At 38.6% G+C, this 72,089-nt stretch overlaps 1 protein-coding gene across 4 annotated transcripts; it reads left to right on the forward strand.

Annotated features, from left to right (window-relative positions):
• Positions 1-13,738: 13,738 nt before the first annotated feature.
• PNPLA8 (patatin like domain 8, phospholipase A2) lies at positions 13,739-57,098 on the forward strand. 4 transcript variants are annotated; one of them, XM_072862023.1, is made up of 11 exons: positions 13,740-13,963; positions 15,099-15,171; positions 15,459-16,315; positions 17,072-17,221; positions 18,454-18,605; positions 20,947-21,041; positions 26,374-26,545; positions 31,488-31,545; positions 33,768-33,962; positions 54,177-54,372; positions 56,496-57,098. In XM_072862023.1, exons 3-11 carry the CDS (start codon positions 15,482-15,484, stop codon positions 56,768-56,770), a joined length of 2,127 nt encoding a protein of 708 aa, XP_072718124.1. In that variant the 5' UTR covers positions 13,740-13,963; positions 15,099-15,171; positions 15,459-15,481; the 3' UTR covers positions 56,771-57,098. The 4 variants fall into 4 exon arrangements, with proteins under 4 accessions (XP_072718114.1, XP_072718098.1, XP_072718124.1 ...); XM_072862013.1 differs by having other exon boundaries at positions 13,739-13,981; positions 15,099-16,315; XM_072861997.1 differs by having other exon boundaries at positions 13,739-13,963; positions 15,099-16,315.
• The last annotated feature ends 14,991 nt before the right edge of the window (positions 57,099-72,089 follow it).

Consider the following 72,089-nt stretch of genomic DNA (forward strand, 5'->3'; position numbering starts at 1 on the left):
ATTTGCAGGAAACTTGGATTCCTGAGGTTGTTTCCTTTTAGTCCTCCCCCCAGTTTGGAATCTATCCTGTTTAGTGGGAAACAGCACGGCAAGACCATAAGGGAACAAATGGCTTTGCCTTCACCCTTGCCCTCCCTTCACCCAGCAACTTCCAGAAGAATAACTGAATTGGCCACAGACCACGAATCCTTGGCAATTCTGCTGATGGCAAACACTGTGCTGCAGAGCAGGCTGGCTGATCTCCAGTTCTGCCTTCAGTTGGAGACAAAATTTCAGGTGTGTGCTCCAAAATCATTTACTTTGACCATCCTCACTTCACGAGTGAACAAAAAGCCAGGTGGGAACTTTATTCTCCTAGCAGAATACTGGGTAGCCATCTCCATCTAGGCAGAGCTAGGACTAAGTGGGTTGAAACAGGAATATGCTGAATAGAAAACTAAGCCCAGGGTCAGTCACGGAAGATAAATTTACATTTCATGATCTGAAAGATGATCAAGGAATTATATGTAAAAAGACCAGAATATGCAACACAAGTCACTTCTGGGACACTATTGGAAGACTAACCAGAATATAGTACCAGAAGCATATATTTGTATGATTTTCACAATGCATAATGTATGGGTAGACATATATTTCAGGCAAATGTGTTTTATCACCTATACCTAGAATAGTTCAACAAGATCCCTGGGAACAGGCAAGTCTTCCTAGGCATACACACGTCCACAGCACCCACTGTCTGGGCAGCAGACGTGCTATAATAGGTGTCAGACCCAGCATGTGGACATGGGTTAAAGGGCAAGCACACTGTGCAACAAGGAGCCTTTTCCATGTTTATAAAAAGGGAGGTGGCCCTCCTTGTGCAAGTTGTCCTAGTGATGTAAGACTCTACTCCATCTTGCATGTAATCAGCTCAATATATGTTAATGGTTTCATAACTTTATAATTGTGCCCTTTCCATCTCTTTCATCCACGCTAGCAGACATTCAGGATAATGTTATATTGAAATTGAATCCACTCTGGGAATATAACTCACTGAGAAAAGAAAAACAGGATAACAGATGAAAATGTTTAAGTAGTCTTAGCTGTTCTTTTACTCCAATAGTGTCCTCCTCCTGTTGCCCAGCTTTGCTTCACTCCAAACCATATCTGTCCAAGTTAAATTATTTTCCTAAATTATTTACTTTCAGTAGTGTGGGAAGGCACATTTTAATTAACTTCCGCTGAATTTCTCAGTGTGGGCTCTCATCTAATGTTTGTTGGTTAGCTAGTAGGGGGGGATTCAGCTCACAGATTAAGACTTAAATTTAGGTGTCTGCTTAGAATTACAGAATCACACAGCTGCTCAAAGCAGGGACAACACTGAATTCAGGCCAGTTTACTTAGAGTTTGTCCAGTCAGGTCTTGAAAACCTCCAAAAGCAGAGACTCCACAGCCTCCCTGGGTAACCAGTTGCAAACGCTTAATTATTTTAATTGTGGAAAAGCTTCCTTATATGCCACCAGACCCTCCCCTGATTCTGACCACCATCTCTCGTTCTTCTACCATGACCTCAGTAAAAGCCTTGCTCAGACCTCTTGCCAGCCTCCCCGTAGGCACCAGGGAACACTGTTAGGTGCCCTGAAGCCACCTCTCCTCCAGGCTGAACAAGCTGTATTGGGAGCCTTGTGGAAGACGTTGTATTCGAGGAGTTAGCGATCTTGAACAGGACACGTCTGCTCTGCTGGGCCTGGTACTTAAAGCCTGTGCTGTACGCTGGTGAATGGTGTGACACAGATGATGTCCCAGCCTGTCAGAAGAAGATATATGACTCTTTGCTACACAAAATAAAAGGCTCCACGGTGTGCCCTCCACAGACAGCATCTGTGCAGCGTGCTGGGAGAAGATCCATCTGGTGTCTGTCCAATGCTGCACAAAAGTGGGGTTCCCAGCATCAGAATGGACCTAAGATTTCCTCGCTATCTATATTCCTGGTTTGATCCTACCTTACGAAAACAGCTATTTTACCACACCCTTTATCGTTGCACCCCCTGATGCAGAGCACAAGCCCAGCTCACTCAGCCTCCCCCAACAGATTACGTCTTCCAGCCCTCCGATCACCTTCACGGCCCTATGCTGAGCTCACTCAAGCTCATCACACCTTTCCTGTGCAGGGGCTCCACAGCCGAAGGCAGTGTTACAGACGTGGTATAAGGAGTGCTGAGTAGAGGGGAATAACCACTTTCCTCTTCCTACAGATTACATGTGAGCTGTGTGTCCCAAGTTCCATCATATCCAAAGGAAATCAAGGCTTCAGTTCAGTGCCTAAATGTACGTACTGAGTACTGTTTGAGTTGCCCCAGGGTATACTGAGGTGGCCCAAGACTCATTTAGCATAGGTTTTACCCTATCGTGTTAGGATTGTGGAACAACTTAACTTTCTAAAATCTTTCCATGTAGCTTCCTCAGTGTATTATTTTTTAAATATGTCTTGGAAGATGAGATATTGCCTAGTTGGTTGTTATTGTGATTTACAAAATTCCAACATTAGCCAAATAATAATTCCTTCATCCTTCCTCTGGCATTTGATACTTTAAATCTGTGGTACTGTCAAGTAATCCATCTGCATTTATTGAGGCTATACAAGATGTAAATCAGGCAGGCATTTTTTCTGTACCTGTAGCCAGATAATCATTTCAAGTCACTTTGTTTTTCAAGGAGATATTTTCAAAGCTAGGATTTAGGCAAATCTCAGTCACAATTTCTCCTGCAGCAACAATACTGACTATACTAGCCTGAGTATCTTAATCATAGAATCACAGAATCATAGAAATATTGGTTGGAATGAACATCTTGAGCATAACTGCCTATTGAAGTGGGACTATCACCATCACTACCTCAGGTCAGACAGAGCATGGTCCAGCTAGGTCTTGAAATCCTTCAAGTATGGAAATTCCACCTCTCTGGGCAGCCTGTTCCAGTGCTCTTGGTGAAGTATTACTTCCTAATGCTTCTTCAGAACCTGCCACAGTGGCCATTGTCCCCTATTAGATCACCTGCCACCACTGAGAAGAATTTGGTTCCATTAACTCCGTAGCTGCCCTTAAAGTCCTTATAGGCTGGTCTTAGATTACTCCTTAACCAAATCTTTGCCAGACTAAACAATCTTTGTCTTCCAAAAACTGCATGAATTTCAGTGCATTGCAGATGCTTTTTGCCAAGCCAGGCAAGGAATATATGCTGAAGCAGAAATAGGTGCATTTTAGTGTTAAAACCCCGCCACCAACTTCTAAAAACCAGCAACTGTTTCATCTCATGACAGACATTATTTATTTAGTACAATTTGTGAAGATAATAGATTTGCACTTTTTTACTATGGAATGCATAAACAAGTTCTAAAAAATTCCTATTTAAGAAAAGATCAAGTGGAAAATACTTCTGTCTGCTTTTGATTTAAGAAACACAGGTCTGCCTCTTTTCTCTGTAAGATTCTGTAGATCTGAAGAGCTAGTAGATTATTGCTACTGCACTTGTCAAGTAATGAAAACCAATTAATTAAGAAAAGCAAATTTTTGCATGATTGGCTACATCTCTAGAGGATTTTAGAGAAATCAAAAATTATTTCCTTAGTGCTCATGTGATTCTATTTCTTTTCAAACATTAAAACATAAAAGTTAGCTACCATAGACCTTATAGGGTGGAAAGGACTAGAGTGTGCAGTAAAAGATTCAGTTATCAAGAAGATGGTAGAAACATTTACTTCTTAATATATTTTTATATAAAACATTTACTTAGTAATATATCCTAGGGTAGATAAAAAGAGTTAACACAGCATTGCATTGAAATTGCCCTAGTGATAGAGAATACATTCAAGGAGATGTATTAAGTAATCTAAATACATACCAGTAGCATGAAATAGACCAAGAACTCCTTTTGGAAGTAGTATAATGGCTAATAAATGGATTATTTCATATAGGAGATTAGTGAAAGTTACAGGAGTACTGTTCAAGGATTTAGCCTGTAGCATGGATGCATTTATGGCAAGGTAGATTCATATTTTTCAGTATTAAAATATTGGATATTTCCAGAATGTGGTGGATAAACTACTTCACTGTAAGCCATCTTTACTGGACTAAAATTATGTATAGCTTTTTGCTGCTGTACTCGTACAACCTCCTACAGTCCTAGTTTCTTAAAAAAAAAAAAAATCCCACCATTAATTCAATAGCTATATTAACATACAAGGTTCTTTGGACCAGGCTTCATGATTCACTCCAACCCTATACAGTTAGAAAGTTATTAGAGAGGGTCTATGGAACTAAAGCAGCCTCAAATGCAACAGCTAAAGCCAATGTGCCAACAAAAGATAGAAAAAATGTATTGCAGACAGTATTGCAGACAGCATACATACAATCATGCAATGCAGGCAGCTACTAATGCTGCTGTCACAACCCAAGAAGACACAAAATGATGAATAGTGTCAGTAACTCCATTCCTCAGAAAGAGTTAAGCTTTAGTTTGGACAAAAACCCTTTTGGGCAGGAAGGAGAACTTTTAGGGAAGCCAAAAGACTATTAGAAAATGGCAGGACAACCCAAAATCTCATTAATTTCCAGTCCAGACACACTACAAACTACCCTTAACTTTTCAAATTAACATTATAATGAACACAGGACAGCGTTCTGTCCTGCTAATCCTGTTTATATACCAAAAGTGGAATTTAAACCCTTCAAAGCGGATCTAACTCTTAGTTGTGCACATGCCTATGTTTTGTGTGTGTGTACGCAAAAGCTGCTCCCCTACACACACACGCACACGACCTGGATGCCTTTCACTTTCCATGAAACTACGTTCACTTCCCAGATGAGTAGGTTAACTGTGTATTTAAAGGAAGGTGAAGTTACTTTAGTAAGATTAAAAGCTACGTAACAACAAATCCAGCTTTATATCCTTAAAATGTAGGACTGCAAGACATCAAACTACTATAATTACTGTTAGGCAATATTTTGGAACAAGACTCTCCTAAATTAAGTGCATCCTTCAGTAGGAATTAGCCACAGGCATTAAAGCCAGAGAAAAAACAACGGGTATGGGCCCCCAGTGACTCGTAACTAGGCATGTCACAGGTACTCATCATAAAACAGTACCACTAACTACGTACATTACTACGCGCCTCTTTTTAATCCCTAAGGAGATTATGTCTGAAAGAATAACTTTTTAACCTGTTTCAGTAAAAGCTTTATTACTCACCAGTGCTGACCTCAGTCTTTGGGCATGTTTCTCATTTCAGAGATATTACTGACAGCAGTGACTGAGAGTCCCACTCGGCCCAAAGCCTGGAACTGGTTTGCTTAATTCATGTACTTGAATTATGGTGGTAGAATTATCTTCCACAGCTTGTAAATCATTCTCTAAGTAACACCTTTTTCCCATTGCTGCTGTAAAATTTTGTGCAACTTTAATAAATAGTGTTTACCTGTGTTGTACTGAGCTTTTACTGGTACTTCTACAACTTTCATCAGGCTACTTTAAGTTGAGATAGAAATAAATCTCAATTATAAATCAGGTACGTAGGCTTCTGCCAAAAAGTATCTTTTTCATTTGCAGCATTCCAGTCTGGATTCTCTATTAGGACACTAAATGGCCTGCCAGCTCACCTGCCACCAGGGCCATGGGAAACCACTGACAGATAAGGAGCCTCACTGAGGCTGGTCAGAGCAAACAAAAATGGAGAAATAATGCGTAACTTCAGGAGAAGGAACTATGATGGACTGGTTTTGAAGAAGAATGACAAAGTACTTTTTCCACAGATGAGAAGTTATAAACAGAGTTTTTTAATAAAGGGAAAAACACTAAGATGGAACCTAGTATAATACCTCAAGGTCTCGTGCAAAGGTCAGACATATTTCAACATTTTAATTAAAAGACAAAGTAAATAGCAATGACTCAGTTTCTCTGACAATATCGAATAAGCAATTTCAAACAATGAGGACAGTGAATTAATTCCAGTGGACCTAAAGAGACTGCGTTTTGACCTCCTTCCATTCATGCCAAGAACTTTTGCACTTACACAATCATACTCCCAACCAGATGCTGCAGTAACAAAATTCACATCTATCAGTTCTTGAGTGCTGAACGACAACAGAATGACTATTAAAGTAATCACAGGGGGCTGAAAATGAATAGTAATATAACCTCTAGCGTGAGTTTGAATTACAAATTCTAAGTAATCAACTGCATTATTCATAATTACTATATAATTATTTGATTAGTACACTCTTTGTTTTTAGCAGCTAGATTTCTAGATGCACAAAAGTGCTGATCAAGGCCAGAGACCATTGACTATCAGCTGTGGAGGCACAGGAAATCAAGGCTAGCTGTGTAAAGGACTTCAGGTACCAGTTCCCCCAAGCAGAATCCAGAACCCTGATTTAGGGATCCAAGCTCTTTTACATTGTGTGGGAAGCAGGAAACTGCTTGGACATAGCAAAGCAGGAAAATGAACAGAGCGGGGCGTAGCTAAATCCCAGATCCAGCTTCTAATCTAGAGTCTTAACTCCGAATGAGAGCCAGGTACCTTTACCCTTTCAAAATGCAGAGCCTGCAACTCTAAAGGTGCCTTACAACCATTCCTTCAAGGAACAGGCTGGGACTTGTCCAGTTCTTCCAAATGGGGTGAGAAAATGCAGATGTCTGGGGAGGGAGAGGAGGAACAGCAGGAATAGGAGGGAAGAGGAACAGAGAGAAGATCATTGACAATATATAGTATAACACCATTCTGAAGAGAGTATTCGCCCAGGTGATGAAAGAAAATAGGTTCAGTGCTATTTTCAGCCTGAGAAGGTTTAAATACACATTTCTGATTCCCTAAGAGAATTTCCTGTTCTCCAATTTATTGGCAAGGCAGAACGGAAAATGATTTCTCCTCTTGTTGAAACTAGGTGACTATGCAGAAAAGAATGGAAGATTTATGGAACCAAGAAGAAACCCTGGAAAAAGGGACATCATGTTTTATCCTTGTGACTAAAGCACTCCCATGGGCAGGGTAATGCCACAGTCTGGTGTTTGCTCCTATATATGCATTTTATACCAAAAGCTATTGCATAATGAGAACAATCTGAGGAACCAAGACCAGAAGCTATGGCCATCCTTGTAGATTACTTCCTACCCATAAGGCAGAAAAGTCATATTTACTTTTGCACTTACCCTTCTGTTCCAGTACACTGACTTTTCCCATTTGGAACAAATGGAAAGACACCATGGGAATAACTTGGGCCTTTCTGACTATAGTTCATAAGGCTGCCCACACTGCCCAATGCAGCATTGAAGACAGCCAGGATGGCTTGGAGCCTGTGCAGCCACAGTAGCAGCACAGAGAGGGAAAGATCAGGTGGGATTTAGTGCAACCTGTTACCGTTCTAGTACGGTATAGACACATCACAGTTTAATAGCAATGAAGTCTGTGCTGGTTATCAGTCCCATAAATGCACGACACATGTATACATAATAGACAATGCAAAGCAGTATTTTGTACAGCAATCCCAGACTGTCTTTTAACTAACAGCACCTTGTGCATGCACAGAGAGCAACTGCCTCATCCACGGTGCAGACAGAAGCTCAAATCCTGCAAGCAGTCACATCAGTGTGGTGCTACAGCCAGATGAACTCACATTTTAATGTGTGATTCAGTGTGGATGTACCCTTGGGGACTCCGAGCCTCCTGTTACGCTTCTTTTGGAAGGCTTATCTGGGAGAGGAATGGGGTAACAACCCAAAATATTCACGGGCTGCTAGGTGAACTCATTACATAATATTTAGTAGTACAACAATTTATAATATTGTATGAAAATGAGTTGCCACCTTAACAAATGTGTTACTTCCATATTATTTTCTAAGATTCAAGGACAATAAGGAGCAAAGCAGCCTAACTACTTCAGATAACTGATGTAAGACAAAGATACTAAGCAGTTGCAATATAAGTCTTCTATTGCCTGCTTTTTGGATTTACAGAAGGCAATTTCACAACCATGCGACTACCTGGCAAGGACGGATTTCTCTGAAAATTTCTCTTCTATTTGAGTTGTTTAAGCCTTTCTAAGGCTTCAAGATTTTTTAGTTCTTCTTTGACAAGAGCAAAATATTGAAGGGAAGTAACGGAGATAAAAAAAGCAATAAGAAAATAATGTAGAAATGTTCCACTTGATTATTTGCAGTATTTGTGCCAAAAACCGCAGCCAAATGAAAGGCTGCAGAAAGTATCCACGCTATCATAAGCACGATATTTTGTGTCTGTGTCCAATGGTCTTCATTCTTATTATTCTGAGAACTTTCAGTGAATGTTCATTCAAGTTGCAAATTAATTTTTCAATATTCTTCCTCTGAAAACAAGGAAATGTTTTCCCATTTTTGTCTGCCATCTAGTGTTAAGAGGCAGAACACCTCTGTTCTGCATTTACGAAGCTTAAAATACTTGGGAGCGCTACACAGCTTCTGCCTATGTCACGCCACGTTGATGAAAACAGAAAACAGCATTTTCCCTAAGGCTTAATTGAAGGTGTTAGATTTAAGTAATTATCTCAGCTACTATTATTAGCAGAATACTACCCTACCAACTTATGTTAATATGTCATAGTGCTTTCAAATACTTGGGGCATTTTTAATTTGGTTGAGTCTCTTAGGTGACAGTGCTGTGTTTCCAGGATACCATCCATAATCAATATGGCAAATAAAAACAACCCTGCCTTGTATACACTGAAATGTTATATATACTTATAATACCTCTGTATCAAATGTATAGTGAAAGTATATGCAAAAATATTTTCTCAGAAGGAATATCTCACCCCTGGAAGTCGTTCTATTCAGGTTAAATCATCTAAGCTGAAGTTAGGGAACAATAAAAAGTAAGATTTAATTTTGTAAGGAGTTCCAGAATTAGTTAATTTCAGTGTATTTGCGCCACTTTTTATAGTGAAGGAGACTGTAAGAAAATAGAAAACTTTCATATTTCATAGCTTGGGAGAGAGAACCCTAGAAAGACAAATTTTTGAACAATTACTTCTAGTAAATATCCAATTTTTATCAAACTGCCTCATAACGCATTATGACTTTCTCCCCAAGTAGCAGTCCAAGACAAACATACAAATGGGAATGTTAGAAATAATTAATGACATTTAAAAGTATAGCATACATATATGTTACACAGTTAACTCATTTGTAGTATGGACACCACTATACTTTGGCTATAATATGACAAAAACCACGTACACCAGAGAAGAACTCTCTTTCATTAAAGTAGGAAGATTTACCACAATTTTTGAGCTGTAACTGGATTTACAAAAGTTTGCATCTTACCTACAAAAATATGTATGAACATGTACGTTGAGAAAACATTTTGAAAGCCTTTGATTTTTTTAACTAAGTTACAGGGATAGCACTCATTAAAATCAAACTACTTTCAGTGTAGTCCTAAACTGGAAACTACCACGTTTTAAGGGACCACTCTAACAGAGCTTGAGTGCTGGGTATGCAACCTAATAGAGATCAGAAAAAAACCATCAGTCATCACATTAAATTCTTGTTTGAGACTTTCCATGGAAAGTATTGAAATGAAAGTATTTTTAAAACAGTTAATGTACTCCTATTAAAATATATTGTAAAATGTGATAAATGGGATCATTTCCATACTATGTGAAAACTACTGTAATTGGAGTTAGCTACCCTCTGAATACTGCAGATGGATTCATCTCTCTCATCTGAAAAGGAGGTGTTCAGTCAAATGGGATGAACCAACTCACCTTTGACTATTAAGAGAGCTTATAAAATTAGCTTAGTTAAGTGTCTGTCTTTTAAATAAATAAATTTGAGATCATTTCTTCTTAATATCATGACCACAGTAAAGAGAAGGCTAAATTGGCAAAATGTTTGAAAAGGTGTGGATGCAGAATTTGTGCCTGGGAATACATACATTCTCTTTTTTTCGTCCAGTGATTTTAGTTCTTTTGGAGAGTGGTTGTTTTGAGAAGCTGATGAATCCTGGGCCCTCTGAATGTGTCAGATCAGACAGGCCTGTTCATCCTCGGGGAGAGCTGTGTGGCAAGAATGCGTGGGTTTGCGATTAGACCTAAAATGTGAAATACCTGAATCCTTTCCTTAGCAAAGGTGTGAATTGACATACCAGTTCTACATATCCCAGTGGTGAGACGAATGCCTAAGCAGGCACTGAAGAGAATTTTACCATGAGATTATGGGAGAAAGTGTGACTGTTTAGGAAGGAGCTATGTGCAGGTAAAAGGGATCAGCTGCCACCTGCCTCCAGTCCTTTATTTGCCAGTCAAAGAGAGGCAGGACGTGCGCTGGCAGCATAAGGCTTCACGTGGCCAAACTTCCTTCTTACTCAAGTTGTAGGTCTTGTTTTTCCTAACCCTTTGTTGTCATAAGAATGCAAGTTAGCCTGTTCAAAGCCAGCTCAGGCTGTGGCTTCAGATGGGCCACTGTTTCTTAAGCCATCTTACAAGATCCAATTCAGTTTGCCATGCTGGCAAGCAAACAAGAGTCCTGGGGCTTGCACAAGGGCAGACACAGCTGGGGAAGCTGCTTATGCTAACACTGCTACCACAGTCTAAAACGTATCAGTACTATGTTGCTCTCATAACAGTAAGTGGCCTTTACCTAAAGAAAGTCATAAAACAACAGGCAGCAAAACCTCCCTGCTTAGCTACATATGGCACTTAAGGCAGATGCCACTACTGTTTCAGTGATTTGGTTTAAAAATGAACTTAGCCATATATAATGAAAACCCACGATAAATTAAAGAATAGCACACAAGTCTTAAAAACAGTTGCCAGGAGTAAACAATCACTAGATAATACAACCAGATGTGTAGTCATCTACAGACAAGGCAAGCAGACCATACCTGGAGAACAGGCCACTGTAATCCAGAAAGCAGCAACTCTGAAAGCATTTAGGAGGGAAAAGATGAGCACCTGGGTGTGGAACACCACTGTCCCGTGCCAAAAGGATCCTAGGTAATATGTGGCTCATGAGCTATTTGTGGCCACTGAGTACTTCACTGAGAAAGTGAAGTAAAAGAAAGTATTCCAGTATGGAATACTGCCTTTAAGTCTTGCCTCGATACTCTTGTCAAGAGTGCAAAAATTTGATTGTACTGGGTTTACGTGACAAGGTTTAGGTAGCAAGGAGGCTGCAGAGGTGGCTTCTGTGAGAAGGCACCAGAAGCTGCCCCCATATCGGACAGAGCCAATGCCAGCCAGCTCCAAGATGGTCCCGCTGCTGGCCAAAGCTGAGCCCATCAGTGACATTGGTAGCACCCCTGTGATAACATACCTAAGAAAGGATAAAAACTGCTGCACAACAGCAGCTGGGAGAGAACAGTGAGGATATGTGAGAGGAACAGCTCTGCAGACACCAAAGCCAGTGAAGAAGGAGGCAGAGGAGGTGCTCCAGGCACCAGAGCAGAGATTCCCCTGCAGCCCATGGTGAAGACCATGGTGAGGCAGGCTGTCCCCCTGCAGCCCAGGGAGGTTAATGGTGGAGCAGATATCCACCTGCAGCCCATGGAGGACCCCACAGCAGAGCAGAGGGATGCACCCAGAGGAGGCTGTGACCCTGTGGGAAGCCCATGCTGGAGCAGGCTCCTGGCAGGACCTGTGGACCCATGGAGAACGGAGCCCACGCTGGAGCAGGTTTGCTGGCAGGACTTGTGACCCCATGGGGGACCTGTGCTGGAACAGTTTGTGAACTGCAGCCCATGGGAAGGTCTCCTGTTGGGAAAGTTTGTGGAGGACTGTGCCCCATGGGAGGGGCCCCATGCTGGAGCAGGGGAGGAGTGTGAGGAGTCCTTCCCCTGAGGAGGAAGGAGAGGCAGAGACAACGTGTGATGAACTGACCACAACCCCCATTCCCTGTCCCCCTGCGCCGCTCGGGGGGAGGAGGTAGAGAAATTGGGAGTGAAGTTAAGCCTGGGAAGAAGGGAGGGGTGGGGGTGAAGGTGTTTTAAGATTTGGTTTTATTTCTCACTATCTTACTCTGTTATTAATTGGCAATAAATTTTAATTTCCCCAAGTCAAGTCTGTTTTGCCTGTGATGGTAACTGGTAAGTGATCTCCCTGTCCTTATCTCGATCCATGAGCTTTTCATTGTATTTTCTCAAGCCTGTCCTATTGATGGAGAGGGAGTGACATTGATGAAGAGCAGCTTGGTGGGCACCTGGCAACCAGCCAGGGTCAACCCACCACACTGACAGGTGGCAAAAAAGGAACTACAAATTACTCAGTTAATATTCATAAAATATTCAAGAGCTGGAGAATGGCTTGCATTGGGAGCTGTAGAAAGTTCAATCTGTTCAATTTATAAAAAACCCGTGATAATAATTACCACATGCCATGGATCTAAATTTTCCTTTGGGGAAGAAAATACCAGGTAAGAAAATTAATTTTACTTTTTAATTTGTGAGAAAGAACAGAAGCAGATGACTGGAATCTGAAGCTATAAGTGAAACATTATCCTCCTAACATTCAAGGCAAGGCGTTATCAGTCTACTGAGGCATGCGGTGCATTCACCATCCTTTGCCATCACCCCACATTTAGGCAACTTCATGAGAGCTGTATTTCGGAGAGGCCGCGTAGGCAGGAAGCTCACAGGTCTGCTGCTTCTCCCAGGTCTGGCTGGGTAATACCAAGGTGCCCCCTAAACCTGTCAGACCTATGAAAAACACAGTATTTGTGATGCTTCTGTTGTCTCACAAAGGGAGTTTGTTACCTGGTGTGCAGCATCCGCATCCATCAGAGAGCCGAGATATCGGTTTATTCCAAGTTTTGCGTGTCACCGGGTGCTAGGTGATAACTCCACAAAGCTAGCACACTGATTGCTCGAATAGGTACAATATTTATACAGTTTAGTTATACATATGCATAAGCGATTACATAAAACAGTTTCTTACTGGTCTACGTTTCCGTACCTCACTCTTAAAGCCACAGTACTACTTTAATGTTCTACCCATGCTCAGAGGTGAGGGGTCTCTACTTGGGCTGGGGTCTCTGGCTCAAGAGGTGTGATTTTTAGTATTATAATGAGGATAGTTTGCGTAAGGGTGCTTCTTATCACACTTCTACTAATGAACTCGGATTGTTGTAACAATGTTTCACTCAGCTCACTTATTTTTTTCAGGCTGCGTTTCACTCCCATAATTCTTGATTAGACGTTCCACATTCCAGTATGAATCCCCCTTATAAGCTTTATGTATGCCTCGGCCTTCCACCAGCTCTAGTGTAATTCTCACATCTGAATCTTCCCACATAGCTGTATAATATTGAATTTTAATTGGCTACACTTCTCCAAGAATTAAGCGGGAAATGCGTGGGGATACGCCCGGGGCGCCTGCACCGAGCGGCCGGAGAGGAGCTAGGCCGTGTAGGGGCCCTCCTCCTCTCACGGCCCCCTCACTCCCAGAGCGCCGGGGGGACGCCACCAAGAGCCCGGCGCCGCCGGCAGGGCCAGCTCCGCCGTCACCGATCGCGCTGACGCAGCTCAGCCCCCCGCCCTCGGGCCGCGCTGAGGCGAGGCGGGCCTGCCCCGCCCCCGCGTGCCGCTCCGCACGTCGCCGCCCCGCCCCGCCCCCGCCGGCCGCAGCTCGCGCGCAGGCGCAGTAGCCGCCGCCACGGCCATGACCTTGCCCCGCCTAGCTCCGCCCCGCGGGGCGCGCCAGCCCCTGCGTCACACCGCCCACCCTCCCCGCGCGGCCGGAGAGACGGCGCGTGTCTCAGATGCTTCCGGCGTGCTGGGCGCGGCGCAGGCGCAGTAGCGCGGCCCCCCTGGCTGCTCCGCGGCGCTGCCGTTGTTGTCGCTGCCGCCGCCCCCTGCCCGCTCTGCCGGGGTGACAGCGCGCGGGCCGCGGCCCCTGCGGCCGCCCTGCCTGGCGCTCGGCGGCGGCCTGGGGAGCGGGGGGAGGCGGGAGCCGTTGCCCATCAGGTACCTGCCGCCGCCGAGGTGGGCCGCGTCGCCCCGGGGGGCGTCAGAGGGGGCGGTGAGCGCGTGCCGAGCACGCGGGACTCGCGTGCGTGACGCAGGGGTGGGTGTGGACGCGTGACGTGGGGCCGCCGCCGCCGAGCAGGGCCAGGGGCGGGGGGGGTGACGGGACGGGACTCGCCGCTTGTTTACGCGGCCGCTCTGGAAATCGTTTCTGCGAAATGGCGCAAGGCAGGAGCAAGACCTGCTCCCCCTCCCGGGGCAGGAGGCCCCCTGGTGCCTATATATCGCCCCGCCCGCCGCCGTGGCCTGGAGCCCGGCTGGCTGCACGGTGGCGTCGGTGACCGAGCAGGAGGACTGGCAGGTGTGGGACGGGCACCGCGTAGGTTCAGGCGGCCGCTGAGGAAGCTGTAAGTAACGACGCTCCTGCCTGCGGCCGTGTCGCCTCTGCTGTTCCCTTGGCGTCGGCCTGCGCAGGTGCTGGCCTGCCTGACCTCCTCTGGCGCTTGTCGCGGGAGCTGGAGAAGTCTGAGCTTGCCGTTTAGGCAAATAATTGATTTGCTTCTGCGGTTCAGCACAGTTCTTGTATATTGTGTAAAACTCTGATCCGCCTCAGAAACGTCTATGTTTTCCTTGTAGAATAAGGATTATATACTGTCCTTAGTTCTTAGGATAGGCATGTTTCGTTGAACTTGTGACTCTATACTGAAGCTTTACTCAAAGAACTGGTTCCTTTCTCCCCTGGGAGGAATTCTGCAAAGGGGTGGTAATATAATGACAGTTTCATTTGAAGTTTGGTCTCTGCACAAGATAATTTGCTAGAGACATACAGATTTTCCTTTATTAGAAAGACCTGCAAGCAGTTTTCTGTGTCACTAGATACTTTCGCTGAGTGTTGTATGTTGCTCAAGATGGACTTAAATTGGCCTTTAAGGAATAATGTGTTGAAATTAAAATGTTGGGATGACACTACCAACTGCCCTGAGCAGTAGATATCCCCATGAGATCATTTGATTTGAATGTTTATCTGTCTTTACTGAAATAATAAATAAGCTGCATCTGCTTTAAGCAATTCTGTGATTTTAGTTTAAATTGTTACTGGGTTGGGGTTTCCATTGTTGTTTTTTTTCTTTTTCAGATAACACCGTGATACAAGACTTATTTATTGAAAAATATTTTCTGGAATGAAGTAGGCAAGCAACATAGAACAGGTGTAATTATTTATAAGTAATGACAGTTCATTTATCTTTAGACGCATATTTGTTCTTTGTGATTAACCCAAAAAGTCTTTGGTGGAAGCAAAGAAACAAATACCTGTATTTGTATAGACCTAAAGTCTTCTGGAGGATAAATCATGCCATTCACCTGAGAGTTTTTCATACAAGTGAGCCTCAGTGTAAATGGGCCAGAAGCAGAACATTTTGGTATAACAAATACATTTACAGCCATGAGTTTTTATACTACAAAGTTTCTAAACTTTTAACTTCTTCTTCCAAAGGACTTACAAAAGTGAACAATCGCATGTCACGAATTAAGAATACTATAGAATCTGTTTCAAAGGCAGTGTCTGGCACTCACAGTGAACTGGTTTCACGGATAGCTCGATTAAAGTCACACTCAGGTACCCTGGGAAAAGCAAATAAAAGTAATGTAGATGCAAATAACATCAATGCAAATCTAGAAAATGATAAACAAGTGACAGATGCCAGAACTCAGGAGGATTGCAACAGAGGCCCAGCTGCAAAGAAATCCACTTGTGGAAATGAAAAATTGGAGTCCGTGTTAGTAAGTTCAAGTGGCACTTACCAAGATACTCCAGAAGATTCAGTGTCTACAAAAAACCACCTTTTTCATATAAGCTACTTTTCTACAAATTTTGGAGAGACTTACAACTTCGTAGCTGATCATATCAACTGGTACTTTAATAATAATTCCGTTATGGATCAAGGGAAGAAAATGAATGCTTTATTACAGGACTCTAAAAGTGAAGAGAGGATTAAGCTTGATTCATCAGAAAATACTGTAATGACTGAAGAAAAGACAGTGGATTCAGCAGCTACCTTAGCTCCTGAAGCAGAGACTCTGGGTGCTGAAAAGACAAATACTGCTCTTCCAGTTTCCACTAAAAAAAGTATTGCAAACTTTCTTTCCTATCCCAGTAACAGTGTACAAGCTTTTGTAGACAGTTACATTGGTGGGTTGGTTCCCAAGTTAAGATCCGATGCAAAAGTTGTTTCACAAGAAAAGAGTAAACAGCCAGAACAAGAAGTGTCTGAGCAAGATGAGGAGGACAAAGCAAAAGAGGCTAAGACTGCAGAAGAGAGGGAAAAGCATCTGTCTCTTCAGAGAGAAAAGGCAAGTCTCTCAGTGTTACTTCTTTATATATTTATGTATATTTTATACAAATGTATATATACACTGTACACACGTGTGTATATACTTACATGTGAACTTACATATGGATATATACACACATACATACTTACACAGGTAAGTATATACCTATGTATGTACTTACATATAAGTACGTATATATGTACGCATACTTTTATTTATGTGTATGTACATATAAGTACATATGTACTTACAAATAAGTATCTATACATATATAAATGTGTTTATAATTTTTATATAAGTACATATATGTATATGTAAGTTTATATATAAAGTGTATCTATGTATATACACATACATGTGTGTATAGTAGATACATATATTTAGTTCATATATATGTAGAGAGAGAGTACATAAATATAGATGGATCTAGTTGGGGGTTTTTTTGTTGTAGTTTAGTAATCTTACACTCCTTCATGGTCCAAATACTATGATTTCAGAGTTGCCCTGAAAACACATCTGAGTACATGCTGACACATTTGTTTGGTGTATTGTTGCTGTGAGCTGCCTTTATTTATCTTCCTAGTAAACGAATCAAAAGATTGCCTGTTTACATTTAAGCAATGCTTACTAGGAGCCTGTAGCAGATCTCGAGTACAACATGCTGTCCATTACTTCTGAGAAATCTTAAAATAACAGTTTGGAATTAGTCTTGACAAATTTTACACATTTCTTAGAGTAGTTTTATGTTATTTGTATAACTTTATCTTTTTTTAGATTATTGCAAGAGTGAGTATTGATAACAGGACTCGAGCTTTAGTTCAAGCCCTACGAAGATCCTCTAATCGAAGAGTCTGTGTCAGCAGGGTTGAAGAACTGACCTATCATCTTCTAGAATTTCCAGAGAGCAGAGGAGTTGCAATTAAGGTGCAAATCGTCTTTATGCTTAGACAAAAAATAAATATCTGACAGACAGTTGACTTAGAATAACATAAAACTTTCTTCTGTGCTTTTGTGGGCTAGTCATATTTTCTATTTGTAAAGATTACGAGGCGAATGTCTCTTTTTATAGCTATTTTTTTAGCTGGTTCAAGCAGATTCATATGCAAACTATCAGTAGTTTAGCTAAAGGCTCTTAAGATTGCAGTGTTTAATTTAGAAGCGTACAGCACTGTCATGTGGATAGATAGTATAGCTTATTCTAGTGGTAGATGAAGGCCGTACACTATGTCCTCTGTTGCAGTTGACCAGACAGGAATGTACGGTACAGTTGATCTGCGTATGCACAACAGTTTTTATGCTTGTTTGCATGCTTCCTTCGAAGAGAGATGAGAAGAGCGGAGTATAACCATCAAATAAGTTCATGTACTCTAGTCCTACTCATTCTCTTTCCTGCAGTGAGAGGACAGGAGGTGGGTGGAAGACTATTCTAGCAGTACTAGCGAAATCACAGCATTTGTCAGTCTCGTGCCTTGTTCCACAGATGTGACAGATGTGTGACATAGGTTGTAGAATTGCTGGAAAAGAGATCTTTGGGAATGGAGGGCAGGCCAGATGAATCATCTGGGCAGGGTACAGGTCGGGCATCCGCATGAATAGATGTGAATTACTTTATTATGAAACAGTACATTCACTACTCCCATTTCGATTATAATGCTCTATATCTTTGTGATAATAATTGTACATGTAAAAATTACTCGGTGTGAGGAAGAATTTTAAATTTTTGTTTTGTTTTAATATTAGTGTACTTAGAAGGCATCTCCTGTTTTGAAGCAGTGTGATACTTAGCAATACTGGGCTTTTAGCTATACTTGCTGTGCGCCATAGTTGAGTTTATATTTGGCCAATGTGACATTAAAGTCAATTAAACTACTGGTAAATACAGCTTTTCTAGCTATTTGAAAGATTTACATTTCACCTTGATTGCTAAAGTAACTACCTATCAGAATTAAACAGTGAGGCATGTACGACATAATATTGGAGTCCTTTCTTTCCCTTGTTAGAAAGAGAGATGGGTAAATACAGATTTGAAGAAGTTTTCTTCTGAGTTTAACTAATATATTACTTTTATACTTAAATGCCAAACTGGTAAATTTAAGCATGGATTCTTTTGGTATAAACATATAGTTAGAACGAAATATCTTTGTATTTATCAATAGGAAAAATTAATCCCATGCCTACTGCGACTGAGACAGGCAAATGACGAAAGTCTTCAGGCTGCTGTTAGAGAGACTTTAGCTATAATTGGATATACAGACCCTGTGAAAGGTTGGGGAATTCGAGTCCTTGCTATTGATGGAGGAGGAACAAGGTAAAACCTCTGTTTTTTTCTATATACTTGTAGCCTTTTTCATACTGTAACTGGAAATAAAATTTCAGGGTTTTTTTTATAAGTTTGTGTCCAAAGATGCAATTTATGATTTACAGTTCTGTTACATTTGACTATCCAAATGATGGGTATTATTTTTGTATGTATTTGTGCTTAAATTTCCATGCATTAGTAGTCCTATGACACTGAAATTACCCGTTTAAAGTTGGCTACACACTCCTTCTGGAAGTAAATTAAATGGTTATGTGAGTTAGTCTGCTCACAAGTCTAATCTCAGAAATACAAAATTGGTGTGAAGTGCTAGAATTAGTTTATACTCTTATGATTGTGTTGACTTAGTAATACAAAAAATGTTCTTGTACTTGTCTGGAGGGTGACCTGCCTTAGCAGGACTGGTCTCGTATGAAAGAATGAGTAGGCTAGCAGTGAAAGCTACTCTGGCCATGCTGTTGATTTATATTTCTTCTGCAACAAACACTTTTTTTTTTTTTGATTTATGCACCACATGTCCTTAGTTACGTGTGCTCGAGTTCTGCATGAATTTATGCATCTACCACAATTTGTAAAAAGTAGTAGCAGAAGCACATTCATTAAATTTGAAGTCTGATGTTTACTAAAAGCTGTGTTTTCAGGCATATTTGAAGAAGTCTTGTTGGCAAATACTTACTGATTCACAAATCTCTATTGGTAGAAAGTGAAGTATGAAGTCATTGCAGAAGTACAGTTTCACAAACTTTTTGTTTCCCCATAGTATTTCTTTACGTGCATCAAAATCAATTGTCTTCAGTAAGGAGTAAGCATATGACGGAACTTCAACATTTGTTTCCAAAAGTTCATTGTAAACCATAAAGATTTTTCAAAGTAGAAAGAAGGCTGCTATGTGAATAAATAAAGTGTGTTAATTTTTCTGTTAGATTTCTAGAGGAGTGACATTAGAAGACATTGTATCTTTAAAAAGTGGTATCTACATCTATAACACTAAATGAAACTGGCATCCTGGCTTGTATCAAAAATAGTGTGGCCAGCAGGACTAGGGAAGTGATCGTGCCCCTGTAGTCTGCACTGGTGAGGCCGCACCTCGAATACTGTGTTCAGTTTTGGGCCCCTCGCTACAAGAGAGACACTGAGGTGCTGGAGCATGTCCAGAGAAGGGCAACGAAGCTGGTGAAGGGTCTAGAGCACAAGTCTGATGAGGAGTGGCTGAGGGAACTGGGGTTGTTTAGCCTGGAGAAAAGGAGGCTCAGGGGAGACCTTATCGCTCTCTGTAACTACCTGAAAGGAGGTTGTAGAGAGGTGGGGGTTGGTCTCTTCTCCCAGGTAACAAGTGATAGGATGAGAGGAAATGGCCTCAAGTTGCGCCAGGGGAGGTTTAGACAGGATATTAGGAAATTTTACTTCACTGAAACGGTTATCAAGCATTGGAACAGGCTGCCCAGGGAAGTGGTTGAGTCGCCATCCCTGGAAGTATTTAAAAGACGTTTGGATGTGGTGCTTAGGGACATGGTATAGTGGTAGACTTGGTAGTGTTAGGTTTGCAGTTGGACTTGATGATCTTAAAGGCCTTTTCCAACCTATACGATTCTGTGATTCTGTGAAACAAGTTTAGAGAGTGAGCCTGAGTACTGACTACTGGCTGTTGTGCCACTTAATTGGTGGTGTTCAGCTGGTTATAGTTTTGAACTGGGTTGACTAGCACTCTTCAGCACAAGCCAGGACAGATGTGGGGGCAGCATGCAGGAGTTGCCATTCTCAGCAGGATGTGTTGGCAAGATGGTACTTGGTTTGGTGCTCCTTTTGCCATACGCAGTTCTCTAGCTCTAGCCCAGCAGAGTTAGCACCTTTGCATGCCAGATACTATGCTTCGTGCTATAGAAGCTCAAGTCTGATGGTCTGGAATGCATCTCTCCTGTTATTTCTGACACATTGAATTGAGGCAAAAAAAACAGACGGAAAAATACTGTGTCCCAAGGGGCATTATATAGCCCTGTTAAGACCAAACTTTAAGTGCTGTGTGTTGTGAATGCAGCTGAGATCTATCCTGAGTCTACATCCACAGAACATGATCATCCCTGAGCCTTTGCTACAAAACAATATGGCGGTAGCTGTTGAGTACTATTTTTGGTATGCCTGAGTATGTCATTTGTATTTAGTATTCATCATTCCATTTTAATTGTGTTGTGCTACTCTTTCCCTGAAATATTCAGGATTCTTACTGTTGTAGTTACTGAGTTATAATTAGTTATAATTAAGCAAAGGTGGGCTTAATTAGAGCTATGCAAGATAAAACTACCATTGTATGTGAAGGGGTTTTTTTGTGTTTCAGGGGTTTAGTTGCCCTTCAGACTCTACGGAAACTAGAAGAACTAACTGGAAAGCCGGTTCATCAACTTTTTGACTACATTTGTGGTGTAAGCACAGGTAATTGTTAAGCCACAAGTTGGAATTTTGCTATGAATATAGTAAAAGAACATCTGAGAATAAATGTAGATTTTGAAGAACTTGCCGGTTTCTGACTTTGAGTGTAAGTTGGGAAAGTACAGGTGTGATTTCTGAAGTCTTTTTTTTCTCCTGCATAGGAACTCTGGGTGATTCATGATACACTTGTAACTTCAAACTGATTTCTCATTTTTTCAACAAATGCGAAACCTTCATTTTGTGCACAGATACAAATATCTTAGATGTTTATGGAGCTTTACAGACAACTAAGGTAACATCCCTCAGGGACTGATACTGGGCCAGTAGTGTTTCCTGTCTTTATTAATGACCTGCACAGCGGGACAGAGTGTGTCTGTAGCAAGATCTTGGATGATACTAAATTAGAGGAAGTGGTCAGTACAGTGATATCTTCTGTTCAGATTGGCCTGTACAGGTTGGAGAAATGGCTTGACAGGAACCACCTAAGGTTCAATAAAACCAGGTACCAAGCCCTCCATCTCAGGTGGGCTGACCGGCTAGAAACCAGCTTTTCAGAAAAAGACCCGGTCTTGTTGGAACAAGTTGAACATGAATCATCAGTGTACCCTTGCAGCAAAGAAAGCTGACCACATATTGGCTTGTATGCACAAGAACATACCCAACAGATTAAGGGTCTCTGGCCACTGTATGTCTAGTTTTGAGCTCCTCAGTAAACCCTTAATGTGTTGGGTACCTTCTTTTACGTACTGAGTGAGTCTGGCAGAGGGCCAAGTAGATGGTCAGGGAACTGGAGGTCGTGACATACAGGGAGAGAGTTCAAGAATTGGGTTTATTCAGCCTTAAGAAGAGAAGGATAAGGGGAGGCCTTATTGCTGTTTCAGCTAATGGGAAAATACAGAGAAGATGGAGCTAGACTTTTCTTGAAGGTGCACAGTGATAGGAGAAAAGCCAACAGACAACTTGGAATATGGGAAGTTACAATTAGGTATAAGGATTCATGTTTTCCTTGCAAGGATGGTCAGACACTGGTAGGAGTTGCCTGCACAGGCTGTGGAATCTTCGTCCTTGAAGATACTCAAAACTCAGCTGAACGAGTCCTGAGTAACCTGTTCTAATTGAACCTTTTTGAACAGGTTGGACTAGATGACCTCTAGAGGTCCCTCCCAGCCTTAATTACTCTTGTGACTCAACGATAAGTTGCTTCTCCCTGGGAAGTAGGAAACTCTAAAGTATAAGTTTCTTTTAATAAAAAGACAGTCATGTCTTTCAGAAATGATGCTAGACCAGTAGCAGAATAATGCTGATTTCTAACATAAGAGGTATGCTGTAGTTGAATAGCTCAGTTCCCTTTAGAAGCCCACATACTTCAATTTTTTTGCGCTATACTTATCTTCCATAGAGTTTAATTCAGAAATAACATTAAATGCAGATCACCATTAATAAATATAATGTTCGTGTTTCCAGAGATTTGCTTAATAGGCTCAAAATAGTAGAGAAGAGGAGAATGTTTCGGTCTACTAGACAGAATTTGTTTGTAGGCACAATATAGTTCCCTGCTTTACATTTTTAATAGTCTTTGAAAAAAATCCTTTGTTAGTTTATTTAGCAGTAAGTGGTTGTTTCTTTGGAAGATAGTTTCACTACAAAACACTTTTCTAATATCTCCTTCAATTATAATAAAGACATTTTATCTTGGATAGAGAGGCCTGGTGTTCTTAATTCGATTCCACTACTCTGATTAGAACTAACTTTATTCTTCACCAGGTTTTGGTTTTGTAACTGCTAGTAGGTACTTAACGTGTTCTTTTAAGCTTTCTTTACGCTATCAAGCTTTTCTCTGCAGTAGTCCAGCTTGCAATAATAGGTGACAAGACATGGCTGGGAGAGGTTGTACCTGACTGTCAGCATGTGCTAGCAGTGTACTTTACCATTTCAGTTTGTGTTGATGGTACATATGCCAATAGGATTTGCAGAAGCTTGTAGCTGGATTAATTGCGGTTTACAAGAGTGATGTATTAAATGATAGGAAGGATACCTCTTGTGTGTTACACTCTCTTCTTTCTGCTGTGCTTTTCATATCTCTTAATATCATTTAGCTGTTTTGCCTTTGATGTTTAGAAATAATCAGTTTGCTGTGAATTCAGCATCACAGAGTCTGTCTTTCTAGTTAGCTTCCCTCTACTTCACTGGCGGACATAGGGTGTAAATGCAGGCAGTCACAGAGAAAGATCACTGTAATGATGCTGTAATGGGCCCGGCATACCTACGTTACCTGCCTATTGCTGAGCACGGTATCTGGGCATGGAAGCACCAGAAAATCTGCAAGCACATGCAATGCAGTGGCAGCCACTGAATTTTTTTTATGGGGAACCAAGTTAATGTAAATTGTGTACCGAGTTTGTGCCTGTTCTGTGCAAAAATCTAGAGATGAAAAGGCAGTTGAGAGGAGGAAGTGCCATTGCCCCATGAACTGAGCTGCTGGGAATTCTGTACGTGAGGGTGATTATTACTGTTCTCTAGAGTATGACATGCTTTTATAGATGCACAGAGCACTTAACCCATTGAGGACAACTTATCTGCAGGTATGCTGTGGATGTGGCTTGTATGTTCTGTTCACTGCTCCTGCGGTCTCCCAATATATCAAAGATACTTCTCAATAGTAGTGCACTTACAGTTCAGTCACAGGGAGCGGTTTATAACATCAAGAGTATGTGATCAGGCAAAGTGCACACTATCACACTTTCAAATGTGCTGGCCTGCTCCCAGAATTTTAAAAAGACACTTTTTTCCTAAACTTCTATATTGACCTAATAATTAGTGGCATTCAGATGCATCGTATGAAGGCTTTGATCATTGACATACTGTGATCAAAGGTTCTCTAAGCATATTGTTTTCCAGTGCATTTTACTACAAACACGTCTGAATTGTACTGGTCTCTTTGATCATCAGTTTTGGATGTATGTGAAGTTTGCATAAGGACTTCACATAAGGATATTCTCCCAAAATATTCCTCCCAGTTTAAGAACAGCATAGGGCTAGTGCCCCCATGTATTCTCCCAGCCTTCAGTGATTTGCAGATGAGGAGCCTCCTTAAACAAAGCTGGCATCTCTTTGTGTTCATGGTTTGTTTTTTTTTTTGCCCATGATGGCTTTGCAGTTTTGAAATGCATTTTTAAAACCTTTCTGACAGAAGAAGTATTTTTTTCAGGAGAACTCATGAATAAGTCAAGTCACAGTATTATAGAGGTGGAAGTGTCCTTAGGAGGTTATCTCATTTCCCAAGGAACTGGTCCGCTGTGTGTGTTTCACTGTTGACAATTTTCTAAGATTTTGAATCATGTCAGACCTCTTCAGAAAATCTGTGCTCCACTGTCTTTACATTCAGGAAAAAAATATCCAAATGTCTAATGTGGATCTTCTTGTTGCAGTTCAAATTTGTTTCCTCTTGTCCTGACTCCCTGGGAACATGGATTACAGATTCTTTCTTTTCTCTTTGCAGCAGCCTTCTGTGCATTTAAAGGCTTTTTTTATAGCCTGTTTACTCAGGCTTTCCTTACAGACTGATTTCCTTGACATGTGATTGTTTTGGGGGACTTTTTTGTGTGGTTTTTCTTTTTTTCAATTGGTCTACATCTTTTTTTGAAGAATGTCATTCAGATCCGGATACAGCACTTCAGCTGAAGTCTTACTAGTACTGAATGAGGAAGGAATACTTTTGCCTTTCAGGTTATATTCTTGCCTATCTTGTGTCATCTTAGCCAACTGTATCCCTGTGTTCTTCAAGACATGCTCCTTAGCCTCTCAGGTGTTATTTAGGTATTTTTTTCCCCCTGAACTGTTAGCTGTCAAGGCTGAGATGGTGGCTGGAGTGTAGGAGTCTGTGATACAGAGCAGGATATGATGGAAGCATCAGAAACTTGTTTCACTGGCCCATCTGATAGAGCCTGCACTGTATCTTTGATTTTGAACTTACTCTCCTGTGTCTTGTTACCATCCAGCAGGTTTCAGCAAAGTCCTTTAATGTGTACCTTGACTCTGATATTATCTACTGCCACTTGTGTGCTGATGCAGACTGCAGTTTTTGATGCTGTTTCTAAGGAGGTGAAGTGAAAATGGGTTTGCATTTGGTATGAATTTTGGCTCTTTGGCTTTGAAGCTGTTCACCAAAATAGCAAATGCATGCTGTTATAGAATTGGTGCTAGAGAGTTAAGAGGAAAAGAAGGCAACAGAGGATTTGCATGATTCAGGAAAATGGTGTTTCTCTGCTGCCAGATGTTTAGTCTGTGTTGAATACAGGCATTTGGTGATTTGGCAGTTGAGTAAGTTTCTCTTCATGAAACTTTGATGTGTCAGGTAGGCCCGGGTTATATTAAGCATGTGTGCTACATTTTGAAAAATTGAGACTATCAATCCACTGACACTCAGCTATCATGGTGGTGGGATTTGTGAGAGCAAAAGAAGCTTGGAAGTCATATTTCCTTTAAAGCCTTCTGTAACTTTCTTTATGCAGTTCTTTCTGCATATGTGTTCTATTCTTGCTCTATTTCTATTACTCCTTTTAAAATTAATTTTACTCAAACCTATTACATTCATTTCCACATTGGAAAAACCATGTGTCCTGATTATTTCTAATGCTTAATTACATGTCCTCACAATATTGCACAATTAGATTTAAAGGTTGTATATGTCCCTTTCAGTTTAATATATCTAAGAATTGTAATGATGCAGTAATTGTATTTTTCCACAGTCTTTTTAATGGTATTCTGCAATCATACTTTTTGGATACCGTGGTTTTGTTCCTGCAATGGTAGCTCATAATTTTTAGGCATGCACTAGATGGCAGTGTGTATGAATGACTAATTATAAATGGTTGCAACCAAATGTGTTCCAAACTAGTTAAAACTCCCCTCTTTTTACAGAATTTTCCTAGAATTTTTCTTTACTGACTCAGAGTTTGCCAGATAGCAAGTAATGCTCCAGATATATTTTTAATACCACAGCGTAGATTTCTCTTACTCATTCCTCTTTCCAAATAAAGCAGTGGATTTAATTTGCTTTCTTCCATATACATGTTTGCAGGGATGGAATCTGCAAAATGAAATAATGCCATTTGTCAACTTCTCATAGTTCTGTTTTTGAAAGTAGACTCTTCCTATCTTGTCCTTTAAAACATAGTTTATGGTCTTTGAACAGGAATTTAGTGATACAAATGTCAATTGATCTTCCCTTTTCAAGATAGATATTCTGCTAACCTATGAACTACATTACATAGTAATCCATCTTTATAATCTTACTCTAGGCTGTATTTTACATTTCCAAATATTTCTTTTTCAGGAGCTATATTAGCTTTTATGTTGGGGTTGTTCCATATCCCTCTGGATGATTGTGAAGAACTGTATCGCAAGTTAGGATCAGATGTTTTTAAGCAGAATGTCATTGTTGGAACTGTCAAAATGGGTTGGAGCCATGCCTTTTATGACAGTGATATCTGGGAAAAAATGCTCAAGTAAGTAAAAAATGATCAGGTGAAAAAATAATTAGTATAATGTCTGAGAACCTTTGGTTTTGTTATTGTTTCACTGGTAAGCAAATTCTTAAAACAACTAGAAAGGATTAGCATATATTCTCATTCTTTTGAAAGAGCTGTTTTCATATTTAACAAAACATTGAAAGCCTTTAATGTAATGATTTCTGGGGAGTAAAGTAAGCTTTAGTGCACTGATTTCTGATTATATTCCTGTATGCTTGCCAGCTCTGCTTGATCTGACTCATTATAGATCTGCTACAAATTTTACTAGCCACCTGCTGTGCCTTTTTTCTTATAGGAGACATTGTGAGAAATGAAATAATGTGCTGTAGTGAGGATTTTTAATCTTAGCTGCCATATTGATGGGTTTTGCCCATTGCCCCTTTCTTTGAAAAGGGAAATGAGCTGTAAGGATTGCAATGAAAAAATATCTGCTGTGTCAGAGTTGCCAGTGAAATGGTATTTGTTCATAGATATGTATACAAATGCATTAATGGCTATTCAGGAAAAGTCACTGGAAGAAATTATTAATATTTATTACAAGTTTTATTACTTAGTTTTATTCATCTGTATTTGTATTGATAGTTCCATTGTTTATAATTTTAGCAAACTAATGTCATAGTTTCCCAAACAGTGTAAGCTGGCACTGCTACTGAAGGAACTGAAACAACCTTCTCTGAGAGCAGATGTAAAATGGTAAAAAGCTGCTTTGGATAAATAATGACAAGTTCCTTTGGGAACATGATTAATGTGTTTTATGGGATTGAAAGTTTTTTCTAGGCATTCTAGTGGGAATACCTGTGGTGCCAGAGTTTTAAGCACCTTACTTCTTTGCTGAAGTGGAGAGAGAGGCTTCCAGGCATTTCTCTGTGCTTTTGCATATTTTTAGGAATAAATTACCAAATGGATATCATGAGTTTTTCTTCTCAGATATCTGGAGTTCCTCTTTTTTTTTAGAAAAGAGATTTTTCTCTGCTTTCCCTCTTTTCTTCCCCTGCCCAACTAAAAGAAGTCTTGTGAAAATCAGAATTACCTCATGTGAAAGTATTTTACATGCCTTTAATTAAAATGTTATTATAACTTGCAGCTACATGTAACACATGAGGGAGGTAAAGCACTCTGCTCCTGTGCAGTGGACAGAAGCCAGGCAATTATTATATTATCCATAGATTAAATTAAAAATTAAATTTACTGATCAGCGAATGACTCTTTGTTGACCTAATTCTGAAATGTTGAAGGGAGATGCTATGCCTGCACTACATTTTATTGAAACACTGGGGATTCCTGCAGGCTTCCTTGTGGTGTGGAAGCCTAGAACTAAGAAGGGAATTGAAAGGTTATATAGCATCTCTTTATGGCATTACGAAGGTCAGGTCTAACTTTCAGTCACTGTATGGGAAAACCGCTTCATGTTTTGTTTTAAATTTGAAAGCCTTACCTGTGCTGTGTGGGTTTTTGTTGTTTAAATGGTAGTAGACTTGTCAGCCTTGCTTGAAATAGAGAGTATCCATTTACAATACAGAGGCATGCAATATACATTTAGCCCTGCCACAATATTGATGGTATTATTTTCTGTCAGAAAGTATTCTTGCTGAAAATAATTAAGCTAATGTTGCATGCATTCATAAGGCATATTACAAATTCTATTTCAGAAAATGACAACTAATTTTGGTTAACTAACTTTTTATTCTGAGTGCTGTAGGGAATTGATTTTATGTCTTACATATATGTTTATTTTAACTCTTCTTATATATTCCTTGAATTGCAGTTTGAGGACTGGTTTTAATCAGTTACTTTTATTACTTTGTGCAGAAAATTATACTTACTGTACATTAGTCTATGTAATACTATATTGAATCACATTTGTAAGAAGAACCTGGCTTATAGTTCCAAGTTTTTTCTGTTTTCTTTTGACTGTTGTTTACATATACAATTTTCCTCTTTCATACTGTCTTGAGAAACTACTGGAGAATTTGGTGAGCCGCTAGGGGTTTTCACAAGCTAACTAAAATCCCATACTGGGAATTTGTAATCTTGAGAAGCAATGAAGCACTGTATAGAGGGTAGGGTAAAAGTTACACGTTCTCTGTTGGTAGGAAAATGGATAATGCATGTGTTTGGGATTACAGGTTGTAATACTTCAAACCAGTATTTGTTATGCAAATTGAAGAATAAATTGAGACTGCTCTCCAGTGACTAGAGGGGCAACACATTCTGTACCAGTTAGTCACTCCAGACGTACTTAACAGATTTTGCAGCATTATCGGTGACGTGTTCTGTAACTTATGGAACACGCAATAAAAGTTTCTCCTGTAGGTTTAGTAAAGATGTCATAGTTTCCTGGTACTTTTGTTGTTGTTGTTAGAAATGGGTAAAAGTTGCAATTTTGCCTTTTGAATTGAATGCTCTTTCTCCCAGGCTATTTTTGTACCCTGGCTGTACCGGATTAGAATGTTTCTTTAAGCATATGGCTGGCAATATGTTCTTCATAGCATTATTGAAATAAGTGTTGCAATATTAGTGACTCAAAGCAATGAAAGAGCAACATTTGTAAAGGAGAGTTGTTGTTTAGGTAGGTCATGTCTAGAGGACATAGGTCACAGACAGACACAAAGCAGATAAATGGAAAAATAGGATGGCAAATAAAATTATGTGTAAAGTAATAACACGAGTGGAAAAATGTAAAATGCTTACAGGATTTAAACTAACTTTAATATCAAAAGTGATTTGGGTGTTGTTATGGACAGTTTAATGAAACATCTGTATGCTTGTGGTCAAACAAGATGATTCAGTGTGTGATGGCTGGGATTGAAAATACGGAAAATACCATAATGCCATTATATTAATCCATAATACAGTTTCATTGAAAATACTATTTACAGTCCTGGTTACCCCATTTTAGAGAATGTTTCTGTTGCAAGATTGGTAAAAAGTAGCCAGTGACCTAAAGACAATTCACACAAAGGAATTAGGACTCTTTATTGTTAAAAAAAGCAAAAAAGTTAAAACGGTAATTTGAGATAGTAAGATATCTTGAGAATTACTGTTCTCATCTTTTCTTCAAGAACAAGGGACTGTTCAATAAAATTAAAATTAGGAGACTTTCTCTTTTAACACAGTATGTGAATAAACTGGAATTAATTGTGTTGTGACTTCAGTAAAGAAAATAATTGAACAGTGAGGCTTGACAAAGACATTTATATAATACACAATTACAGTATTAATGCTAGCAACAAAACTAAAATAAATTTGGAGGTGATATTAAACTTTTATCTTTAGACCTTAATGTCTAAAGTTGCATAGTAGTTTAAGGGATTTCTTGTACCTACTCTGAAGCATCAGTTCCTGGCCTTCATAAGAAACAAGATGGGAGAAAATTGTTATTCAGTTTGACAGTTCCTGTAATTAAGCAGTGGATATTGCTTATGCAGTTTTTTAATCTTTGCATTGAGGGTTTGGGAAAAAATATCTAACACAGATACTTAGGAACAAGTAGATGAAAGTGATGCAAATCAGTAGATGTCTTTCATATCTCACCTCTGTCAATCTCATCTTTTACTTCTGAATATTCCTACTTCATGGTTCTGTGTGCTGCCTTCTCCTTCTGTAATCAATTAGGGAATGCAGATGACACTCTTCCCATTCTGGTTGGTGACTGTGAGACTTGAATTAATGCATTTATTGGAAAAAATAAAATAAAAAAGCGCTATTGATGTAAGAATTGTGTCACCAGCAGTCTTCGATCATAGGACTAGAAGCTGTTCCCCTTCCTTCCTCCCTCTCAAGGATATGTACACAGCCATCCTTCAAGCACAGATATCCACTAGTGGAACAGTAAATTGTCCTACCTTCAAATACAGTTTACTGTCTACATTGATGACTACTGCTGCTGTAGCATTTAAAGCTTCTTTTATCTTCTGACCTGACTAGGTTGATAAAGGTGTTGTTTTTAACAGTGGAAGTGCTACTACCTACTGTCACAGTAGTGCGAGCTATAGACGGATGATCTCTTAACAACAACATGTGGAATCACCTCACTTAAAAAGTGTGGCAATACTGAAAGCCATTTTTGCAGAATAGAGTAGATGCACCACCTGTGTTTGTGTGGGCTCTGTTCAAGGGGAGGAAGAAAACTTGCTGATTTAAATGAAAGCCTGTTTGGAATCATTATGGATGAGCACCCACTCTGTAGAGTTTTATACCTTTACTGTAAGCAAATTGAAGTTGAAATAGATGCTGATATGAGATTATTGGCTAGTATGCTGGTATCCTCCAGTCTCCTGCTATATGCAGGAGGGCTACCTTCTAGTTAGCAATTAGAACACTGACCCTAATGCTGATGTGATGATAAATTACAATGCTGACCATTCGTATGATTTCACTGACAGATTTATAAAAATGTATGCATATGAAAAAATTCCACCTGAAAAATGGATGTTAAATGCATATTGAATTATTGTTATGGAAGATTACATGTAGATGTTTTAACTTTCTTCTAAGTCACGTAGAATGTTGTCTTTCTTTCCTTAGTTTTTGTTTTCATAACAGTTCAGGAAAGTAATTTTCATTACTATAAAACTGCTTTATAAAGATGTTGATTTTTTGATTCTTAAATGTAGCAAAGTACTTTGTTTTCCTCTCACAAAGTAGTTGAGTAATCCTGATGATTTATGGTTAAGTATGTGGTGAAGTGAGTAACTGAATCAAGACCTCAATCACTCTTCAGACTTACTTCCAACAGCCTAGAAGGTTTGAAATATTGGTCCATTGAAGTCAACTGTAGATATTGGATTATTAAAGTGAAATCCAAGCACTGCTTCTTTTAAATGCAAAATTCTCAGAAGTAAGAATGATAAAAATGTATGTCTTTTGTTCATGCTAAACTGATGGAGCATTTTCAAATTTTTACACTTACTTGTAGAGAAAAAATGGGCTCAAATCTTATGATTGAAACTGCAAGAAATTCCAAATGTCCAAAGGTAAGTACAGTTTTCTAAGCTAAATACTAATTATGTGTTCCACAAGTACTTTAAGAGTTCTGAGTAAGAGCACTATCCCTAGAAGAATATTGGATAAGCAGCATGAGTGTTGATACGCTCTCCAAGCTTCCATATGAGGTAACCCATGCTTTTAAAGGATAAAAATTCATTAGGTTCTTAAATTTCTGCAGCAATTTCTCATATTTTTATTCAATACTTTAAGTTAGAGTATGTTTCAGAGATATTAAAATGCTTATAAGCAGAGAAATACTAGGTCAACTTATTGAAGTTGTGCAAAGTTTATTTTTTCATATAAGAGAATTCTAGTATCTGGAGATCCTGTCATGTCAGCTGTGATCTGTGTTATTGTGTAGTGAGAGAACAGTGTTTATCCTCACTTTATCTGTATTACCAGGTTTTCTCCAGTCATGCTCATAGGCCCCGATATCTCTACTCTTCCTGTATGATCTAAAGGGCACCAATTAATTGGAGGGGTATTATATACAGCAGCAGCACAAGAGTGAAAGATGAGAAAGCATGGGTATTTTATTTTTGGTGAAGGATAGAGTGTGAAGAAAGAAGAGAAATATAATAGCACATATTTCAGAACAATCTGTAATTAACAGGTGTTTTGGTGTCATAGCACTATATTCAATGCTTTACTGTTAAATGGAAGATATTAACATTTTTCTAAACATAGAAACATGTGCTTGACTGACTGCGTTCCTAGTCCATGTCTAAAACAAGGACATGAAAAGGCTGGAGTGGTATGTTGCTTTCTGAGAGAGAAGCTATCCTACATTGACTTGAAAGTTATCTTTGAACCAGGATCTTTGGCTTCCTTCCATGTTCTTCAGTAATAAAATGTGAATATAAATAGAGTTGAAACTAGCTATTCCCAGTAATAGCTTTGTAGTGCTGGCAGTAGTGTCACTCTTTACAAGGCACAGCAAAATCAAAATAAAACACGCAGTTGTGTGCTTTGCTGCTGTTAAATTCATGGCGAGATGGATTTTTCTGGAAGGTGCTCAGCACTTTACAACTTAGACTGCATCATGAAGTGGAAGGGTATATGGGCATTACCAAAAATAAATTCAAGCATCAGTTCGATAAGTTTTCTATTAAATTTTCCAAAGTGTTTTTTTGTACTGCTTCTAGTAGTGCTTTAGAACCAAGTCTTCCTTTTCACAAAACCAGGAAACTTTCCCTCCATCAAATGATGGACTACGAATCATGCATGTGTTTTGCTTCTGCATTGTCATAGTGAAGTTATACTTTTCTTGACTTTTATTGGTTTTTGTATAAGGATGGACTTACTGTGAATTAAATGATTTAACTTATGTAGCTGAAGAATGGAAATGAATACAGTGATATCACAGTGTCAGCTACTAGTGCTGTTGAGTAATGTTTCCCAAAAACACTCTGCCTTGTAAAATAGTAAACAAAATAGAATTGAACACCCACTTGTCTGCTAAAGAGTATTGTTCTGAACAGTGCCAGCCAGGCTAGGTGCATCATCACTAAAAGGTCTTGCACATTCTAACACTCACCCATAACTGTAGGTACTCTCACCTTGTGTGATGATATCTGTAAGATGTGATTTTTTTGCAGTCATAGATTTTGTTTTATGGAAATACCATTTTGACTTTTCTCTTAGATTTACATATGTGACTTTTTGTTAACGACATTTCAGTGTCCTTACAAAAAACCTTGAAAGATTTATGTTTGATTCTTTTGGTTTTTTCTTTGGGGGAGATTCTTCCTGCTCCTTTAACTGAAGTTGCAATATTAAGTAATCATTTTCTTGGAGAAAGAATTTGGTTGACATTTCTAATGTTTGTATTTAATGGCATTGTTGCATTGCTGGTTATGGACTTTAGAGAATAAACTACTCATAAAGGCAAAACATTTTCAAATAATACAGATGACACCAGCTTTTTGTTTAAATATCGATGGATAGATATTTGTAGAAACAGAATAGCCAGTGAAAACAATTAAGTTCAGGTTAAAAATAGCATTTTCTTTAGGGAGTTTGTTTTTTGATTTGTTTTTTTTTACTTTTGCTTTTTAAAGTTTAGATAGGCATTATTTAAAAAGTAAATAAATAATGAACCAAGTAGGATTCCAGGGGTGTATTTAATGTATAAATTGAATTTCATATTGTGGGAAGTTGTCACTATTTTTATTATGTATAACTACTTTTGTTCCTCCTAACTCACTAGGTAGCTGCAGTAAGCACCATTGTAAACAGAGGAACACCACTGAAAGCATTTGTTTTTAGAAACTACAATCACTTCCCTGGTGTTAAGTCTCATTATATTGGAGGTTGCCAGTATAAACTGTGGCAGGCCATTAGAGCATCATCTGCTGCACCAGGTTACTTTCAGGAATATGTTTTGGGCAATGATCTTCATCAGGTAAGTTGAAATATTTTCCTTTAGTAAATATTTTCCAATACTATACCTGAGAAAAAAGTTGTCTGAATTTCTGAATCAAAACTAAGCAAATAAATTGGTAGCAGAAAGGAAATCTAGGATGGATAGGGAGGGGTAAGAAAGGAAATTTTTATCTTGTATAGCCCTTAGAGAACTAGAAAGGGTATAGGCTTAAAAATCTTAGTCTTCTCAATACAAACTTAAGCTCTTCTGCTATTCCTTTCTTCTCTGCCTGGAAGGAAACCTTATATGAGTTGTAAATTGCTTCTGACTTCCTGCTTACAACTGGTATTTCATTGAGCATTATTTCACTAAACAGATGGTATGACTTAAAATCTAACAATACTGTAAAGTGTGAAAAAATCAAGTTATGCATTTCAATGTTCCTTTTATTAGTGCATAATTCCAGTTTACGGTCTACTTTTAATTCTTTCCATTGATGGCTTGTTAAGCTCTACCCTGGTTCTGAGCTAGTAAAAAGAATAAGAGATGCCACGGCAGTAAGATTAAACTCAGAGGACAACTGCAAAAGAAATTCCCTTGAGGATAAAGTAGTGTCTCCTATCAACAGTGTATGCTACTTTATTGTATTATAGCTTCTGTTGGTGACCCTGGTTAGTAAAGAGCAAGGCAAATTAATTTCTTCAGTAGTTTTTTAACCATTGTGTTCTTGTCCTCCAGTGCCCCTTTATTGTTCTGCAGTTATCTGAGTTTTAGAAGAATCCTTTTTACAGTACCTGTTAATTTAAAACTATTAGTATTTATTTTTAAAAAGATCTGTTGCAGATCTGTGGCAGAGAGTACTACCAAGGGTGACTGAACCAGAGACCTTCAACAAAGACAGCATAGGATTCTATCACTTAAATTTAAAGAAAGCATCTATTACATTTCCGTCATATTAATTCACATGGTAGCATTAGCCTTAAAAATAAGAAAGCAATAATAGCATATTTTGGGTAATAAGATGTACCTGGATCACATACAGAATTTTTCATGGTGTCCATTAAAAGGCTGTGTAATCTCATTAGCATTGTAATGTGCATAAGTAATACTGAAGTTTAATGAATTAACAGATCAATAAAGAATATAAAATGAAGTAGTGAAACATTCATTAGATTAAGAGATAACAAACAGAAGCATTGATACAGAGAAACAGCTAGAATTTAATTGGGAAAAAAACCCAGCATACTTCCATATTTTGAATTAATGTTTATAAGGAGATGGAATAATTATATTCAGCTATATAAAAGCTCTACATAAGTTGGGGGGTGAAGGGGAAGGGTTCCCATGGAAGGCAGGATGGTGCTACTACATCAACCAGATTCTGAGAGTTTTTCCATTTTATTCTGTTTCCCCTTTTTGTTAGGATCTTTTTTTTTTTCCCCCTCCCTTCCACCCCACAACCTCCCCAGTATGGTACATCTGGTTATCCCCAGAACATTTTAATCAAATACTACCTAAAATAAGCAAGTAAGGTTTTGGGTTTTTTTTTTTAAAGCTAAAAATGGAATAACACATCAGATATTCCAAGCTTAAGCACCGCTTGAAACCCTGAAATGTGGTCATCTTCTATCTGGCCAAGGAAAACTGGAAAGGGAGCTGCTTTAGCCTTTGGAGCTGTTCCAAGCTGCTTCTTAACTGCTTGAACGGGTCAGTGTTAAGCTATGTGAAGCACTTTTCTTCCTCTTCTCACCTTTCCACCCCCTCTTTCCTTGAATTGAGAGTACATCAAAGTCTGTCTGTGCTTCTGTATGACGCATAGCTAAATAAACAACGTGATTTTTAAGTTTTGCGTAGTGCTTAGACAATTACTTGTCTAACATCATTTCTGAATTGCCAGACTTGTGTGAAATGCAGTAAGGTCGCTATTAATTTAATCTATATTCACTTTTAAGACCAATTTACCAGACTAGAGAATGTATGATTAGTGTTAATAGAGATCAGATACAGTATTCTCAGACACGCAGAGCTAGAATGAAGTCTAGTTCATTTTTCCTTACTCCAGACTCTTTGGACAAAGCCCTTCCATATGATCTTACCAACACTGTCTCACAAACTCGCCATTCTTTTCTATTTGACGTATTTTAATTACTGGAAAGCAAGGACTTAGTATGTGGTTCACCTTTGTAAGCTGTAAAGAACTAAGTATGTTTTCAGTACTAAGCCCATTTATTGTAGTAAAGTAGATGCTAAATTTTCTGACTTAAACTTTCACATCATCTGAAAATTTCTCTTCTACCCAGGCATGATATTTAAACACTTTTGAATTCTTTTAGAATCCAAAGGTTGTCATCTTTCATGTCTTTCATGCTTTTCTTTCCCCAGATCACACTTTTCTTACCACATCTCTGTTTCCGTATTATCTACTTTCTGTGGGATGTGCTTGGTTTTTTTATGGACAGCCAGGTAGCAAGGTGCTACATGGCAAATGCTACATAACTGTCTTCATGCAGATTTCTATCTCAGATTATAAATCCACCACTGCACACTCAAGCTGCCTTGAATTACCTTGTCTTAACCCTGGGGTAAGAGCCTATATGCATGTAGCAGACTGTTACCCTTGTGTTCTTGGGTGTAATGGTACCTCAGCGGAAAATGCAAGGTAATCAAGAGTTTTATCTCTATTAAAGTATCCAAGATGAATTGAAAAGAACATGTATGCGTAAATATGTTTTTAAATAGAATCCTAAATGCGGTCATATTCCTGTTTTAAAATAGCTTTGTGATTATTTTTGAAGTATGTTAATAACTCTTAGTCCTTATTTATGAAATGAGCTATAACTATGAGATAGTAGATTTTTGTTAAGCCTTTATTCTAAAAGTGCACTGCAATTGTCATGTTAAGTTCATCGACCAGGTCTTATATGATACTAACATTTGTAGTGTTATATGGAAGTACTTGCTCTTTTTTGTCTTATCACTTTAAGCTTGTACACTGTCTAACAGGTTGGGCTGCTTTTGAACTACAGAAATAAATGAAGCATAATGTTGTTCGACAGTCTCAATAGTACCGTGATTTTTGTAAAGTGTATCAGCACAGTACACATTAATTGTAAATAATAATTTATGCCAAAGGCTTCAGTATTGTAGTACAGTGTCAGAAGGATGATGGTCTTTTGAGGATTTTTTTAATGGATTGGAAACTTACATTAATTAATCAACACAATCTCTTTTCTGAATGTAAACCATGCTAGTTTCTTATTAACTTGTATATCAACACTGTGGAAGCAGATTATATTTCTAAATAATTCAAAGAATAGAGATGGCCAAAATGTGAAAATAATTGTAAAATGTCTGTGAAAATTCAGAATAGTAAATATAATGGGATTTGTTTCCTGGCTTTGAAGCTTGGGACTCTAGAAGATTATATATGGAGACCAGGTTTTGTATTGGCTTATCAGTCACTTCTACATTTAAATCTAAATGGAAACCACTCTGGCAGTTGATCGGACTTAGGACTCTTCAAATGTGTGAAAATACTTATTTTGATAATGGAAATTCAGTGGATTTGTTTTATGGTCAACCTGCATATGCTTGTCTTACGTTACTAGATAAGTTGAAATTGGAGTCCTTTCACAAATTGTATGAACTAGTTGAATGAGAATTATTCGTAGGGTTGAGATTAGTTTGTAAAGATTTTATGTACGACTCTAGATGTATATGCTGGAATCATGCCTGAACTGAATGGTAGCTGTTCGCTTTAACCCTCACTTTTCCAGAATATATATCTTTATATATGCATGTGTTTTGGTGTACACATGCATGCCCTTTCTCTGGGAGCATTCCAGTCTGACTTCCTGTACTAGTCACTGTAAATGTTCAAGGGGATTGTAAAACGTGTTTGTTTATTAATAAGGTAATAAATGATTTTTAAAATTCTTCTGACATAATTGTTTAGAAAGAGATTTCTAGGTGCCTGAACACTTATTCTTATTTGTGCTGCAGATAAGCTGATGCCAGGTTTGTTAAATTTCTGCAAAAAGCAAGCAGTTGAAAACCAAATAGCAATATTTACATTCAGGTCAATCATGCCATGCTATCTGGTTCCACTCTGTCAAGTAGGAAAAAACAGTGCAGCTGTTGGTAGATGAGGGGAGGAGGATTAATATTCTTTGTGGTTCAAAAGAGGAACACATTAACATTCAAAGGGATTTAATCCCTGTAACATGCTTCTCCAGGAACTGTGCAAGTCAAGAGAGACGAAGTCATGATGTTACAATATAGAAGCTGTATTGCCACATATGTCAGCTTTTTTATATTAAAATCTATTTATGAAGCACAGAGGGTCTCTTAATGTCTCCCCAGTCCTGTTACAACCAGTGGGTTTTTTTTTCCTACTACTTCCCCCCCCCCGGTACTTCCCACAGAGGGGTGTTTTCTTACATGTACTCCTCTTTTTTTTTTTTTTTTTTCTTTTTCTGTAGTGTGGAAAGCATTTGGGGTACTCAGTGTCACTTCAGTAGACAGTACAGTATGCTGAGGAAATTGCCAATTAATTAAAAGAGCAATTTAAGATTTAACAAAATCATTATACACACTTCATTTACTAGGTTTTACAGTAAAAACTAAATTTGTCCCACAGGATTAATTAAAAGGGCAGCAGGGGTTGTGTGTGTGTGGTGGTGGTGAGTTTAACAAAGCCACAGATTTTTCTTAAAATAAGACATGCTTAATTTAGTACAAAGGACTTGATCGCCTTTTTCTTGATAGCTTCCCATGATTTCATTGCTGCATTACAATTCCATTTATTAAAATGCTGGTGTTGACTTACAGTAGTGTTCAGATAATCATATTTTCTTTGAACAAGATCAGATACTAAAGCGGTTAAATTGGCAGCTCATCTGTTAGTGGAGTTTTAATAATGCAGGTCTACCAGGATGTGTCGTGAGAATACAACCTAGAAATAAAAAATCTGTGTAGTCCAATAATGTGATGTAAGTAAAATGTCAAGTCTCACCTTCATTAAAAAAAGATAATACACAATTTCCTTATATTTTTCAAACTTTTCCCTTCCTTTTATTAAGCAGTAAATCTGTAAAGCCATTTCATCTTTGTAGCTTGTTACAGGAGAGGCCTTCAAAAGTGATTCGCTTAGTCGATCCTACCCTAATTGGTTTTACACGGTAGCTTTTAAAATTAGATTCAAGGGTGCTTCCCAGGCTCTAAGAAGACATAGAATATAGGTCACATTGAAGTTCTTTTCATTCTTAGGATATGCCACGGTGATCAGTATGCACCAGAGCTTATACAGACTGCAGTTTAATAGGTGTATCTTGTTCTCACAATGATAGAAACAAATATTTCTTTGTTTCTCTGTGTACTTGTTGCCATACACATTTTCCTACAGCCTTGGAGGCAATGTTGCCTACTGTTTAAGGAAGAGGGAATTCACTGGAATGTGTTAGCTACATGGATATGTGCATTTATTTTTCTCTTACAGATTCTAGAGGTTTGGTTAGCAGCTCTTAAGGTGGACACGCATGACACAGTTTACCAGCCGTTGTGAAATTGCTGTGGTTACTGCACCAGAAGTATTTTGCAGAGCAGACTGCTTGCAAGATTCCCTGCTGGGACTTGCTAAGTGAGGTGTTATTGGAAGATTTGTTTAGTGACATGAAATTTGGAGTGTATTTTGTTTAGGCATTTAACTTGGATGCGTTATAATTTTTATCTCCAATGATTGAGTGATGCTTTGATAATGTAATTTTCAGAGTGCTTATTTAAAAAAAAAAACAAACCTCGCTCCCAAATGAGCTTTATTACATTTAACTATTTTTCTGCTTAGACTTCTGAGTCCATATATCTTTAGTGACATTGTTTACCAGCTAATATTTGCTATAAAACAAATCCTGTAAAATCAGAGGCTGGTATAGTGAAAAACTAAGAACTGAGTGAATTCAGTAATCTCTGTACAAACAATCTAGGTCGCTGCTCTTAAGTTCTGATGTTACCAGCCACTGTTTCTTAGATCAAAAAGAACAATTTACTGACAATTCTTGATAGCTTGTAATTTTTATTTTCCCAGGTTGTATATCTGTCTAATGCTGACTTGGGGGCCATAATACTGACTGAATGGAGCCATATTTCCATATGAAATAGCCTTGTGATATTCATTACACATAAAAGCCTAAGAATGTAATGGGACTATTGATACACTGTTACCTCTTCCCTTAAGGAAAGCTTGTTTATGATATATAGTGGTCTGGTGCTTAATGCAAACAATCACTTCATGCTTTGTCAGCTGCCATCCAGCCTCTAATTTGCCTTCTGTATTGTACTTTAGGAAACTGCCCTCTTCTTGTTGTGGATACAGGTCTTAGTACTGTGGTAGGAATAATTTTCACCATGTATGCAAAATGTGCATAAAGTCAATTAGTTCAATACCCAGTGCATTCCCATTAGTCAAATAGGGCACAGTGTCTAACCCCTATTTCTTGTACTGAGCTTCTCTTCCAATACAAGGATCAATCTGTAGTGTTAATTTTGCAGATCCCAAATCAGTTGGCAATCTCTTCAAAGATTCTTTACCTTGCAATGTTTCTTTTACTGGCAGTATTTTTATACTGCTGTTTTTAGTAGCAGATATATTATAGATTTTTTACTACAAAATTTAGAATTATTTCAGCTGGCATTTCCGTAGGGAAAAAAGATAAGGGAGTATAGAACGAAACAGTTTTCCTCAGGTCAAATTCAGTCCTCTGTCATGGTTGCCAACTGCATCATAGACTGTAGTTCATAAACATGTAAAGCTGTCTTTGCTGTTGCTACCCTTGTGGAAGGTTATTTCAAGAAGATATTTCTTCATTTTTCTCATAGCTAGAAAATTTCTGATTTTCACTCTTAAGTCTATTTGTAGCTAATAGATACAAATTGTCCTTGTGCCAGTAATGTTCTCTAGTTTAATGAACTTTTCTTCTTGTAGTATTTACCCTTCTGATGTGTCTATAGAAAGCACTCATACCCTTTTTTATTTTGTTAGTCTAAATATGCCAGTCTGTCTCAATCTTGCAAAGTAGGCTCTGTGTTCTCTTGATCATCCCAATGGTCCTTCATTGCACCTGCTGCAGTTTCAGTAATCTTTCTTGAAACTGGACTATTCAGCGTGTTTTGGCATGACCCAAGACACACTGTGCGAAGTTGAATGATACACCAGATTCAAAAATAAGCATTTCTAAATTAAAAGCAAAATTCAGAGGAGGTAATTTGATCTGGCTGGAACACTGTATTCTAGATGATGTCTTAACTGTGTCATGTATTTCCTATTTCAGAGGAAGGTACAACTTAGAATTACAGTTGCCTTTCAACAGCTACTTCATATACAGGCGGTTAAAACATTCTGCGATAGTGCTCTACTCGGATCTTTCTCATGGTTGGTCTGATTCTAACTTAGTTCTGAAGAGCAGAGCTTTGTGTTTATGAGCACTTTGCTTGGCTGTATGTCATCTCCTTTGGCTTTCCTTAGACCTTAGAGTCGTTCTCTTTTTACAGTAAGGTTTTTGTATTTGCAAAGCCTCTATCTTTATAGTAACAGATTTCATTAGCAGTTGCATGCTTTTGAGAAATTAATAATAAAGAGGATGAGCCCCAAACCAGCCATTGAGGAATGCTGATAGAAAACAGTCCCAGCCAAAGAGTTCCCCATTCAGTATAGACTGTTGTCCCATCTGATCAGCCAGTTCTTTCTCCACTGTAGTCTCTTTCATCACTTCCAGTGGTCTGGTATGTAAGGTGCCTTATAAATCCAGATGTTCTTAATCTAAAAATTTCTGTTTCAATTTCTGTCTGCCTTTGATAAACCCATCTTGTATTTTGCCATCTAGACATGTACTTATTAATTTAGAGGACTCATGAAAATGCAGAACTTTTCCTTCAGTTCTTTCTCCCCCTTCCCCCACCCCCCACTGTGGATATAAATACTAGGTAGTTCATATTCAAATCCTGAACCCTTCACATCAATTATCTCCAATAATTAGTTCACTTTCTTAAATTTTATCCATTGTAAGATCAAATCCTTTAGTTATGAACCTGCCTTGTTGCAGTTGCAAGGAAATGAAATCTAATGTTTCAGTCAACAAATAAAGAATAAAATTGTATTAAGAAATTTAAATAGCTTACATAGTTTTATAAAAAAGAGGTTTTAAGGGAAATCCAATTTCCGCTTGAAATTACAATATGAAAAATAAAAAGAAATTTGTGGAGTGTGTAATATATTTAGGTTTAGAAGTTGGCTGTAGAGTTAGCTTACAACATACTGATTATTGTACCATTTTAAACAGATGAATGACCAGCAGGTTTTTAGTAGCATTTATTGGTGATATATCCAATAACGAGTCACCTGCATTCCCTATGGATCACTACTAGTCTTCATACACTCCTGTATTTTTTTCTCAAAGCATTTTGAATTTCCTGTCATTTTACTATTCCTTAGTAAACTGATAGCTAAAAGCATAGACCAATTAGTTAGCAAAACTAATATCAGTAAGTAAGATTAATAACAATCAGGTTATTGATATATATTTATATTGAGTCTTAAGAATATTTACTTTGTTAGCTTGGGAAATGAAATTTAAAGAATTTTGAAATGTTGAAAATCTAACATGGTCAGCTTTCACAAGGATTAAGATATCTCTGGATCTGGGATTGCTCACTTGTGGAGGTTTTATAGTAATGTGATTCTTTTGTGTAACTACTAGAGCTTTCTTCTTAGTATGATACACCCTGTCACAGCAAATAGAGTTTTTATATGCTTCCTATGTTAAATGTTGTCAGAAAGGACAAACCTTATAGACTTGAGCCCACTAGTGTTATCTGACTCCAGAAGGATTTTATTCATGACCATGGGGTTTTTTTGGTGGGTGGGTGGGGTTTTTTTTTGTTGTACTCTTGAACCTTCCCTGTGCTTCACAAACATCATACAGAGAACTCAAGCTCAGGCCTGTGTTTGGGGCCAGTATAGATTCAACCACAGGCCAGCTTTTTCTCTTAGGTTGCACACTATGATCCTCACTTGTAATATTACAGGCAATTCATCATTTGGGAACCACAATTAAAATACTATTTTGGTGATGTGCCCTGTTGTTCATTGCAGAATTCACATAATTAAATCTGCAGTGCACAGCTTGTGCTTTTAATGACAATATATTTTATTGCCCAGTAGTTCTTTCTTTCATGATGTCTGCTAATATTTAGCAAATCTTCATCAGTACAATGCAAGAGTACATTTTCCATATCTGATATAAAACATGAATTCAGTAATGTTTTCAGAGCAGCTGGTCATTTTCTGTGAATTAATTACTTGCTGGGATGACTTAATAATTTAAGATAATCGCCTAGCAGTCTACTTCAGCTGACCATTCGTTCTAAAGAAATGTCAAGAACAAACATGGCTAATGTAGGGTAAAATATATTATTAAATGTTTAGCTTATAATAGCAATAGTATTGATAGCTCTCAGAAGCATTTAGCATAACATTTGTGTCTATGCAAACAGTGTATTATGGTGTTGCTAATTTTTAGGAAAAAATGATAAATACTGTATGGGAGAACAGTTGTAGCGAAAAGGAAGCTTTTCAGTATGTATCTTTTCAAATGTAGCTAATGTACCTTCTGATTTTTTTTTTTAAACTATCAGACAGCAGTAATAGAAATTTTAATATTAGAGTCATTCAATAATATAAATACAAATGCATTTAATTTTAATTTTCTGCACATTTTCTAAGGAATTTTTCCATTAGCCAGTTGAAGGGGAATCCCTTTTTCAGTGCACACTTCAGCAGTTACTTGTCAGAGTTCTAGTGTTTGTTTTTCTAGTGTCTGAAGAGAAATTGTAATTTTGAGATAGCCTTACAAAGTAATGAGCACAAGACATTTATTTTGGGAATTTAGAGGAGCATCTCTGCCTCTCCTTAAGTAACGGAATCGGTTTGTTCTGAAATTGTTATAAACTTGGTGTATAGGAGGACTGCATTAATATCTGTCACCAATTAAGGCCTCTCTTGAGAATCAGCGTAGTGCAGAATACATCAAATTGTATGTCATTGACCAAATAGCATGCCTATTAGCATGATTATGAAGCAAGGCTGAATCTTTCTAAATAAATTGCATGAAATCTTTATACAAAGAGATAACTGTAGGTCATTGTATGCTTTATAGAAAATTACCTAATTTATTAAAAAATCTTTTCTCACTCATCTCTGTTGAAGCAAAGTGGATCAGACCCACCATTAGAATGAAGCTAAAACAAATTGTTCTAGTGCACTATACATTTTAGACAGGTTTGTTAGAAATGTTGGCACCGCTATCCATTGCTTGCCACCAAGATAAAGAGGAAACAATTCTACTTGTGTACCGTTTCATATTTATATAACATTTTCTATTTCATGGGGTCAAAATAGTTTGTGCAAGGACATAAAGATTTCCTTTACATGCTGGGAGCTCCTCTTTCAACAGTTTCATCCTCAGTGGTACTGCGATCAGACTGACTGATTGCTCACGAGAGGAGAGCCATAATTAATGTAATATTTCAAACATTTTTTTATATATTTAACAGAACAGGGAGATCATGTAACCTTTGTATTGAGGAGAGTATATCTGAGCTGAACACTATAAGGGCTAGGTTATTGCTTAGTTAAATTTGAATGTATAGATTCCTTTTTCACAGAGCATATATTAAGAGCTGTAATTTGGTAGCCCAGTGATGTTTGAGCAAACCTTAAAGCTTTATATGTGAATATACTAACATTCTCATAATGGCACTGGGTGCACAGTGCAATGAGAGGACCAGGTCAGGATGTGAATCTTGAAGTTAATCTGTATGAGTACATCTTACAGGTAGTAAAATAACTCTTCTGTTTCTCATTCCTGTCTTCTATTCTGAGGGCATGTCCTGGTTTCAGCTGAGATAGAGTTAATTTTCTTTACAGTGACTGGTATGGGGCTATGTTTTGGATTTGTGCTGAAAACAGTGTTGATAATACAGAGATGTTTTAGTTGTTGCTGCACTAGTCAAGGACTTTTCAGCTTCCCCTGCTCTGCCAGGTGCAGAAGAAGCTGGGAGGGGACACAGCCAGGATAGTTGATCCAAACTGACCAAAGGGCTATTCCATACCACATGACATCACGGTCAGTATATAAAGCTGGGGAAGAAGGAAGGGGGGGACATTTGGAGTGATGGCGTTTGTCTTCCCAAGTAACCATTACGCATGATGGAGCCCTGCTTTCCTGGAGATGGCTGAACACCTGCCTGCCTATAGGAAGTGGTGAAGGAATTGCTTGCTTTGCTTTGCTTGTGAGTGCGGCTTTTGCTTTCCCTATTAAACTGTCTTTATCTCAGCCCTCGAGTTTTCTTACTTTTGCTTTTCCAATTCTCTCCCCCATCCCACCGGGGGGGAGTAGGCGAGCGGCTGCGTGGTGCTTAGTTCCTGGCTGGGGCTAAACCACGACAGGGCATTTGCTGCTACTTATGTAAATTACTGAGCTGATTTTACAGAATGATTCAGTAAGGCATACCCATTTTACTTATGGAAACGACAGTAAATGTATTTAGAGTAGTTATTTTAATTTTTGTAATAAGTAACCCCTTGTTATAATGCAGGAACTCTTCAGACTCCTCATGTGAAGCAATAAGCCTTATCCTTCATCTGCATATTTATTATATTTATGTTGACATTAAACATAGAATTTAAAAAATACTTTTCAAAAGTCCATTCAGAATCTTAGCCTGTCTTGTCCTAGCCTGTGATAGCTTTGTACTAATTCTGTCTCCACTTTTTCACAAAGACAATGAAAGTAAACAACAGAGCAAGTCTGTAAAAGTGAACTAAAATGCAAAGCATGTCTGCATAGGCAGTGAGGTGAAGTGGTTACTATGGAGCCAACAAACTCAGCTTCCAAATATCAGACTTGGCTTTCTTAAGTTATATATCCTTCGTCCAGTGCTAGATCACTTTCTTCACAAAGTTTAGCATCATTTAAGTGAAACTATGCAGCACACAGTTACACAGAACAGTTACAAGGCACAGCTTGAGTCTGACAAAATTAGGAAATGCAATGATAGCCTATGAATGTACAGAATGAACTTGTTAGAAACAACTGCCCATGGTAAAGTATGGCTCAAACTGATTTTTTTATTTTAATATCTTAATTTTAAATAACCGTTTCCAAAGTATTGACTTAAAATCTGTGAGTGGTGACTTTATGCACGTTTCACCATAATTGTTTAATGGGACAAGATTTTCAGAAGGTCCTGTGCTACCAGGCTCCCAAACGGTCTGGAGCACTTTCTTTGAGACTTCCCAGTGTATTTTCTTTCTGATTGTAGAATTTGCCCCCATATTTTTCATAATGTTTAACGAGGCCTTTCTTTATCCCTAGAACTGGGCAAGCAGGGTATCTTCACCAGAGAATTTTCATTGGAGCACATGCGTACAAAAAGTGCATTTTTCCTGCTTTAAATAATTGATGATCTGGTAGTCAAATCACGAGGGAGTCGTCCCTGACTATTTTGCAACTATCAAAAAACTTACAGAAAATATGAGGTACAGTTTTAGACTTCTGGCTAATGACAAGCAAGCCCTAAAAATATGGTTACAATTGCATAGGGAAGTTTTTGGAAAAATCTGTATGAAAAAAATTTCATTGAGTTCACTTGGGAATTAGCTGATAAAATATTAAACAAAACATAACAATTGAATGTTTACCACTTGGAAAGCCTTTGGCAAAACACTGAAAGTAATGTCCCAGTCCCTGAATTCACTGCTTTGCTATCACTAACAAGCTTGGTTTTATATATATTAAGTTCCATTTTAAGATTAATTTGATTACTTCCATTATTTTTTATTAGAAACTTTAAAAAAGCCTTCTTCCCTACTGTTTACTTGCACGATGACATTAGGAAAGTTATACACCCTTTTTCAGCACTTAATTGCATTAACATTCCTACTATGGCACTTCGTGTTCGGTGTACTGCCAGCAAATTGACTCCAGTGTGGAGTGGTTTTGCAAAGTTGAGCGTATGAAGAAACGTCTAGTACTTGGCACTGCGCTGACTGTAGCAGCACAGAAGAACACAAAAGGGAAAGGGTGACCCATGTATGTTTGGGAAGTGAAAAAGAGAGTTTGCAATTGGATTGAGAACTAGCTAATTGAGAAGAGATGGTGAAATGTAGGGAAGGCCAGACAATCTAAGAACGGGAGAACAGAGGGAATGAGGGGTCTGTTCTGGCTGTTTGCCCAACACTGAGTCCTGATTCAGAACTCGGGACAATTGCACATTTTTGTGGATGTTGGTCAGCAGTTAGTCATTTGAAGAGTTCCTGTAAGTTACCCTCTCAGTTACAGATTCCAAGGTATGAGTTGCATGTGGAAAATGCAAACTTGCATTTCCCACAGGACTTAGACTGGACTGACAAAGTTCAATTTGTAGTAAGAATGCCTTTTAAAATGTAATTTCATTTTAGAGCTAAAATAACGTGCATCTATAATTCATATAATATTTCTTTAAATAGAGTAGAACCTTAGCAGAATTGGGGGAGGACAGGGCCTTGGAGGGTCATCTGGTCCAGCCTCCCATTCAAAGCAGGATAAACCTCAAAGTTAGGTCACGTTGCTCAAGGCCTTGCCCAGTTGAGTTTTGAAAATATCCAAGGATGGAGATTCCACAGCTTCTCTGGCTTTTATTCTGCACTTTTTGAAAGAGTCTGGCTGTGTCTTCTCCCCCTTTAGGTAGTGGAAGGCTGTGATTAGATTTCTCCTTGGCTTTCTCTTTTTACAGGTTAAGCAAACCCCATTCCCTGCATCTCTTCTCCTATGTTATGTGCTTCAGCCCCCACACCATCGTAATGGTTCTGTACGTATTCTGGTTTCTCAGTGCCTTGTAACTGGGTGTCCAAAGCTGTACACAGTATTCCCAGTTTGACCTCATGAGTACTGAATAAAAGGGGATAATCACTTCACTTGACCTACTGGTTTTGCTTTTAGCCCAAGTGTATGTTGATAATAGAGTAGTTTATCTAATAAACTGTTTGTATTGCCTCTCTTTTTCTGTCTGTGCACACAGACAGTACCATACCATAGCAATATATCTAATAATATACATGAAAGGAGGGACATTTGAAGACATTCCAGTCTGTCAAAAAGGAACTGATAAATTTATTAGGAACTGAAAAGGTTTAGGGCCATGCATAAAATCAGCATTGCTTTGTAGAATTTGAATTGCATCTGAAGCTTATAGTATAATTTAAAATATCACTTTATAGCAACAAGATTTTTACACCATTGTATGTGGTATAAAGATCCTTTTTTGTTTGCATTATTTTGTTTATATGAAGGCTTTAGGAAACCAGCATTGTTCCATGCTAGTATGGGTCCACGAAATATATGCTTTTTAATTATAAATTATGTTCTGATAATATATTCCATAAAATAGATAATGGGCACAAAGAATGCAATGCAGTATTCATACACTTTGAAGGTTGCATTCTGTCAATGCATTTTGCACATTTTGCTAATGTTGGCATTTGCTGATGACTATACTTACAATCATGCTAAAATGCATTATTGTGTGAATACAATTCTATTCATGGAAAGTCCAACACGTGAAACTTTCCCACAGTCATTCCATAGAGTATGCAGTGCAGCTTGTCACTAGTATACCTAGTTTCCCTAATCTTTTCAGTGATTGTCATATTTTTCCCCATAGCACATCGCAACTATTCACTTAGCTGTATTTCTAAAAAGTATTTTACTAGTGTTTGCTTTTGTTTGTTCCCCAGCCATGACTGTCTTTCAGTCAATGGCCTGAATCAATAAATTTAATTGTTTGGGTTAAACTTTTTGCTTCTGGATTCCTATTCTTGGTTTGTAATTCTTGTCTCCTGCAGAAGCATGCTGGGAAGATCCTAATTCTACCATCATGCTAACTGAAAAATTTAAATTTAAGATTGAGAGATAGGTGGATGAAAGACAAGAGATTGTACCGAGAAAACAGAACATTTGAAATTGAATGGACTCATACAACAGATGACTTCCTTCTGAAAAGAGACAAACAAGAATTCAGATTTTGTCCAACAGGCATCTCTGTACCCATAGATCAGATAAATTGGCCTTGTTTTCTACCAGTTGTTTAACTGCATGAAACTTTAAGGTGGCAAGAAAGCTCATAGAAACTAATATGGAAGAGGAAGCTATTGTGTTAGTCATCAAGACATTCCATACTACTAGCAGTCATTCAGTCTTTTGGTTATATTGCATTTTGGTTAATGTATTTTTATAAACATCTTTTAAAAGCTGAGTGCTTACAATAAAAATATTTAATTGGTTAAAATAAGTTATAAATAATTTAGATTAGTTTTTATAATATTATATAACTACATAACTTCATCAGAATCAGAAAAGAAAATTAAGATACCGAATTTAGCAGTTCTCCAACACAAATTGACAGACTAAATATATAGGCATTCAGAGCAAGGATCAGTGAAGATTCTTGTGATCTCAGTATATCTTATGTGCAAAACTGCAGTCGATCACTTGGAATTGTATTCCAGTGTCTCAAGGACATGTCATGGTTTCTTAAAATTACTTTTCTAAAAATTTAGATCTGGCTTTCATATTTCTGTATTGCTAGTTTAATGTATTTCTCAGGAAGGACTTTTTGTCTAGTTTTATGAAGTAGAGGAATTATTCAGAATCAGAAAGGTTAGTTTCTATTTTTTAATCTTAGAACTGGAAAATTCTTTGTGGTTTACAGTTTTCTTCGAATTCACATACATGTGAAATCATTCCAGCTAATTTTAAAACTTGTGAAATATTTTTCCACAAGAATTTCAGCCTTTGACGTAATGAGCTCTAAGGTTTCTGGAGCTGCAGAATTAAATAAATTATTGGAGCATTTCCTTCATTGAGTCCTTAATAGTCCGATTTAACTAATAATGTTATTTACTGCTTCAGTAGTTGATAATTGTAAGCAAAAGAGCAGTATGATGAACATCTTTAACAGAGTAAGCTGCTTTGAAGCACAATTGATTGGGATGTGGTCATTATCAACCACAATCTGTTTGGAGGGGAAGAAAAGAATCAGTTTCCTGCCTTATTGAGGCCTACTTCTAACTTTCAAAAAATGACATGTATCTATATAAATGCTGGAAGCTAAATATTAGGGTAAATAAATATTTTAGTATTCTAGTATTATATACCCCCTAACTTTTGATAACACTAATTTTCCCATGGCAAAGCAATCATGTTTAATTAAATTATATTGGCAAGATCAGTGGAAATTATTTGGTAAGCATGTTTTTAATCTAGGATTTAAAGAAAAAAGTAAGCACCACAAAGATAACTATGAACATTTGAGATTAAGATTCATGGGGAATTATATCAAGGACAAAAACATCCTTGTATTTAGTTTTCTGTGTAGAAGCTAATTTAAACATAAGCAAAGGATAATAGGCACGGAAGAGACCATTCATTTTAGCAGTGTTTTGAGCAAAGCGGACAGTATCCAGAAGGAGTTCAAAGAGCTTTTTGTAGGTTGAAATGAAAGCTTAATTAAAAAAAAAAAAACTCAAAAAACTCAGCTCAGTAATCCTGTTTTTACTTATTTATCTAGCACAGCTGTAGTTAAAAGGAGTTTCTGTAAAATGTTTATCAAGTCCAAAATATTTTTTATTCTAACCTATTCCTGAGTAGAGTTGCCTTTTTTTATTGTTCTTGTAATGTGATGGTCAGGTATGGGATATAGGGAGTTCAGTGAGCTTTAGGATATAGGGAGCTTTTGCATAATGCTTATTGTAGTCAATAGTATGTTTCTTTTATATTTTACATGTTTTCTTTGTATAGATTTTGAATGGCTATAAAGATATTTGTCTCTGCTATTGATAATGTTTTCAGCTTAAATTTTGCCTTTATAACTGCTTTTTTTAAGGCATTCCCAATATAGAAAGTCCTGTTGAATTCAAAGTCCAAAGTAATCCATTTCTTAGTTGGACTGAAGAGCATTTTACTTCCAAGAAGTGCTGAACATAATTTTTGAGATTTGCTGGATCAAAATTTCCTTGTCTGAATGCTTCTCAGACTTATTGTCAGTCATACTGATTCTTATTAGTCCTCAAGTATTTTATCCTAGCCTCATCGCCTACGTTTTTGACACGTTGCTAGCAAAAGATGTCTCTCCTCAGTTCCAGACCTACAAGAGTACCCTTTGTTCCTATTAGTCATGGGCTGATTTCTGATCTTCAGACAAATTAAGCCTCACATTCCCAAGGCCTGGCCCTCAGGGGGGACTTGAATCCTCCTGATACCTGATGAAAGGACAATACAGAAGAGCTCAAGCAACCTAGGAGATTTCTCAAGTGCATAGATGACAACTTCCTGGCATAGTTGATAGAGGAGCCAACAAAGAAGGGTGCTTTGCTGGACCTGATGCTTATGAAGAATAAAGAACTGGTCAGGGACATGAAAGTTAAAGAAAGCCTTGGCTACAGTGACTATGAGATGATGGAGTTCAAGATCTTAAGGGAGCAGGGAAAAAAGAAGGACCACGGCCCTGGATTTCAGGAGAGCAGACTTCATCCTCTTCAGATCTCTGCTTGGAAGAATCCCATGGACTATGGCCCTGAAGAGAGGAGGGGTCCAGGAGAGCTGGCTGATACTCAGTGATCACTTCCTCCAAGCTCAAGAAAGGACCATCCCAACAAGTAGGAAATCAAGCGAAGGTGGCAGGCATGGATGAGCAAGGAGGTCCTAACTGAACTCAGACATAAAAAGGAAGTGTACAAAAGGTGGAAGCAGGGGCAGGTGATCCAGGAGGAGTATAGAGCTCCTATCCAGTCTTGCAGAGATGGGGTTAGGAAAGCAAAAGCTGGCCTGGAGTTGAATCTGGAGAGGTATGTGAAGGGCAACAACAAAGGATTCTACAAGTACATAAACAGCAAAAGGAAGACTAGGGAAAAACATGGGCCCGCTACTGAATGGGTCAGGGGAGCTGGCAACAAATGACATGGAAAAGGCCAAGGTGCTTAATGCTGTCTTTGTCTCAGTCTTTACCAGTAAAAATGGCTTTCAGGAATCCCAGGCCCCTGAAGCTAGTGGGAAGGTCTGGTGCAAGGAGGACTTATACTTGGTGGAGGAGAACCAGGTTAGGGAGCAGATAAACTGGGCATACATAAATTCATAGGGCCTGATGGGTTTCACCCATGAGTGCTGATGGAGCTGGCTGATGCCATTGCAAGGTGATTCTTGATTATCTTTAAATGATCGTGGTGATTGGGAGAGCAAATATCATTCCTGTCTTCAGGAAGGGCAAGAAGAAAGCTCTGGGGAACTACAGGCTAGTTGGCCTCAGCCCAATCCCTCGGGAGGTGATGGAGGAAATCCTTCTGGAAAGGATTTCCAAAGTCATGAAGGACAGGAAGGTGTTCATGAGTAGTCAGCATGGATTTACAAAGGGGAACTCATGATTGACCAACCTGGTAGCCTTCTGCAATGAGGTGACTAGCTTGGTGGACAAGTGGAAAGCCGTAGATGTTGTTTACCTCAACTTTAGTAAAGCTTATGACACCACCTGTAACATCATAGACAAGCTGACAAAGTGTGGGTTAGGTAAGTAGACAGTGAGGTGGATTGCAAACTAGCTGAATGGCCAGGCCCTGAGAGTTGGGATCAGTGTCACAAAGTCCAGTTGGAAGCAAGTCACTAGAGGTGTACCCCAGGGGTCAATACTGGGGCCAGTACTATTTCACATCTTCATTAAGGACCTGGATCATGGGACAGAGTGCACCTGCAGGCAGTTCACAGATGGTACAAACCTGGGAGGAATGGGTGGTACACCAGATGGTCGGGCCACCACTCAGAGGGTCCTCAGCAGGCTGGAGCATTCTCGTGAAGTTCAACAATGGGAAAGGCAGAGTCCTGCATCTTGGGAGGAATAACCCCATGCACCAACCCACACTGGGGACTGACTGGTTGTAAAGCAGCTTGGCAGAGAAGGATCTTGGGGTCCTGGTGGACAGCAAGCTGAACACGAGCCAGCAATGCACCCTTGTGGCAAAAAAGGCCAACAGCATCCTGGGCTGCGTTAAGAACAGTGTTGCCAGCAGGTCAAGGGAGATGATCCTTCCTCTCTGCACTGCTGAGGCCGCACCTGGAGTACTGTGTCCAGTTCCCCAGTACGAGAGAGACATGAGCATACTGGAGTGAGTCCAGTGCAGGGCCACAAAGATGATTAAGGGACTGGAGCATCTCTCATATGACGAGAGGCTGAGAGAGCTGGGACTGTTCAGCCTAGAGAAGGGAAGGCTCAGGGGGGATCTTATCAATGTGTACAAATAAAGGATGGGAGGGAATGAAGATCAGGGAGCCGTACTCTTTCCAGTAGAGCCCACTGACAGGACAAAAGACAGTGGCACAAATGAAAATACATGAAGTTCCATCTGAACACCAGAAAATTTTTTACTGTTAGGATGGTCAAACACTGGAACAGGTTGCCCAGAGAGGTAGTAGAGACTCCATTTGTGGAGATACTCAAAACCTGACTGGACATGGCCTTGGGCAACATGCTCTAGCTGACCCTGCTTGAGCAGGGGGGTTGGACCAGATGAGATCAATAGGTCCCTTCCAACCTAAATGACTCTGTGATTTTCCAAGTCTTAAATCCAGGTTATAGCATCCTGTGTAACGACTGTGGTTATAAAGTAGCTTTGGCCAAGCTTCGCTCTTGCAAATTTTTTTTATTATTATTATTTTTAGAATCTGCAGGTAGTGATTTGGATTTTGTTACAGAATATATCCTTGTAATACCAGTAATAAACATTTTGAGATGCAGACTTTTTGATTGTTTAAGAAATTGTCAATATGCATATCTGTCTTTCCTAAAAGGTCTTCAGAAGATTAAGTCATAACTTCTTCACATAGTCCAGTGAATGCTGCTGTTTCAGCCTACCTCTTCTATACAATACTTATAACAGCAGAACTGATCACAGATGCAGGAGCTGCACTGACAGCGTCCATAAGCCCAGGAAGCCTAGCTACGCAGCTGCTGCATTGCACAAACAGAACAGTTGCACAAAAGATGGAAATGAATGGTTGTTTGATTTAATTGATTTTGTATATTACTGCTATGCTAGTTTAGTTTAGAGTTGTAGTTTCTTTTATGACCATATGTTATGTATAGTACTAACATTTGTATTTATTTTTAATTTTGCAGGATGGAGGTCTGCTTCTAAATAATCCTTCTGCACTGGCAGTTCATGAGTGCAAGTGTCTTTGGCCAAATGTTCCATTGCAGTGTCTGATATCACTGGGCACTGGTCGATACGAAAGCGAGGGAAGGACCAATGTCACCTACACCAGTTTGAAAGCCAAACTCACAAATGTTATCAGCAGTGCAACTGATACAGAAGGTTGGTGTCTTAAGATACATTTATATTGTGACTGTTTTCAGTTTTTATGTTTCTTAGAATTATAGTTCCAATTCAGAGAGCAATCTGCAACCTTTTGTCTTTCCCCTTCTCTTCTCTACCCACCCCATTGAAACTACTTGAAACACGTTTCTCTGTAACTCGTTCTGTAGAGTTGGTGTTTTAGTACCAGTATTACAGGTTTTCTGGAGATGATAATACGAATGCGTTTCTTAGCCTTATCTCTGTGAATCTTCATCTCCACTATGTTGTTGCTAAGCTCTTTTAGTTTATGAGTTCTCAACTGTTAATATGAGGTTGGTGACATAGGTATACTAAAGATAAAAGATACCTCAAAATTTATCAGAATGACAATGATAATCCAACAGGATTTATACAAAGTGATATGTTTTTACTTTTGCTTCAGGATAAAGGCATACTCAAGAATTCATTTCAGTAGAAAAATCATATTTTCTTATATTTGGTTTGTTTTTCCCATAAACAGAAATTCTTAATAGTTAATATAGAACACTAATTGGTTTTCAGCAGCTTCAGAAAAAGTATGTTAGTTCTGTTCTTTTCTGTATGTGCTTCTATACATGTGCTTTTCCAAGGGCTACACTGTATCTGCCACTGGTCATGACTTCCATTGCTGTCAGGAGGAGCCAAGCATCTGTTTTCCAAAATAAACTCTGTTCCTAGCATGGGAGTACACTGGAGCTCTATCACTAGCAGTTTACATCTGTTTTGTTTTTATAAACAGGAAATATTGATATGCAGATACTTCCCCCCTCCCCCTCTTACAAAGGAAACTGATACTGTAAAAAGCTGGGGAACAAGAAATACTCTTACGGTCTGGATCCCTTGCTGCATGATCTCTGTCAACTGACTGTCATTAGTAAGAAACAGCTAGATTTTGGGCCACCTTTGTTTTTTGCACAATCGTGGAAAGGCAGTGGGAATTGTGGGAAGGAGAGACATGCTGTCCAGTTTTTATCAAAGGAAGAAAAAATTTCATGGCATCTGAAAAATTGGGCAAGAAATTTGATGGGGAAGAGGAGGAAGGGAAGTATAGTGGAGACCAAAGGAGAGGAAATAGAAAGAGGGGAGAGTAGATTTGAGCAAATGGGAAGTTATATTATGAAGGAAGAAGGGGAGAGTATTAAATAGGGCAAGAAAGAGTGGATGTGGTGAGACAAGAACAGAGACACAGGTGAGTAATTTATGGGAGGAGGGACCAAGCAGAGATTTCCAGTTAACAAGAATCTTTTGCTGTAGTCTTACCCATGATATTTTTTTCACTTTAAAATTTTTATATAACAGTAGATGTTTAAAAGAATGGAGGAGCGTGGCAAGAATGCAAAGGAGATGGAAATAAAAGAGAATGAAATATGAAGGACGTAATGGAAATGGAATTTTAAGGGAGCCAATGAAGAGAAGAGAGATCTAAAAGGGGAGAGAAAATCGGTTATAAAAGGGAGGGGAAAAGGAAGAGAGGAACATACAAATACATTACATAGCCAGTTTATTATTGTACTAGTTAACTGTTACAATTTAACTTGAACATTTTAAATTAAATGAATATTAAATTCAAATCCAAAATCTGTAGTAATATATTTTTAAAAATGAATTAGTTGCAAGCAAAAGAAGGCTTTAAACCTACATATTTTTTACTGCCGTCTTTGAGATTAGAGAACATATAGCTGTCGTTTTTGTAATACCTACTTCCGTTAGTGCTGAGCGTAACAAATCATGGGTATCCTGAATGGGAATATATAAGTTACATTGCTGCTCTTCAGAATGCACTCTCACTTGTAAAGGAATGGAATGTACATGTAATTGAAAATCTGGATAGCTGCAAAGCCTTCTTAATTGTCATACCAGTGAAGTTGTCTTAGAATAGAAGATTAAGCTTTTCCAGAGTAAACAGAGCTACAGGGTCATTTGCAAACTTTCTAAAGAGAAAGGGGTTTTGATAAGGCAATGGTGGAAAAACATTTACTCAGCAAAGCAGCACATATTTACACTTACTGTGTCACTCCAGAGCACTTGTTGTTCAGAGACTGTAGGACTATTTGTCTGTCTCATGTAAATATAACTGTTTTCTTCATTTGTTGTCAATACAGAAGTTCACACCATGCTGGATGCACTGTTACCTCCAGATACTTACTTCAGATTCAACCCTCTCATGAATGAAGACATACCTCTGGATGAAAGTCGTAAAGAGAAACTCAATCAGCTGCAGACAGATGGAATCCGTTATTTAGAACGAAATGAAGAAAAACTGAGAAAAGCTGCAAAAATATTGACACAAGAAAAAACAACTTTGCAGAGACTTCAGGACTGGATAAGATTAAAGGCTGACATGTATGAAGGCCTTCCATTTCTTTCCAAATTGTGAATGTGTAATGCATGAAAGATCATAAATGTAAATTTTGTTCCAGAAAATCCATTCAGTACTGTAAAGGAAGAATGTTTATTGGGGGTAAATAACATCTTTGGAAAGCTATCAGAATTCTGGAGAGAGCAATTCAGGATGGCTGTTTTGTGCACACTCACTTGATACAAGGTTTTATGGTGTTAATTATTTTTTGAACTTTACAGTTCTTACTGTTCCTCTATTTAAGTTTCTTAAAGTCTGTAAAACTGAAAATTATGAAAACAATTGTGCTATGCATTTTCGGATGTATGTACCATAATTATGGTGGCAGTAAAACTTTATTTATCAATTACCAGGCTTATTCAAAATTAACAAAAAATAAAATCCTTGTTCACTTTAGTGTAGGCAGTATACCTGTTAGGCTCTTATGTAGCCAGTGAAATTAATAGAAATGTAACATTCTTACAAAAACTTTGCCTGTGTTAATTGCACTTTTACATTTGAAAGATAACATTTAAATTCTTTTTTTATTTTCAGTGGTTTTTGTACATAACAGTATTGAGTAAGATGTTTGGATGACTATAAATGGCATATTAAATTATCAAAATTAACTGATATTTTTAGGACTTGCTGCTTATTGTTTTTACTGGGATAACTTCAGATTGGTTCATTCATTATTTGAAAATAATCCGAAGCCCGAAAACTTCACTTGAGCAGCTATTTGTGTCAGGGAATAAAGGAGATAAAATCTTGAAATAGTTCATGTGAGTGAGAAACTTACTACAGAAGCTTCAGTTTTCGATGCCAAACTTCAGGTGTCTCTAGTTAAGAAGAAAATGAGCAGTTGATACATGAAATAATAAATTATGTATTTCCTTTTGTCTCCTCAGTTTCATACATGCATCCTCTTGAAATTACCTTAGAGTTGTGAAGTTAACATTTAGAGCTTACTGTGATCTTACTGCTCATTCCTTTGCAACTTTGCTTATGTCAAGAAGGGTGGTGTGGTAAGCTATGACGATATAGTACGTGAATGAAACAACATTTTCAACAATAGGAAGGTACACGAGTTCTTTGAAACAGTGTGACTGTAGTGAAATTTGAGTTAGACACAGCTGCTGTCACACATTGGGCATATACCCATTAATAAGATTGCTTGACAGGTTTCTGGGTGAGCTTTTACCTCTTAGTAGACAGCTACAGTACATGAAAATATTTACTAGATAAAATGTATGTTTTATGCAGTAGATAAAATGTCCGGTTTCACCAAAAAACAGTGCATTTGTCACTTTGCCTTTTGGGACTAATCACCTGCCATTGCATTATCTACTAAAAATAACATTTACTTCGATAGTCACCTTCTGTACTTGGCATCTTAAAACATGGAAAATGTTATTAGGCTGCCTTTAGGAAAGGAACTTTGAGGAAGACAGCTGAGATCCTTCATTATCTTAGGAGTTGCTACATAGCATTCTGTGACTGTGCAAGAAAACATTTGATTTGGGCTGCTCTTTTTTTAATCTGATGTATTTTTAATTTTTACCTGTGTCATTTTACTCAGATATCCATACTTCTCTGGTGCTCCCTCAGTTCTCTGGCTTGTTTTTGCCAGTGAAGCTAATAAGTGTCATTAGTGCATAAGCTGTAGCCTTCACAGTTTTTAAATTGTTCCCAACGCAGACAAATTCTAGGTGCATAAGGACTAAATTCATTCAGTATGTGAGGAGAAACAGAGAGAAGGAAAAGTTAAAAAGCTACAGCAATTTAAAGATAAGAAGTGAAAGAATGTATGTTGTTCATTCTGCCCCCCCCCCCCCCCCCCCCCTTTTTTTAAACTATGAACACCAAAAGTAGTTCCTTGAATAGGGAAATAAAAATACTAAAAAGGAAAGTCTTATGATCTTGGTGCAACTGTACTTTATACAACTTCCCTTCTTCATTCCAATTACTAAGAACTGAGTAAAAGAATAACGAGATCAAGCTTTTCCCATTGGTGTGAGATAGTTTAAGCATATAAAAAAGAAATGTCAACATTATTCTGATCAAGGTACCTTGTATAGAGTTAAGCTGTGTTGCCAGCATCCTAAATCAAAGTAGACAATATAGGATAGTCTCATGTACCAACATACATAGTACACTTGTTCCCCTGGTAAAGAGCAAAGTCATGGCATCATCTGTAAGGCTGTCAAAGGCATTACTCTGAATTCGTAAGTTTCCAGTCATAGCTTTTTGGGATAAGCATTTATTTAAGACAAAGCTTACCTGTAGTGAACAAAGTGATAACATTTCCACTTATTTTTTATACAAATAAAACCCCTGAGTTGCTAATATTCAGACTGTGGGGTAAGTGCATATACTGAACTCAGTGTTGCAGGTGGAATGTCGTTTCTGTTTGCCATAATGCAAGAATTTTTCTTCATTGAGAAGTTCTCCAAGTACTCTGTACTCTTCTCATGGATAAATTTAACATTATACTAGGAGTTGATTAGAGAATGTAAACCAGGAAAGCTACCTGTCTTTTGAATGAGTCAGAATATCTCAGATTAGCTTCATTTAAATATCAGGTTTTTTTCCCTAGTTCTTCATGAGCTGCCTCCAAACCTTCCACTACAGCTCTGTTGAAAAAACAGTCATTTTGAATAGAGCCTTGGCTTTTCTAATCTGCCTTCCAGAAGACTACATTCAACATATTCTAGGCTGATGAGTGCAGCTATTTTGGCTGACTTTTTATATCCTGTATCTAAGAAATTACAAAATACTTGCAAAGACATCTGCGTTGTCGCCGTGTTACTTGAGGTGGCCTTTCCGAGTGGATATACATAAATGCATTTAATCATCTCACAGGAGTGAAGGCAAGTACTGTTTTACCTTCAAAAGGGTACTTGCAAAATGGTACTTGCAGCTGGTTGCTTTCTCTTTGCAAAATCCCAGTGTGTGTTGCTTCAGCCCACAAACTTGGACATGAGAAGTGCATGGGCTTCATGTTAGACGTCTGTAAAGCTTGATTTTAATCTTTGGTTTGCACTAAAGGAAGTCTGGTTCTGAGTTGCATAAATAGTAATATTTGAGATAGAGTACGTGCATGTAAAGATAAGTGATAGCAACAACACTAGGTAAATCTTTTGTGAAACACCGGTTCACTCTTGTGACTATAGAGGGTAAAAAAATCATAGCTCTTAAACCAATGAAGTCAAGGCTACATATAAAGAGCAAGAAGAAAAGGCTGTATTTAAATCAGTTCATTCTATGAAAAGATTCTGATTCAGTTTAAATGTATTGCTAATTTTTTATATATTGCTGTCTTGAGAGGGAAGGAGGAGTTTATTTCAGTTAGGGCAAGATCTGGATTTGTGATTACACTGGTTTTGCTGGAAGCTACTATCTTATATTCATTCACCCTTTTTCTTCTTTATTGCTTTAACAATATTTTTTCTTACTTGTGGCTTTTAAAAGTAGACATGGAATTGAGCTTAGCTGTTGAGTAATTAATTCAGACTGGTTTAGGCTGCTGTGTGTATAAATTCACAAGATGCACGTATTGAAGCCTTTCAAATGGCACTCTGATCCTCAGTGTTGCAAGTGCTGCATTGTCTATCAGGTACTAATTAGGAGTTTGCTCTCCCCTGTAAACCACTTTAAAATGTGCAGGTGCAACAGTTTTTTCACTCTAGCTGTAATTAGTTTTTAGTTACTTCAAAAAAAAAAGCAGTTTGCAAGGAATCCCAGCTATCGTGGATGTGTTCCTACAGCACTGTGTATAAAGTAAAACTATTTTTGGGAAGTTGATTGAGGCATTAGATGTGGAATCCCACACGATACTTTAATAGAAGATAATGGAATAAGGAGAACTGTAGAGGAATCAGGACTGGCTAAATAAGGAAAAGAATTTTAAATTAAGTGGATTTATTGAGAGGGAGCAGAGGGATTAGTGCTGGGTCAAGTACTAGCATATTTTAACTAACCATTTGGATGGACTGGAGAACATGATAATTCTCTTCACAGGTGAATCTAGGAGGGATCATGAACATTTTGAACAATAGGATTTCAGTGCAGCATGGCTTTGAGAATAAAATAGGCTAGAATGAAAAAAGTGCCTCTGAAGAATGAAAATGTAAAATTTACAATGGGAGAAGGAATAATCTAATGCAGGACATCACATTAAAGGAATCCTGCTTTGAAGAAGTACCCTTGGGAATGCTGTACGGTTATCCAATTAACAAACTGAAATTGAGTCAGCAGTCACCACTGCAAAAATAAGGATGTGTATCAATGCACCAGAGAATTCCTTGGCCAGGAAAATGTGAACAAACCTGAAAAAATGAGATATCAATGTGAATTTTGTATCTAGAATAAGAAATACTAGAACAAGAAGGTAGTAGATAACCATTCCAGGTTACTCATGAAGTCAGAGGAGACAACAAGGTTTATCTGCCCAGATGAGTGTTCCCATTTGAAATGTGCCAGGTTTGCATCCTGGAAAGAAAACCAGGAAGTTCATGCTTTAGTTTAGAAAGTGATTGTGGTGGGTTGACCCTGGCTGGACACCAGGTGCCCACCAAGCCGCTCTCTCCGTCCCCTCCTCAGCAGGACAGCAGGGGGAGAAAATAAGATGGAAAAAAACTCGTCTGTCAAGATAAAGGCAGTTTAATAAAGCAAAAGCAAAGGCTGCATGTGGAAGCAAAGGAAAACAAAAGATTTATTCTCTACTTCCCATGAGCAGGTGATATCCAGCCACTTCCTGGGAAGTAGGGCTTCAGTACGTGTAGCGGTTGCTCCGGAAGACAAACGTCGTAATAATGAATTCTCCCCCTTCTCTTCCTTTCTCTCAGCTTTTATTGCTGGTATGAAATATGCCTTTGGTCAGTTTGGGTCAGCTGTCCTGGCTATGTCCCCTCCCAAGATCTTGCCCACCCCCAGCCTACTGGTGAGGGGGGAATGGTGGAGAGACAGCCTTGATGCTGTGCGAGCACTGCTCAGCAGCAGCCAAAACACTGGTGTGTTATCAATACCTTTCTAGCTACTAATCAAAGCACAGCACTATGAGGGCTGCTGTGGGGAAAATTAACTCCATCTCAGCCAGACCCAATACAGTGATGTCAAATCTTTGCAAAATTGACATAATGTCCTTTCTCTGATTTTTGAAAGGCAGAAAGAAGGAGTCCAGACCAGGGAATTAAAAGGTATAGACATAAAATAATCTCCCTTTATGCAAAGTCAGAAACAGAAAAAGTCTCTAGGTCATCTCTTAGTTTCTAATTATCTATGCAGAAGGTGATCTTAACTGAAGGAGGTTTCATTACCAAAGGAAAGAAAATAAAACTTTTAAATGCTGAAGCGTGATCACTGATTTTAGGGTATTTCCTGTCAGTGTCCATTCCAGCAGTGATATGAAGATACTGATTCTATTGCACAAGGCGCAGGCAGCAGCAGTTGAATATAATTATAGTTTTGGTCACTGCTATTAGAGAAAGAGATATTCAGACTAAAACAGATGCAAAGAAGGGCTGCCAAAGGGAAGATTTAAGAGAGCATGGTTTGTTTCATCTAACAAAACAAGGGCTGGAAGGAGGGTACATGCTGCTGTTTAAAAATACTTTAAGCAGGAAAAGATAGTAAGCTAAAGGACAACACCTGCATAAAACCAAAGGTGCTCAAACTGACCAGAAATAAATTAGCCAGAAAGTAAAAAGGTGCTAAAGCCCCAAGGAGCTAGGTTACTGAAAGCTATACAGAGAATTAACAGAGCAAAATTATTTTCGTCAAGTTTTGAGCTCATGAATGGGTTCTATAATGCACTATGAGAATGGCTACAGTCTCCATGGTCAACTGAATCCCCCTTCTAACCTACGTGGCAGGTAAGAACTCATTAACCCCTTATACATAACAGAATCCATAGGCTTATGGAAGCTTCTAACAGCTCCTTCTCATTAAGTCTAATAGATAAGGATTATATCTTGTCTTTGATCCATCACTTACAAAGCACTTCATTTCTTTTGCTTTCCTTGCCTGGCTGGTAAAGGGAGCTGACAAGAGGCTGAAGTAATACAAGACACATGACAGGTGAAGGAAAAATCTGGCGTGTGCTTACTACCCATTGGCACCATTAATTTTTCATCAGAGATTAAAATACTTACATGCTGCTGGGTCAACAAATAGTGCTGATTTTCTTCCATTAAAAGACCGTTCTCAAAATTACAAGTATTAAATACAGACATAATCTTTTGCAGGAGAAGCTGTGTTAAGGCTTCCTGTTTCTGCTTAAGGACTGCACTCCCAGACACAGCTGTGGTATAAACCTGTAGTCCTCTGCACTCAACTACACAAGGCAAGAAGGCAAAACCACTTTTTTTTTTTTGCACTGTCACCTAAAAAGTGAGTAAAATTTTCAGAACTTGCAGAACTGTTCCATTTGAGAGACAGTTCAGTGCTAAAAGTAAGGTATATTCTTCGTGTAATCATATTCATTTACAAAGAAAAATAAGCATGCCAAATCCCTCTTCCTCAAACTCTGTAGGAACAAGATGAGTAGGCTCTTTCCTTGCTCCAGCCCCACATCACTGAGGTGTGAACTCAAGGGGCTGCTGCCCCCTGATTCCCCTGTTTGCTGCTCAACCTCCTCACTCCTGGCCTCATTTCCATACCTGCAGTCATGTATGCTCCTGGTATGTACCAGTTAATTCCAGTGTGCCACCTGGTTCAATACTTTGCTGATGTCCTTCACTGTTTGCAGCTACTTATATAACAAAAACAATTTTTTTTTTTTTTAATTGTTCTTTCTTCAAGATTTAACAAGGACAATTCTATTATTTATTTTAATAAAACTGTCAGACTTCAGTAAGGGGGAACCATCAGCAATTTTCAGCATAATATAAAAATGAAACAAGTACTGAAACACTCCAGTACTTATATCCCTGGTAATGCATGTTTAATCTTTAGTAGCTATCCCAGTTTGCTTTTTATTTACGATTTCATTTAATTTATTGGTTTCTCATAACAATATAATCAATGGCTATTTTACCATATAGTTGCAATAGAATAAAAAAATACACAGTAGCATTTTGAAATCTTTACCTTTCAGGAAGGAGCTGTAATATAGTATTTTCATGTAAAACTACAGAGAGAACCTGGACAGATTACTAAGACCATTAAAGTGCAATGCTGAGTTCAGCAAACTTACGATTTTAGCATTTAAAACTTTTTTTCATTTTCAAAACCTTGTAAGCTGGAAAAGGAACAGATTTTTGTGCTCACACCATTATTTTATAATTGAATGAGATAATAATCATCACAGTAAGTATTACAGGGAAACAGCCTTCCAGAATGTCTCAAAAGTTTGATAGCAAACTCCCAGAAATCATTTCTTAAAAACCTGGTCTGTGTCCACTTTTGGGCATAATTTCAGCAAAACTCTGTTCCATGCTTCCTCGCTGGCTGCTCTCTAGAAATCAGAAATATGGTCCTGTCCTGTCCTGTCTTTTTGTACACCTCATTAGAATACATTTTCAGGCAGGCAAGTCAGGCAGTCATGGAACGCTTCTAACAATGACACAACGAGACATATATTGTAGAGAATAAAAGCAGAAATGTTTGAGAGTTTAAAAGACAAGTAGGGAATATTTCTATCCTACAAGGAAAGGCAGATATCTCAGGTACTGCTTAAAATGTGGAGTCAAAGGACAAAACCATTGGCACTACTAAATCTGACTTCAAAGCATTACTTTACAGAGTCTACTAAGACATAAGCATGTCATAACTTCAGAACTTGAGCACTGTGTCCATTCTAGCTGGTTTATTTGTTGCTAAATATTAGATTTAAAACCATCACCAAGCAGGTCTGAACAATACTTAGACAAATCTGGGTATGAATACAGCACGAAAGACAGTAATATTTCTATAGCAGACTGAGTTTTAAATAATTTGCACTAGATATGTCATAAATCGTTGGGAAGAGCTACAGATCAGTAAGGAAAGCTTAGATAAGATTGTCAGGAAGCAAGTGTGCTCTGGACAGCTGTTTATTGCATGGGTTCATATATATATATATATATCTAAATGGTTGTATATATTAGAGATAGTAAAGAAAAAAACAAGACAAAATATTTCCAGCATGATACTGTTCCTATGTATTTTATGTCTGGCCTGTAGAGTGCATTCACTTCAGACTGTCTTTGAGAAAAGGAAAGCTTTTTCTCATCTGTCACGGAGGGCTCAGCACACTGCAGCCTCTCAGGTAAACATCATGTCTTTTCAAACCAATACATTTACAGCAGGCATATAATATTAAAACAAATACTATCAAAAAAGAGACTCATTTCCAGAACCGAATCTATCCAGCATGTGTTAGATCAAAACTGAGGGGTTGCTACCATCTTTTATCAGCGAGTGGTGGTATGAGTTGGTTGGAAGGTACTGTTGCTGTGGCACACCCAGAAAGTAGCATTGCTTCCATGCAGTTTCTGCTGCATGGTCACTTGGTCACTCTGCAAATGGCCCCTACTGGCATGGGAGACTGTGGCAGCCGTACGTGGGCAGCAATTGGTTATTCAGCGGATATTCTCTTTCTTCACATTAGAGTTGTAGCTACTTCATATTAGTAGTCACTCTGACCAGTCAGGCCTTTACAAAATCAAACCACACAGAAAAAGATACTTCTCTTTCCTTCTGGAGATAATGAGGAAGAAGACTTAGATCATTATTACTCTCCGGGACACAATGCCTTTGCTTTCCTCCCTCACAATAGCTACTTGCAAAGAAGTAGCTCTTGCAGCCAGGCCTCAGAAAACAATACTCCATGGTCACAATAGCCCACAGTCAGCTCAAAGTCACTAAAAACACTGGAAAGGACTATTTCTCAGGTCCTCAAAATACTTTGAAATGTCTGATTTCCAGTTGGGCTTAGACTGCCAAACCCTAAAGGCATTGTGAAAGACTGGCAGTGTCAAGAGGTCCCTCTGCAGAAGGTCCCCATGGTAAGTTCCTCATTGCAAAAGCACTTCAGAGGTGTGGAGTCCCCAGAATAAATAAACTCCAGCTGACAGTAGGTACCTTGTTCTGGTAACCTTTTCTATCAAGCGCATCCCTGACAGACCTGGTATCAAGTGCCCAACTGACATATAGAGATGTCTGGGAAATGGGCAGAGAGTTATTCTTAGCAGGGAGCTGGTGCCAAGACTTCTCCTTTCTGCCCGGGAGAGTTCCTCGAAAGAAGACTCCCATGCCAAGCTTCTGTCCTGGAGAAATCTACTGTACAATGAGACAACAAAGTTCCCAAGCTAGATTCAGTGTTGGGCTGAGGGGTGTTAGAGCAGGTTTTCAGGTGTGTGAGGAAGGCAGCATGTTTCTGAGCAAGCCAAAGGATAAGCATGAGTGCTGCTTTGCTAACCCTACAAGCCACTTGGATGACTTTTGGTTGTCATCATGGGGTGACATGGGGATAGGCAGGCTGCTATTCCAAATGTCAAGTTTTCTATCATGTGGGGGGGCACTCTCCTGATGATGGTGGGAAAACATAATTGGTCCCAATACGTGCCTGTGCTGCCATGCTTTTGCAGAGATGTGCTATCTATGTGGGCAAAAGCATGCACCATGGAGGTGGCATAGAATATGTGCTGGCAGTCTCACTGCAGACCACATGAGGAGGTGATCTGAACGGTAGTGTAAGAGTCCTGTTCCTTGAGGAACATGGCCTCCAGACATCAGCTGGGTCTTTCTCCAGAGCCCCAAAGCATTATGGGTGCTGCCAGAGGCATGCTAAGGGAAGACAACGAAGGAATCTGAAACGGCGCAAAGCAGACCCAAAGCCTGTACAAAGTCGCAAGCAGAACTTCTAATTAGGTGCTCAGAAGTATGTGCTTTGTTTATCATGACAGTTTCTGGACAGCTTTTCTTCCCTAGTTACCTAAAAAGAAACAAGAATAAAGAGTTTCTTCAGAAGGTAAGTCACCCTGTCAGGCTGTTTTTGTAAAAACAAGCACATTGCATCCCATAAACCCCTTCTCCACAGCAGTAAACAGCAGATTAGAAAATGATTGAATGTAGCTGATTTTCTAATCTGATGCAGACATACTCAAATAGCTTTACAGAGATATAGCACTGCAGCCTTCATTTAGCTTGAATTAAACAATACGTGCTACAGCTAGTCTGTATTGTAGTGTTAGCCTGTCTGCAGTCACCTACTGTGAAGGTCAACAAATCAGATCACAGAAGGCTCAATGTTAGTATCTTACATCTTTCAGCTTTTATTCAGGTATATGCATCAGAGCTGTGTGTCTCTAATCTCTACACATATGTCTCTATCGTTACTAAAACAAGATGTCACAGTAGATGGTGGCAAGTAGTCAGCTGTGCACTCAGCTGCATCTTCTCTTCCACAACTCTGCGAAGCTGTCTAGGATTTCATAGTTTTGCTCAGACAAGTCATCTTGCCTTATTCTCCTCTTGCTTTCAAGGTCTAGAACAATAGCTGTTGTGAATCAAGGTCTAGGCTTACTTTCCTAGGGACAAAAGGTATGAGAGCATTTCTATACGAGTTCCTACCTGAGTACTGCTTCAAGATCTTCCCTTTGTCTTTCCCAGAAAAGATAGATTTTTTCCTATGTCATTGTTCCACATTCTGAAGAACTCTTATTTTTTTTTAGCTCTGCCCTGTGGCCTTGTCTATGTCTGGTTTGACCTCTGCCACCCCGGTACCTCTAATGCTGTGTTTTAAAGTACTGTCTTTAATGATCACATGCCTAATTTTGAAACCTAATGCTGCTGTAATAAACAATTGTTAAATGGCTTATAGAACAGTCTTTGTGCTCATCTATTTTTCTGTTTATTTCTGGACAAGAGTGTACTTGCCTAAGATAGCTCTCTTCATGTTACTTCTTGAATTTGTGCCATAGAACAAAGAATGATAAGAGTGTTACAGCAAAAAAAAGGCAATAGCCTTGTCTCTCCTGCTCAAAAATGTCAGTGTTAGAGCATTTCTAAACCTTTGAGCAGAGCACAAATGTATCTCAGAATAAAAGATGATGGGAGAAATGAGAAAATCATTATTACACAGCTAAAATAACAGACGATCATAGATGGTGCCAAGGGATTGATTCTGGGTATGGTAGAAGGTTCCTCCCTAATCACAACAACAAAAAATAAGTTCAGGAAATAAGTGGAAGTTAGCAGAAAAAAAAAGTTTGATGTCAAAGGTAATATATATACCATGTTTTTGAAGAGAAATCTAGATGACAAATGAATCTATTTGGCTTGAAGGCACAGACTGAAACAGTAAGCCACAACTTCATTTGTGTATTGAGTACAGATATTCATATACCAAATATGCAAATTATTAGTGAATGTGCTAAACAAAATGGTTATTTAGCATATTTAAATATGTGAGGGAACTCAGACTTAAAGCTGTTTCTGTGATCCATGGTAGTGGAAAATAGTGAACAGGTGCACACACACATACAGAAAAAAACCTGGATGTATCCACACCCAGTTAAAAGTTCCCTGTAAGGAGTACAGACATTCTCCTGGCTCCATTTTAGGGACTGTGTTAGATTAAAAAGTCAGGGAATCAGTCCCATAGATCCAGAGGTTTCCACCGCCTCTCCTAGGGTTGGTTGACCCACCTTGCCTCCAGCTGTGAGCATCAGAGCCTGCCAGCTGTACCTGTGAGGGCTAGCGCCAGCCTACGGACAACATTGCTTGTCACCAGTTGGGATTGACAGCACCAAGGAGCAACAAAACTACAAGCTTTACCTTTTTAGGCTTGCTTGCACTCTGCGTTTATTATTAAAGAAATTAAAATTTCAGTTGGTATTAGTCAGTTTGAGTAAACCAGGAAAACTTTGCACCACTGTTGGTGATGAAATATTGCAGTCTGTGCTCTGTCACTTCAGCCATCCGATTTGAGGGCATATAGCTGGTAACTGTATTAATTTGCTTCTGCAAGTTTTCAAAATATTCAAGGGAACTCCTGAGCTGAGGAAACTGCTGGACTCTTGTAGCAGTCAGCATCACAGCAAGCAGGGAAGTGGGTTCCAGCACTGCAGGAGGTGAGTGATTATCCTTTAAATGTAAGCCCTGCCTGAGCACTTTGGAAGGAGGAAGTGTAGGTATGGAACGAAAGACTGACAGTCTTAAACGCGAACTGGAAAAGGGCTCACTTCCAGTGAGAAGAAAGTGTGAACACATCATTAACTAAGGTTTTTCATTTATTTTAGTGAGATACAGCACATAGATGGAAGATACCCAAACTTCATGATAATTGCTCTATGTGATACTAGCTCTTCCAGCAAAGTGTAAAAAGTGAGACAGAGAAGACTCATTTCCAGTATTCTTCTCAGAAATTGTGCCACTTTCCTTCAGTTTGTGAAAGGAAAATTATATGCTCTTGCCAGAAAAGAATGGAAAAATAACAAAGCTCAGGGACTATGCAGCAAAGGGCAGGGGGTTAGGGGGGATCAAGCAGAAGAGGACATAGTGAAGCATTCGGTTGCTTTACTGAGAAGTGCTATGCCAGTATACCATGAATTGAAAATGATCAAACAAAATACAAAAACACAGACAGAAGCTCATCTGCTAGAGAAAGAATGGTAAAGCTAAATAGATCTGCTTGCTCCTTATGTATCAGTGGAAGTTTCTATTAGGAATGAGAGGATAAAAGAAAGGTTTTCCTTCTGTTTATGCTGAGGCTTGCACCCGCACATGCAACAGGACCTTTGCAAATTCTCTGCACCTCAATTTAATCTCAAAAGCATGGGGAAAATTATTTCCAACAGGCTGTCACCTGTCAGCATTTGGAACATCTCAGCATCTTTTCATTTTAAAATTCCTTTCTCTTGTTAAATGTGTATATATTACATTTCTTGTGATGCACAAATGCATTGTTTTTAATTCATTTGTTGTGTTCCACATTAAATGTTTTCAGTAAATTTTCTTCTGAGTCCTTCGAAGTATTTGATTTTCTGGGGCAGATTTCTTAACTCTTCTAAATTCCCAATTCGTACCTAGAGGTCATCACAACTAGAACATTCCCAGGGGATCTCAGCTCCTCTTCCAGGCTTGCCCAAGGGCTAGTGATTAGCTATTGCAGTGATCATCAATCACATCTTCTAAACACCATTTGGTGCTTGGACTATGACAGACCTTATGAATTATTAACTAACCTCACTGCCAGATAAAGCTGAGAATACTCACATACCGTATTACAGCATGCACTGTTATTGAGGTGATGGGCTGTGCAGGTATTGCTTTTCCTCCTATCCCGGGTGTTTTGCCTGTGTGAACTGTACATTTTCAGGGTCAGAAGTAATTTTTTCTTTGGTATTTTGGACTAACTTAAGAAAAAATGTGAAGAGCGAAACCTTTCACTTGAAGTAATTATAGTTTTCTGGACTTTAAAAATACTTAATTATCCTGATGTGGTGACCAATGCAAGAGAATCTTGGAAATATGTTTCGTTGTGCAGAAAAAAATAAAGCTGATTGTTCACTGTCGTCTGCTTCAGAAAGCTACAAGGACCATGTCTCTCCTCTGGGAACCTAGTAGAGCCAGTCAATTTATCCAGAGATTTTCTCACTTAAACTGCTTCAAGAAATGCAAACATAAGCCATTAGGGCAATCATGTGTTTGTAATGTAAAACTAATCTCATCCTTAGAAGGTCCAACAGACTTAGAGAACAAGGTGTATCTTAAGCAAGCAGACTAGAAAAGCCCTTTGGGCATTTTTCTAGTTCAAGACCAAAGGACAACTTCAAAAGGCCTTAATTGATATAGTTTTTCACCAAAGTTTTCCTCTCCTCCTCTTCAGTTTCCCAGGCAAAACCTTTCCTTCATTCTAAGCCTTACTATATGTGATCAAAATTCATATTCATGTGTTGGGAAAGGGAGCAGACCTTACTCTTTCACCAACTTTGCTCTTTTTCTCTGTCATCTGAAAAGACAAGTACATGCTTAATTTTTTTGTATGTGAATCATTAAGTTCACTCAAATTATGTATATGCACAATAAACAAGTGCACAAACATTTGGTGGATTGGAATAAAGTTTCACTAAAGCAAGAGTTATAGCTCTAATAGCTATTATTAGGCATTTTCCAGAATGTTGGAGTTGCTTCCTAGCTCATTTCCATAATGGACAACCCCCCACTGAAGACAAACTCTCTTAACCTGTGAGACACTTAGCTGAAAGATGTAACAGGTTAAATCGTAAGGTCAAGCTTGACTTTAAGCTCCAATTTTGAAAATGGAGCCCTTGGATAAACTGCCTCATGTCTGTAGACTTTTGATCTTCGTGGAGCAGTTTTTCAAGAACCTTGAACCATGAATTACACTTGTAAGAGATTTTTAACTGTCTCAGCCACTCTCTTCTAATGGAAAAATGTGAACTTTAATCATGCACATAAACCGTCTTTGGTGTTTGCAGACAGTTTAATCTGCTGTGTGTGAAGGACTTCCTTCCTTTATTTATATAGCAGATAAAACATTGGTCCTGCTGAAATCAATATCAAATTTCCATTGACTTGAGCCATTTCACCATGTTGAATACAGCTGTAAAAAGTGGATGTAGTTTCTGTAATATGCCACGGACCACATTAAATACATATTTTATATAATCCTTTCTCTCTCAAGTTTCTGACAAGTTCCAATGGTCCTTTACGTTCCGAGATTACCTTCTGAGCATGGCCAAAAGTACTGTGGTCTGCATACTTTGGTATCTGCGGCTGTTTTAAAAAGTTCACCTCTCTCTTTTACCTGAAAAACTTGATCTCTTAAGCGTTCTCAGGGCACATCCATCTGATTGATTAAGCTTGACACAAAACCAAGCTGATGGTAATATCTTCGTGTGACTAGAATTGTCCAAGGTATGTGAGATGTATGTTTAACTCCTTTTTCAGCCTTTGCTACCTAGCAGCTAAGAAATGGAGTATTCCAAAATAAAACAGTGCTGTCATCTCCTTCTGAAGGCATTTCACTTTGCATGGAATTATTAAATACTGATAGGCACAAGAGAGAATGCTCTAATCATTAGTCTAGATAGTCAAGCTATTGGGGACAAGTGAGGCCAGTTACAAATCTAATTAAAAAAAAAAAGACAAAAAAGTAGTGAAATATGTGCAGGTATAGGGTTAGAACTCAACTTTCCCCATACATAGGCAAATATATCAATTACAGAGTTTCTGTGTGCTTGTGTGAGTTGTATTTTATGTGTGTAATCTGACTCTCAGTGTTTAACTATCCTGTACAAGGTGGAAGAGCGTCAATAGGGTGGATTGAAAACTCTGTCTTCATCCTCAGATTCTCCTAGATGCTGTTGTAAGGTTTGTGCCTTGAGAAGTTGAAGTTCATTAAGCAAAG

The sequence above is a fragment of the Ciconia boyciana genome, chromosome 1, assembly GCF_034638445.1.
Source record: "Ciconia boyciana chromosome 1, ASM3463844v1, whole genome shotgun sequence".
NCBI lineage: Eukaryota > Metazoa > Chordata > Aves > Ciconiiformes > Ciconiidae > Ciconia > Ciconia boyciana.

Excerpts from the sequence above, each read along its gene's own strand:
- PNPLA8 (XM_072862013.1), top strand. The coding sequence starts at position 15,191 with ATGACAGTTCATTTATCTTTAGACGCATATTTGTTCTTTGTGATTAAC. Across the intron at positions 26,546-31,487 it reads ATCTGGGAAAAAATGCTCAA|AGAAAAAATGGGCTCAAATC; the intron begins GTAAGTAAAAAA and ends ACTTACTTGTAG. Across the intron at positions 54,373-56,495 it reads CAGTGCAACTGATACAGAAG|AAGTTCACACCATGCTGGAT; the intron begins GTTGGTGTCTTA and ends TTGTCAATACAG.